The sequence below is a fragment of the Sorex fumeus genome, unplaced genomic scaffold (genome assembly GCF_029834395.1).
Source record: "Sorex fumeus unplaced genomic scaffold, SorFum_2.1 ptg000036l, whole genome shotgun sequence".
Classification (NCBI taxonomy): domain Eukaryota; kingdom Metazoa; phylum Chordata; class Mammalia; order Eulipotyphla; family Soricidae; genus Sorex; species Sorex fumeus.
Genome location: NW_026606093.1, coordinates 3,953,494 through 4,024,335, shown reverse-complemented (window position 1 = coordinate 4,024,335; position 70,842 = coordinate 3,953,494). Strand labels below are relative to the sequence as shown.

Sequence of the window (70,842 nt, the reverse complement as noted above, 5' to 3'; positions counted from 1 at the left end):
TGTGGCCTACGGCCTTCGCTGTCTTTTGTCTAGAACCTATTTTGTCATCATGAACTTTGGATCGGGGAGACGGCTCGAGCAGTACATGCCAGCGGCCCAACACGACCCGGGAACACCTAGAGGTAGCTCTGGGGGGGAGCGACGGGGGACCAGCTCGAGCAGCACCAGGTGTCGCTTTCGGGACCCCTGGGCACCTCTGGCCAGAACATTGCAGAGAGTATAAATAAACAAAACTTGTTTCCTAGGGTTTTGCCTTCCGAAAGAAGTCAGGGAGCTGAGAGGCAACTCCCAGCCAACTTGGCCGGAAGGTCAGTGGGAGGGCCTGGCGGTACCCATCTACCGGGCAGGGCTCCAGGAACTCCACAACTGCACCCCAAAGGGCTGGGGTGGAGAGTGGGAAGGACCCTGTGGTGCTGAGGTGAGCCGCATGCAATGTTCGCCATAATCCCTGTACTATCTCGCTAGCCTTAGTGGCATTTCTTTTTTTTTTTTTTTTTTTTTTTTTGCTTTTTGGGTCACATCCAGCCATGCATGGGGGGGTTACTCCTGGCTCATGCACTCAGGAATTACTCCTGGTGGTGCTCGGGGGACCCTATGGGATGCTGGGAATCGAACCTGGGTTGGCCACGTGCAAGTCAAACGCCCTACCTGCTGTGCTATCGCTCCAGCCCCTTAGTGGCATCTTTTTAACTTACTTTAATCAGGATGACTTAGGAGAGGGAGCGATTCCTTTTTCTTTCACCCCTTCCTAGTTGCTGGGAGTGTAGGGATGACTCCAGGCTAGTGCTCACAGGATCATGCAGCGTTGGGAAACTCAAACCGAGGCCTTCCACCCGTCTAACATGTGCTCCAGCTATTTGAGCACATTTCCCTCTGGCCCTTCACTTGTTCTTGGATCTTTGGCATCGCTGTGGAGCTGCCTGACCATTATAGGCTGCAATTGGCGTGGTGTTATCCATGTGATTGTCCCTTATAATTAATCTGCGCCCTCTGCTGATGTCGGTGGGCCCCAGGGATGGCTCATGTGAAGCGGGGAGGAGAAAGACAGTCACTTTCTCCAGATCCGCCTCTGCCATCCGGGACCCAGGGTTACTGGGTTCTTGTCTCGCCTTGCAGAAAACAGTTTCAGGAGTAGACAAGCAGTGAAAATTACACAGTTTTTTTTTTCTTTTTGGGTCACACCTGGTGATGCACATGGGTTACTCCTGGCTCTGCACTCAGGAGTTACTCCTGATGGTGCTCAGGGGACCATATGGGATGCTGGGAATCGAACCCGGGTCGGCCGCGTGCAAGGCAAACGCCCTACCCGCTGTGCTATCTCTCCAGCCCCCACAGTTTTCATTTGGAGGTTTTGAAGGGAAGGAGGGAGAGGAAGTGGGAGAGAGTGGAGAGTAACGTGCTCAAGAGAGAACCCGGGCTTCTCCAGGGCAGAGAGAAACCCTACACACATCCTGGCATTAGACACGTAAGCATGAAAATACACATCTCAAGAGGGGAGATGCGGGCCCCACATGTGCTCAGGCACCACGTGTGCTCAGCCTTGTGGGCACAAGCAGCACACGGGCCCAGGCAGCATCTGTGCCCAATTCCTCTTTCTTATCATCTCACAGAATAAGAGTTTGCATGGGCTTTTGCTTGGGGTCTGGAAAGAAAATGGTACTTCCCCAAGAAAGATGGGGAGTTGGTATGACCTGATACTCTGGGGTCTTGGTCACAACGGCTCACCCCGCACGTTTTGCAGAACCCCTTTAGTTCAGCAGAAAGATTGAAGGTTTAGTTCAGCTTTAGTTCAGCATAAGCCCCCATGACCGTTAGCTTCCCTGGGAACTCGGAGGTGGAGGAGACCAGAGAGCACTTTCCTGAGGTCTGTCAAGAGCTAGATGTTACTGTGGGAGTCTCAGGGTCTCCTCTGTCTCTCCACTCCGTGTGTCACTGGGTCCTTTTTGCTGGCAACCTCCAAAACAATTCTATCATCATTGAGAAGGACCTGCACGCTTAGGGCAGGGCACTTTTTCCATCTTCCTCTTCAAGGTCAGGATAAAAATATTCTTTTTCTTACTCGCCATCTTTATCTCCTTCTTCCATCCCAAGATGTTATTTTTCTTCCTGCAATCTAGAGAAGCTGGGAGACAGAATGTTTAGAAAAGAAAGCTCTCCAAAAGGCTGATGGTATAAGACAGCTCACCCCCTCCAAAATTTTTCAAAAATTGGGGGCTGGAGTGATATTACAGTGGGTAGGGCATTTGCCAGGAGTAATTCCTCAGTGAAAAGTCAGGCGTAACCCCTGATCATCACTGGGTATGGTCCAAAAGCAAAAACGAAGCAAAACAAAAATGCCACAAATTTTTTTTTAAAAGATAGTTTATCCCGGGGCTGGAGCAGTAGCACAGCGGGGAGGGCATTTGCCTTGCACATTGCCGACCCGGGTTTGATTTCCAGCATCCTACATGGTCTCCTGAGCACCGCCAAGGGTAATTCCTGAGTGCAGAGTCAGGAGTAACCCCTGTTCATCGCCGGGTGTGACCCAAAAAGCAAAAAAAAAAAAAAAAAAAAAGAGTTTATCCCCAACTGTCAAGAAAGTTGATCACACCAAGAAATGCCATGGCTTGCGGCTAAGAGGATTCACTGAGTCAAGCTTAGAAGGAAGCTGGGAAGAGATTCCTGGGGTCAGAGAGAGCCTTGGGAAGAAATGATGAACAGAGAAGAAAAAGGATCATTTGGGGAATTCTTTGAAGAGGTTTAGAATTTTCTGATAAAATCTTTCCTGCACCACTGTAGTAATTTTTGGTTACTGTGTGTGTGTAAATATATATATACATATATATGTATAATTTTTAAGGAAGAAAAATTTGAAAAATATTATGCAACAGCAAGCAGGCCATCAGACTAAATAGTGATACTTGATCAAGAAAAAGTAAGCCAGAGGATGCTTTTGGCCAGACCCTCTCTTGCTGGAGTAAGAAGAGACAAAATGCTAAGCTGACTCCCATCTGGTAGTCAAGGGAGCTGATGACTCACGCAGAGAGGATCCAAGCCTGGTACCCCAAGACCAGCGTGGTCTGTGCTGACCCCCGCCTTTCCCATCAGCGCCGCCTTCTCTCACTGTGGCATCACCCCTATGCCTGTGTCTGGACCTTAGCTTTCTTTTGGAGTAAAAGGATGTTCTTTTTTTAAAAAATTAATTTTTTTGGGTGGATGGGGTCTGGGCCACACCTCACAATGCTCAGGGTTTACTCCTGGCTCTGTGCTCAGGGGTCACTCCTGGTGGGCTTGGGGGACCCTAGGAGATGCTGCGGAATTGAAGCCAGTTCAACCATGTCCAAGGCAAGTGTCCCGTCCTTGTGTGCTATTGCTCTAGCTGAAGGACCTTTTCATAAGGAGGAAGAATTAAAATTATGAGCCTCATGAGACTATAGGTTCATTTGTTTGTTTTCTTTGGGGGCCACACCTGGTGGTGCACAGGGATCACTCCCTGTGAAGCTTAAAGGACCACCTGAAATGCCAGAGATAGGACCCAGGTCGGCTGCATGCAGTCAAATGCCCTCCCCACTGTGCCGTTGCTCCAGCCCTATGGTGAGTTTTTTACTGAGCACTGTCCTCCCAATTGTTCATCGATTTGATTGAGCAGGCCCAGTAGCACCTCCATTGTGAAACTTGTTGTTACTGTGTCTGGCATATCGAATACTCCACCAGGAGTGATTCCTGGGTGCAGGGAATTTGAATTTTTTTGCATCACACCTGTGCATCGCCGGGTGTGATGCAAAAAAAGGAAAAAAAAAAAGCTTTTGGGGCTGGAGCAATAGCACAGCAGGTAGGGCGTTTGCCTTGCACGCAGCCAGCCTGGGTTGGGTTCCCAGCATCCCATATGGTCCACTGTGTGCCGCCAGGAGTGATTCCTGAGTGCATGAGACAGAAGCAACCCCTGTGCATCGCCAGGTGTGACCCAAAAGGCTAAAAAAAAAAATTATGTTTTTTTCATTGCGGGCAGTGTGTGTGGGACCACATGCTATCTGGCACCAGTGAGCTTCGTGCAGGCATCTAAGCCTTTGTACTATCTCTCTGACTCCATTAAAAATAATTGCTTTTTTTCTGAAAGTAGACTATAGACTGAACATGATTGCCACTCAATGCCTCTTGAGTTTTTTACTGAAAAAAAAAATATATATATATATTAGGGTCAGAAAGATAGTACAGGGAGTCAAGTGCATTTCTTCTGTGCCAACCCTGATTGGCACACGTGTGGTCTTTTGGGCACTGCCAGGAGGTGCTCTTGAGCACAGGACTAGGAGTAGCACAAAACAACCCCCTGGGAGGGGAAAAAAAACAGTAAAGAAAATATAAAAAATCCTCTCAATCACTGTATGTTAGTAGAAATTTTCCCATTTTAAATTATTTTTGTCAGGGCCGGAGCCATAGTACCGCGGGTAGGGCATTTGCCTTACATGTGGCTGACCCAGGTTCAATCATGTTTGGTCCCCCAGCACTGCCTGGAGTGATTCCTGAGTGCAGAGCCAGAAGTAACCTCTGAACATCACTGAATCACAGATCAGATCACAGGTCACAGATCATCCTGTTATTCGTCGATTGCCTCGAGCAGGCCCCAGTAACGTCTCCTTCATCCTTCATCCTTCATTCCGGGGCCGAGATCTCCAAGCCTACTCGGATTGGAGTCGAGCATCCTCCACCCAGATCCTCCAAATTCCAGTAGGCGGGGGTCACACCCACTAACTGGCCCCCTGGCGCCGTGTAATCCCATCAGCGGCCAAGACTCAGAGACTATAAAATCCAGCTCCCGGAACCGCTTATCAGGACATCTTTTTATAATATCTTATTATCTCATTCCTACTTTGACAAACTGGCAGGCTACCGAATGTAGCCTGCCCACACAGCAGAGTCTGGCAAACTCCCCGTGGCGTACCCAATATGCCAAATACCAGTAACAATGATGGGTCTCATTCTCCTAAAGAGCCTTGAATATAATCTCAGGGCTAGGATGAAGGAGACGTTACTGGGGCCTGCTCGAGGCAATCACTGAATATGACCCCAAAAAACAAAGGCCTATTTTTGGTGTGTGCAGGGTGTGTGTGTGTGTGTGTGTGTGTGTGTGTGTGTGTGTGTGAGTGTGTGTGTGTTATAGTGTACACAGGAAAGGTGTGTGAACTATAGAAGACCAATGATAGCATTGGTCTTTGTATGCCCAGTGCCTGGTTGGAAAGTAGAATAGTGGAGACTCCCAGAAACTCCACATGCCCCTTCCTCTTCACGATCCTCCTTTTCTGCCCTTGAGGAAGCCACTCCTTTGACCTTTACAGTTATCATGCCCTTGCTTTCCTTTGTGTCTTAATTACCTCTGTATGGATTCCTAGATAATAGACTTCTGCTGTAAGTGATTTCTTTCTTCTCAACATCATGCTTGCATGGTTCATACCTTTAATTGCGATTCACTCCTTTTCATCGCTAATAGTGTGTTGTATTAATACATTATATAGAATCAGTCCATTCTTTGTCAATAGATATTTGTGTTATTTCCATTCGGAAACTGTTAACAGCACTCTATGCTTGTCACCTATCCTAGTATTGAGGTAAGCATATTTGTCTGGGTGAGAGGAATTGCTCTAACACCAAGAACATTTTTGAAAAATACAACATCGGGGCCAGGGGATAGTTCAGTGGGTAAGGCACTTGCATTACACGTTGCTGATCTGGATTCGATCCCCAGCACCCCATAAGGTCCCCTGAACAACACCGGCACAGAGCCAGAAACATGCATTTAGACCACAAGGAGTGTCCCTGCACCCCCCCCCCCCACATACAGACCAAAACTCAAGCCCCAGCAGCTTTATTGAGCTATCATTCAAATGCCGTAAAATGAGAGGCCAGAGCAGGGAGGGCACTTGCCTTGCACATGACTGACCATCCCATATGGTCCCCCACGCACTGCCAGGAGTAATCTCTGAGTGCAGAGCCAGGAGTAACCTCTGAGTATTACCAGATATGACCCCCCAAAAGCAAAACAAATAAGCAAACAAAAAAAACCCAAAACAAAACCAACTAACCCTTGGAGTTTGGTGCTCAGAGATCTGGGGATGACGTCGTGGTAGATGTTTCCATCCTGCAAGCAAAAAGTTGTGGGTTTGATCCCAGCTGCCACCCACGTGCAATGATCATGCAGCCCGTGGCTCCAGTGCTGGGGACTCGTGGCACAGCACTGAAAGTGCTCCGTGTCTGGCACAACGCAGCCAGCCCCACAGCGGAGATGTGCGAGCACCATGCAGCACTGGAGCCCTGTCCTCCCGTTGTTTATCGATTTGCCCGAGCGGGCACCAGTAACGTCTCCATTGTGAGGTTTATTGTTTCTGTGTTTGGCATATCGAATATGTCACAGGTAGCTTTCCAGGCATTGCCGTGCGGCTGAGATACTCTCCGTAGCTTCCCGGGCTCTCCGAGAGGGATGGAGGAATCAAACCCGGGTTGGCTGCGTGCAAGGCAAACGCCCTACCAGCTGTGCTATCGCTCCCACTCCAGACAGCACCATACCCATAACCAAATAGGCAACCCCAGCTTCCTCCCCCCAAAAAAAGAATGTGTAAACCTGGGGGAGCTCCTTAATCAAGTTTGCAGAGCCCTGGAGAGCCCCACAGCTAACTTTGTGCACAGCCTAGTCATTATGCCAGCTACTCCAAGAGCAAACAAGAAAACTAGGGGCTGGAGAGACGGTAGAGGAGGTAATTAAGGCCCTTGCCTTGCATGCAGCCGACCACTGTTCAATTCCTGGCACCACACTGGGTTCACAGAGCATCACCAGGGGTGATCCCCGAGCACAGAGCCGGAAGTAAGTTGTGAGCACTGGTGGGGCCCAAACACAAACCAAAGCCAACAACAACAACAAACTGACTTGAACTATGGTTCAGGTCACACCCAGTGGTGTCGGAGGGTGAAATGTGCGGTGCTGGGGTAGGGCTCAGGCCTCCCCTGCACAGGGCACGTTCTTCACCAGCTGAGACTTGTCTGCAGCCCCTTCCGTAGGTTTGATTGTATTCTTCATGTTGTGCGCCCATCTCCAGGATCATTGGTGACACTTCCAAATAAATTGAGTAGAAGAGGGTGGATATATTCATTAATTTCAGAGGCAGTGCGGAGAGGGGGGGTTCACAGATGTTCTGCGGGCCCTAGAGGCTGTTAGCCCCCAGGTGATGAAGACTAAAGGCCTTCTTAATATTCATATGCTACTTGGAAGACCTCATACTTTAATCCATTATGTTTCACTGTGGGTGAGCCAGAGTCCCCTGGAGAGGGTGTTAAAGCAGGTCACCAGGCACATCCATGAGTCCCACAGTTAGCGCCCTGGGTGGTGCTGGAGGTTGCGTCTGCTTACTGTGTCCAAGGGACACTGATACTGTTGGTCTGGGGATCTTGAGTTTTTTCTTTTCATTTCCCCCCTTCTTTTCTCTTTGTATTACATATCTACAAAAACTCTGGATGCGTGTGTATGGTTTCTGTTTTGGGAGACCTTGCTTTTGAGAAACCTGGTTATTCCATTCCATCTTAAGAATGAGACAAAAGACACCATTGTTTAGCAGGAAAAGAGAGCAATTAGCGGGTTCTTGCAGCAACTTAGAATATAGTAGCAGGAATGGAAATTAGAGAATACATTTTTTTAAAAATATTGTAGGGACAGACTCAAGAGGCCTGGAACATTCATTTGACACATGGGTCAAAGAAGCAGAGGAGTTAAAAGAGGCCCCAAGATTTCCAGGTTGAACCCATCCAGAAAGAGGAAAAAATGCAATCGGGCAGAATCTTTTTATTTATTTATTTATTTATTTTGCTTTTTGGGTCACACCCAGCAATGCACAAGAGTCACTCCTGGCTCTGTGCTCAGGAATTACCCCTGGCAGTGCCCAGGGGACCATATGGGATGCTGGGAATTGAACCCGGGTCGGCCATGTGCAAGGCAAACACCCTACCCGCTGTGCTATCGCTCCAGCCCCGGGCAGAATCTTTTTAATTGTTCATTTATTTATTTTACAACATTGTTCAATCAGGCAGTATCTTAACGTCTGAATTCTTCTTTATTCTCTAGCAAGATGAATTAAACTGTCCATTCATGGTTAAAAAAAAAAAAAAACGCGGCCCCAGGGCCAGAGCGATAGTAAAGCAGGTAGGGCATTTACCTTGCACGTGGCCGACCCAGGTTCAATTCCCAGCATCCCAAATGGTCCCCCGAGCACCACCAGGAATAATTTCTGAGTGCAGAGCCAGGAACAACCCTTGTGAGCATCACCGGGTGTGACCCAAAAAGCAAAAAAAAAAAAAAGCACCTGGTTGGGAGTGGTAGGCTAGGGGCTAAGGTGCTTGCTTTCCATGTAGCTGACTCTGGCTCGAATCTCCAGCAAGGACTATGGTCCCCTGAGCACCACCAGGGATCACTCCTGAGCACAGAGTCAGGAATAGCTCTTGAACAACTTTAGGTGTTCCCAACCCCCAATAAAAACAGAAACCAAGGGGATCTATCTACTAGGCCTTTAATTTGGTGGTGGTGGGGAGATTTGGGGGAAAAGGAAGATTATTGTTGTCTGGGGAGCACACCCAGTGGACTCTCCTGGCTCTGCACTCAGAAATCATTCCTGGCAGGCTCAGGTGTCAGGAATCAAACCCAGGTAGGCCAGCTGCTCGCAAGGCAAATGCTCTGCCCTTGGTACTGTCGCTCCAGCCCCTCCCTAAGCCTTTGAGGCAGCTTTGAGCTGGGCTCCTGCAGAGAGGGCCCCAGAAACTAAAAGGGGCGTAATCACAAGAGTGTTCTCCTGGGCAACGAATGCCGAGTGCTCAGTGGGAGTTTAATAAGATATTTCAGATGGACTATAATAAATTTAATGAAGCTGAATGATTCTGAGTGCAACAACAGATGAATGGGTAAAGAGGCTGCGGTGTGGATCCACAAGGGAATATCATGCAGCAGTAAGAAAGGATGGAATCACACAGTTCACAGCTGCATGGATGGAACTAACGGCACCGTGTTCACTGAAATAAGTCGAGGAAGAAGGATAAATACCAGACAGTAGGGAAACAGAATAAGGCAATAGATCCAACAAAGAGTGACAAACACGTTGCCTTGCATTATAAAACTGACGACCAAGCAGTGGGGGGCGGAGAGGCGGGCAGTGAAGATCAGAACGGGGGTGTCTTAAAGACAGCGGTGGAGGGTCAGGGGGACTTTGGTGATGGTGGGATGCAGTCACTTTGTAAATCAATACCATCAACTTGGACATCCTTGTAACCCGGTTACCAAAACCATAATAAAAATTCTTTTCTTCTATTTTTGGACCACACCCAGCAGTGCTCAGGGCTTACTTGGGGCTCTGTGTTCAGGCATCAGTCCTGGGAGAGCTCAGGGGACCAGATGTGGTGCTGGGGATCAAACCTGGGTTAGCCCTGTGCAAGGCAAGCGCTCTGCCCTTTAAACTATCTCTCTTCCCAATGGAAAAAAAAATGTCTAAGTAACAACACTAAGCAATCGTTGAAGTGGAAGTGACTGAAGTCCTACTTAATTGCAGTATCTCTTTTGCCTTCCCCAAAACACCATGAAATAGAATCTTTAGCTAAAGCTCGTCTTTATGTGAATTCCTTCTGGTTCTGTTCTGGTGCACATTCTTCCAGCCCCACTCTGAGCCGCAGTCTAACTGTGGGACCCTTCAAGCATTTCTTCTTTTTTTAAATTTAATTTAAGTTTTATAAAGTTCTTCACAACAATTCGTTACATTTAATATTCGAACACCAATCGCGCCACCCTCACACCTTCCCACCATCATATTTCAAATGTTTTCACCCCAAATCCCAAACCGTACCCCCCAAAGCAGAACCAAAACAAGTAATTTTGTATTGATTGTTGTGAATAATCTTCTAAAAATGGTCCAATAAAGTTTCCTTAGAGGAAAGTGTGTGAAGATTGTTTTGAAGTCATTAAAGGTAAAGGTAAAGGTAAAGGCCCTCCCGTTGATCATCGATTTGCTCGAGCGGGCCCAGTAACGTCTCCATTGGAGACTTTGCTGTTACTGTGTCTGGCATATCAAATACTCTCGGTAGCTTGCCGGGCTCTCCGGGAGGGGCGGAGGAATCGAACTCGGGTCGGCCATGTTGGCCGCTTGTAAGGTGAACGCCCTACCCACTGTGCTATCGCTCCAGCCCCTTGAAGTCATTAAGCCCTTGTAAAAGAGATTACTAACATGTAGGATAGCACTGTTTTGTCCTTCCTGCATAGCCTCAGAGAGTTTGGGTTTATTGGGTTGCTCCCATCACAGTGCTCCCATTCCTCTGTGTTTATTTGTAACTTCTTTGTACAAGTATTGTTTTTCTCTTCTCCTGAAATCCTTTGTATAGAGCAATGTCCTTTTTGTATGGACACAAGAAGACATGCTTTTGTAATGTGACTCTCAGTGGTATTTCCCTCCTGGGCATCTGTTCTCTCACCTAAGCCTCAGCTGCCTTTTCCTAGCGCCCCCAAAAGCAGGGTCCCGACGAGGGACTGGATGGAACCAGGGCAAGCGGTAAGCTATGTACTTCCCTGGCATCGAGATAGGCCTGGCCAAAGCGCCATAATGCTTAACTATAAGTTAAGAGCTTGGTCATGGACACTAACGTGTTTGTTAAACCCCATCAAATGTTGTCTGCTACTCTTGGTACATCAGTGGTGTAGAGTATGAGAGGTTGCTTAGGAATTCTGAAATTTAGAATATGATTATACGGCAGATTTGCTCATGAGTGAGGCCATTGATGAGATTATATGGCGCCAGGCACAATTTGTGGGTGTGACTGCCCAAGCTACTGGTGAACTAGGGAAATGGGAGGGGGAGACCCATTTCTGTTTGAGTGAGCTTGGAGATTTCAGTCACACGTCCTGTCCCACATACCTGGGTTTTTCTGCAGATTTGCTCATGGATGGGGCTCGTCTGCGCCTGTGAAGAGGGGTGATGAGCACAGCAACGATTGAGCTCTGGAGGTTTTTGGCTGCCGGGACTCTGTTGGGGTGGGGATGGGAACTCACCCACAACTCACCCGCCCCCTCTGAGTTGCCCTGGTTAAGACAGTCTGGCACTGGGCTGGAGCAATAGCACAGCGGATAGGGCGTTTGCCTTCCACACGGCCGACCCGGGTTCAATTCCCAGCATCCCATATGGTCCCCTGAGCACTGCCAGGGGTAATTCCTGAGTAACCCCTGCGCATCGCTGGGTGTCACCCAAAAAAGCAAAAAAAAAAAAGACAGTCTGGCACAAGGTCTGGAAGCATCTCTGTGACATGTCATCTCAAGCACCTCTTATTTCCTGCCTCTCAGAGGAGGACTTCAAGGTTCCCTCAGTGAAACACATTGTCTTCTAATCAGCTTGTCATACTGAACTCTCACCCCACCATATTCAGCTCTGCTCAGTTACTCCTAGCTCTGTGCTCAGGGATCACTCCTGCTGGGGCTTGGGGGACCATATGGGGTTCTGGGGATCAAACCCAGGTTGGGCATATGCAAGGCAAGCTCCCTACCCACTGCACTCTAGCTCCAAAGTCATACTTAACTTTTAGGATCTGAATGGCGCTCAGGAACAAAATTGTAGGAATTCTCAAGTAAAGGGTTGCAAGTAGAAGCAGCTTTTTCATGGGTCAAAGGTCAACCATATGACCGTGCCAACTTAGCTGCCAACAGTGGCCTTCCTCCTGTTCCCGGGAGGATTTTTTTTCTTTTCCCCAACAAACATAGATAGAGTTTCTGGCTACCTTTGGGCACTATCCTAGCCATTGGGGAAAGGAGGGGGAACAAGACCATTTGCATGACTTAAGACAAGAGAAGCCAGACCACAAACAGACCAGCACATCCAATTAAACTACGTGATGGCAAATGCCATGAATGGAAGAGGCTGGGGAGAGAATCACGGGAGTGCAGCCTTCCGTGGACAGGACAGTCAGGGACGTCTTGGTTCTTTTGTTTCTTTGGGATTTGTCTTTGGGCCAAACCCAGCAGTGGTCTACGCTCAGGCATCAGTCCTGGTGGGCTCAGGGAAATGTGTGGGGTGTCAGGGATTGAACCAGGGCCAACTATGTGCAAGGCAAACACCCACCCCACTGTTCTATTGCTCCAGCCTCGTGGTTTTTCTTATTGACTGGGTTGGGGACGATGTCCAGCTGTGCTCAGGGACCACTCCCGGCAATGCTTGGGGGGCCGGGATGATCAGCTGAGTGCAAGGCAAGTGTCTTATCCCCTGTACTTTGGCTCCGGGCCCAGGAAGCTTCTTTGTAACCATGACCTCAAAGCCAAACTGCATGCAGAGGGCCGCTGGTCCCAGAAATCAGGGAAGACCCAAGGGAGAAATGGCGTAAAGGGAGATTAAGAGAGGTAAGTGTACATCTGTGGAATATAAAATAACAGAACAGGAGACTAACACCCAAGAATAGTAGAGACAAGGACCAGGAAGTTTACTCAATGGCGTGGAAGCTGGCCTCACATGCTGGGGGAAAAGGCAGCTCGGGTAGAGAAGGGAACACCAAGCAAAGGGTGTTGGGAGGACCTCGTCGGGTTGGGGGACGTGTGCCGACAGTAGACTATAAACCAAATACAACAGCCACTCAATGCCTCTGTTGCAAACCACAACACCCAAAAGGAGAGAGAGAACAAAAGGGAATGCAGAGGCGGGGGCAGAGGGGGATGGGGCGTACACTGGGATCATTGGTGGTGGAGAATGTGCACTGGTGGAGGGATGGGTACTCGATCATTGTGTGACTGAAACGCAAACACAAAAGTTTGCCAGTATGAAACTGTACCTCACAGTGATTTACTATTTAAAATAATAATAATAATAATAAAAAATAAAAAAGAGAGGTGAGTGTGTACATACACACTGATAGACATTCACGTATGTGTACCCTCATGGATTTTCATTTGCATGTGTGGGTATTTTGAGGTTTCTAAAAGGCAAAGTGAAAACTCAAGAAAGGTAAGGTTGGCAAGGGTCAGGTTTTGAAGTGCCTTGTATGGTAGGGGAGGAAATTTTACGTGACCCTGTAGGGACCTTTATGGGTTATAAGCAGAGGAATCAGTTTTGTCTGAATGGTTTTAAAAGGAGCTCCTTGGTTCAGCAATAAGGAAGAAACAAATCTTGGGGCAGGAGTGATAGTATTGCGGGTAGGGCAACTTACCTTGCATGTGGCGGACCCAGATTCAATCCCCAGTATCCCATATGGTCCCCTGATTCTGCCAGGAGTGATCCCGGAGTGCAGAGCCACGAGTAAGGCCTGAGCACTTTGGGGTGTGGCCCAAAAGAAAAACAAATCCTGCCATTTGCCACAACCTGGGTGGACCCAGAGGGACTACAAAACCACCTGCTTTCCCTCAGAGGGGGTGGTAGATTGAGAAAATGAACAGATGAAGGAAATAAAATAATAGGGCCAGTGGGTGTAGCTCATAAAGGCTGAAGTGCAGGTTGTGAACGTCAGAGCCCCAGATTTGATCCCCAGCACTTCATGGTCCCTTAGTGCCACTAGTGGCAATTACCCAAGCACTTTTCCTGGCGTAGCCCCCCTTCACTACCAGGTGTAAACCCCAAACCAAGAAAAGGCTTTTAATTAAAATTTTTCAATATAATTTTATTTTATTTTTAAAATTTTTTGCTTTTTGGATCACACCTGGGAATGCTCAAGGGTTACTCCTTGGCTCTGCACTCAGGAATTACTCCTGGTGGTGCTTGGATGGTGGAGATCGAACCCAGGTCAGCCACGTGCAAGGCAAACACTCTATCTGCTATACTATTGCTCCGACTCTCGATAAAATTTAAATTATGTTGGGCTGGAGCCATAGCACAGCGGGTTGGGCATTTGTCTTGCATGCAGCTGACCCGGGTTCGATTCCCAGCATCCCAGATGGTCCCACAAGCACCGCTAGGAGTAATTCCTGAGTGCAGAGCCAGGAGTAACCCCTGAGCATGGCCGGGTATGACCCAAAAGCAAAAATTAAAAAAAAATAATTATGTTGAATTAAAAATGCTTCCCTTAGAATGCCCTGCCACAGAGGCAGGGTGGGATGGGGGAATGGGGGGGGGGGGAGGGATGCTGGGACCCGTCGTGGTGGAGGATGGGCGCTGGTGGAAGGATGGGTACTTGATCATTGTATAACTGAAACCCAAGCACAAAATTTTGTAAGTCTATAACTGTACCTCATGGTGTTTCACTAATAAAAAAAAATGCTTCCCTTAAAATTTTCTTAATTCTTCTCATCACTCTTACTACATTGTGTGTTTGTAAGATTTGTCTATTTTAATCTTTAAATGTATTAGGACAGAAATATTTACATTATTAATTTTCATTTTTACTTTTTTACTTCTTTTTTTGTTTTGCTCAGCAAACCCAGCAGTGCTCAGGGTTATTCCTGGTTCTGCACTCAGGAATTACTCCTGGCAACGCTGGGAGGATTCTGTGAGATGATGGGGACCCCTGGTCAGCCGCCTGCAAGGCAAGTGCCCTGCCTGCTGTCCGCTCTCTCCAGCCCCTACGCTATTAATTCTTTTAGTTCATATGCCTACAAAAAGGGAAAAATACAGTTCTTGAAAATTCTTTTTTAAACTTATCATTAATGCAACATATGAAATTTCAAGACTTTAACTTCAATCATCCATAAGTGAAGGTGTCACCATCTACACAATAAAATTTGAAAACTTTTTGTTTTTGAAGGCAAATATGGGGTGACAAGCCATTTATTTATTTATTTACTTATTTATTCATTTTTATTAGTGAAACGCCATAAGGTACAGTTGTAGACTTACAGATTTTTTTTAATAATTTATTTATTGGATCACTGTGGGAAAAGTTACAAAGCTTTCAGGTTTAGGTCTCAGTCACGCAAATATCAAGCACATTTCCCTTTACCAATACTTCTTTTTCACCACGAAGAACCCCAATAAACCCCCACCACCTACCCCTCCTGACTTACAGATTTTTGTGCTTGGGTTTCAGTTATACAATGATCGAGTACCAAATCCTTCACCAGTGCCCATTTTCCACTACCACGGGTCCCAGTATCCCTCCCACCCCCCATCCCCACCCTGCCTTTGTGTCAGGGCATTCCCTTTTGTTCTCTCTCTCCTTTTGGGTGCTGTGGTTTGCAGAATAGGTATTGGGTGGCAATCATGTTTGGTCTATAGTCTACTTTCAGCATGCTTCTCCCATCCTGGGAGGATCCTCCCAACACCCTTTATTTGGTGCTCCCTTCTCTATCTGAGCTGCCTTCTCCCCCAGCATGTGTGGCTGGCCTCCAAGCCATGGAGTGAACCTCCTGGTACTTATCTTGGCTATTCTTGGGTGTTAGTCTCCCAATTTGTTACTTTATATTCCCCAGATGAATGCAGTCTTTCTATGTCTGCCCTCTTGTTCTGACTCATTTCACTTAGCATGATACTTTCCATGTAGTACCACTTGTATGTAAACTTCATGACTTCATCGTTTCTAACAACTGCATAGTACCCCATTGTGTAGATGTACCAAAGTTTCTTTAACCGTTCACCTGTTCTCGGGCACTCGGGTTTTTCCCAGATTTTGGCTATTGTGAATAGTGCAGCAATGAACACAGAAGTGCAGATGTCATTTCGACTGTACTTTTTTGCCTCTCCGGGATATAGTCCCAGGAGTGGTATTGCTGGGTCAAATGGGAGCTCAATTTCTAATTTTTTGAGAATCATCCGTACTGTCTAACATTTGAAAACTTTTAGTAGGCTGGCATTGCATGTGACCCAGTGGAATATCCAGCCCCACTGTATAGTTCCCTGAGCCCCACCAAGAGTGATCCCTGAGTGAAGAGCCAGGAGTAAGCCCTGAGCACTGTCTGGTACAGTCCAAAAAAAAAAAAAAAAACACCAAGGGACTGGAGCAGTAGTTCAGTGGGAGGGCATTTGCCTTGCATGCAACTGACCTGGGTTCTATCTCTGGCATCCCATATGGTCCCCCGAGCCCTGCCAGGAATAATTCCTGAGTGCAGAACCAGGAGCAATCCCTGAGCATTCCTGGATGTGACTTAAAAAGAAAAAAAAGATTAATCCCCCAAATTAGGACATTAAGATCAAATAGTATGGAGTATGGTGCCACCAGCAGGTCAACCTGTACCTGCAGGGCAAGTGCATCAGCAGCCTGATGGTGCCTTAAGACTTCCAGATACCCCAAAATTGCTGCTGTGCCTCTGGCCGGACCCCAACAACTTGAGGCCAAGTTTACCAAGAAATTAAATGGCCAAAAGTCAGGTGTGTGGGAGCCATGCCCACTAACTACCTCTGGCTCAGCTGTACAAGCTCATTCATCAGCCTTGCTTCAGAGACCCATAGAACAGATCAAAGACCACAGTTAATCTTGGACCTACGCATGGCTGAACAGACCAGGGGAAATCCAAGGGAGGGGGATTAGCCTAATGCCCACCCAAACAGAGCCCCCAGCGGCTGCTTACTCCCACAATCCAAAATTACTACATGCCTGTGGCCTGACTCCACTGTCTCAAGACAGACCTCACAGAGATAGTAACCTGCTGACAATTTGGGTATGTGGGTTTTGTGACTGAAATCTCCAGGCCTCCTTGGAGTTGGGATGGGCTATCTTCCCCCACTTCCCAATACTTCTAGAAGCACCAGCAGTCACCCCCTGTGAACTAACTCCAGAGCCACCGTGGAAGCTCTACTACCGGTCTTGCTTCAGAGACCCATAAGTAATTCTTGAAAGAGATTAAAAGTCGCAGTTAATCTTGGACCCATGCAAGGCTGAACAGACAAAGGTAAATAGTGGTGTGTTGGGGGGGGGGCAGGTTAGCCTGGTGCCCGCCCAAGCAGAGTCCCTGGTAGCTGCTTGCTCCCACAATCCAAAATTGCTGCCAGGCCCCTGGCCTGACTCCACCATCTCAGGGCAGGCCTCACTGAGACCTAATCTGCTGAAAATTCTGGTATGCGGGTTTTGTGACTGAAATCTCCAGGCTTTCTTGGGGTTGGGATGGCTACCTCCCCCCACCTCCCTGTACTTCCAGAAACCCCACAGTCACTTCCACACCCCAAAGCTGCCACCCAGTTGAAAAGCTACTCCAGCCTTATCATCCCGATAAAAATACTGAATGCCCTGAACAAACACCATGGCTTCTTAGTACCTGTGTTGAAAACCATAATGCACAAAAGGAAAAGGAGAGAGAGCAAGAAGGAGAGTGCTTCCCATAGGGGGAGGCTGGGGGTGGGGGGTGGGGTGTTGAGGGATGGTGGGAGGGAAACAGGGGACATTAATGGGGGAAATGTACACTGGGGGAGGCATGGGTGCTGGATTATTGGATGACTCAAACCCAAACAGCTTTGTAATGGTCTATCTCACGGATACTCAATTAAAAAAAAATTAAAAGAAAAAAGAAAAAAATGTAAAGTTTATACCTGCTTTGGTCAGCTTAATTAGTGGCTGAATAAATAGCAGTACTCCTACATTAATAGAAACAAACCTGGGCTGGAGCGATAGCCCAGTGGGTAGGGCGTTTGCCTTGCATGCGGCCAACCCGGCCCGACCTGAGTTTGATTCCTCCACCCCCTTGAAGAGCCCGGCAAGCTACCGAGAGTATCTCGCCCGCACGGCAAAGCCTGGCAAGCTACCCATGACATACATATTCAATATGCCAAAAACAGCAACAAGTCTCACAATTTGTTGTGAGACGTTACTGGTGCCCGCTCGAGTAAATCCATGAACAATGGGAGGACAGTGACAGTGACCCCTACATTAAAAAAAAAAATCAAATAGTGGTAAGAGGAGGGAGGGCCAAATGTTTGGTGGGTGAGGGGCTAGATGAGACAAAGGGGCCGAGTCCGTCGATTCTCAGCAATCTCATCTGGGATGTAAGTAATGTTCTGTTTTGTTTTGCTTTGCTCTTTCTAGGGGGGGATCACACCAGGCAATGCTCATGGGCTACTCCTCGATTTGTACTCAGGAGTTGCTCCTGTCAGTGCTCAGGGAACATATGGGATGCCGGAGACTGGACCCGTGTTGATCACGTGCAAGGCAAATGCCCCACCCGCTGACCTAGCGCTCCGGCCCTAAGTCGTGCTATAAGGCAACGATCTTTCAGCAGTTGTTTTAAAAAGCTCTCCTCGGTAGCAGTGTGCTTTGGTTTGGGACCACACCCGGCGGTACCCAAGGGTTACTCCTGGCTCTGCACTCAGGAATCACTCCTGGGGTGTTGGAAGGACCAGATAGGATGCTGGGGATTGAACCCGGGTTGACTGTGTGCAAGGCAAGCGCCCCACCAGAAGCAGTGTTCTTTGAAAGGTAATAAAGCTTCCTGCTCTCAAGGCAGGTTCTTCTCTGGCTCCAGTCACAGTGCTCTGGACAGTTTTTCCAGTGTGATCATCGGAAGCTTCTTTCCAGGCTCGCCCAGACTGCACATGGCTTTCTTCGTGTGACTTCCGCCCCCCACTCTGCCGCAGTCTCGAGTTCTGTACACCTTGCCTAGTGCACACAAACACCAGCTATTATTCTTCTGTTCGAATTCTCAATTCCCACTTCACTTTGGTGATGGTGTGATTTTGGTTCAGCCCCCACATATATTGAGCTAGCTAATATGTCTATCCTAGAACTGTAATCCTAGAACTGTAAGTATCCTAGAACTGTCATCAGAATTTTATTTTTATTTATTTAGGGGGGATCACACTAGGTATTGAACTATACTTGGAACTATACTTGGCTGTGCTCAGGGCTTGCTACTTTTTTTTTTTTTTTTTAGATTTTAAGCACTGTGGTTTACAAACCTGCTAATGCAAGGTTTTATGCAGAAAACATTCCAATGTTGGAGCTGGAGCAATAGTACAGCAGGGAGGGCTTGCACGCGGCCGACCCGGGTTCGATTCCCAGCATCCCATATGGTCCCCTGAGCACCGCCAGGAGTAATTCCTGAGTGCAGAGCCAGGAGTAACCCCTGTGCATTGCCGGGTGTGGTCCAAAAACAAAAAAAAAAAAGAAGAAGAAAGAAGAAGGAGGAGGAGGAAGAGGAGAAGGAAGAAGAAGGAGAAGGAGGAGGAGGAGGAGAAGGAGGAGAAGGAGGAGGAGGAGGAGGAGGAGGAGGAGGAGGAGAAGAAGAAGAAGAAGAAGAAGAAGAAGAAGAAGAAGAAGAAGAAGAAGAAGAAGAAGAAGAAATTATTCCAATGTCACACCTTCTGCCAAAGTGTCCTCTTCTCTGTATCATTGTCCTGATCTTCCCCCACTACCATCACCCGCCAGAACACACAACACCTCACACAACCAGAACACACCTCACCAGCCAGAACACACAACACCTTCCTTCCTTTCCTTCCTTCCTTCCTCATTTTAGGGTCACACTCAGAAATACTCAGGTGTGGCTCTGTGCTCAGAGATCACTCCTGGCAGGCCTTGGGAAACCATATGGGGTGCTGGGGATCAAACCTGAGTGGGCTGCGTGTGTCAAACCCTCCCCCTGCTGTCCTCTCCAGCCACACCCCGATGTGCTTCCTCACACCCTTCCTAAGCGAGATGGTTCTGTGTTCAGAGCTTACTCTTGGCTCTATGCCGGGAACCACCCCTCACAGTGCTCTGAGCCCATCTGCAATGCTGGGATGTACCTGGAGCCCCCCGCAAGCAAGGCAAACACTTAGCCCCCACCACCTCGTGAAGGGTTATCTCTCCCATCCATGTAATAGCACTTGAAAAAGATAAACATTGCTTTTTGTGTTGGGTCTCTTTCTTTCTTTCTTCCTTTTTTTTTGGGGGGGGGGGGTCACAACCGGCAATGCTCAGGGGTTACTCCTGGCTCTGCACTCGGGAATTACCCCTGGTGGTGCTCGGGGGACCCTGTGGGATGCTGGGAATCGAACCCGGGTCGGCCGCGTGCAAGGCAAATGCCCTCCCCGCTGTGCTATCGCTCCAGCCCCTTGTGCTACTCTCTATACATAAACATGTTGCTCTCTGACTGTCAGCCAACTGCTGTTGGAGCAAATGACTGAACCTCTTGATACCTTAGATTCACGACATTCAAAATGAGGACAATGATGGCTTGTAGCACATAGAAATTTAGTGAAGATTAAATGAGGGGCGAAATGGCTATAAAGCGCTTAATTCAGTGTATGTTGTAGGTGCTTAATAAATGTTCATTCTCTTGTCCCTGGTAATCTACCAAGCACCATCTCTGCCATCTGGTGATGCTGCTAGGTTAACCGCCTGACCACACCATGGGGCATATTCAGAGAAAGCAGCAGAGGTAGGTGGAAGCCTTTTGTTTACAATAGGTTCAAAGAGAACTTTGAGCCTATTTTAAATTTAAAGATGACAACAACAACAAAATATCAGCCTTATTTCTCACTTCTCCAGTAGGACAGGGGGTCCGGCACTTGCCTTGAATGCAGTTGACCTTGGTTTGATCTCTGGCATCTCACTTGATCTCCCAGTCACTGATAGGAGAAGCTCCTGAGCACAGTCAGATGCGGCTGCAAGTCTAACCCTCCCCCAAAAGGAAGATACGTGACCCCAAGGCAGCCTGTGGGACGAGGAAATACATGCTAGACCTCTGCATTCTTTTTGTTGTTGTTGTTGTGTGTGTGTGTGTGTGTGTGGTGGGGGTGGGGAGTGCAAGCCAGTATGTGTTCAGGGCTTACTCGGCTTTATGCTCAGGAATTACTCCTGGCAGGGCTCAGGGGACCATAAGGGATGCAGCTGATCCAACCCAGGTCAGCTGCATGCAAGGCAAGTGCCCTCCCCTCTGTACTATGCCTCAAGGCTGTCTGTCTTCTTTGAGGCCACACCTGGCAGTAATCAAGGCTTACTCCTGGCTCTGAGTTCAGGGATCATGCCTGGCAGGGCTCAAGGGGCCACATGGGGTCACAATCCCGATCACAATCATCCTGTTGTTCATCGATTGCCTCGGGCAGGCACCAGTAACGTCTCCTTCTTCCTAGCCCTGAGATAATTTTTTTTTTTGCTTTTTGGGTCACACCTGGCGATGCACAGGGGTTCCTCCTGGCTCTGCACTCAGGAGTTACTCCTGGCGGTGCTCGGGGGACCATATGGGATGCTGGGAATCGAACCCGGGTCGGCCGCGTGCAAGGCAAACGCCCTCCACGCCGTGCTATCTCTCCAGCCCCGAGCCCTGAGATTTTAAAAGAGCCATATTCAATGCTCTTTCAGGATTAGGAGAATGAGACCCATCATTGTTACTGGTATTTGGCACATTGAGTAGACACGGGAAGTTTGCCAGACTCTACCCTGTGGGCAGGATACTTTCAGTAGCCTGCTGGGTTCTCCAAAGGAAAACTGAGATAGTAAGATGTCTGCTGCACACTTCCGGGAGCTGGGTTTTATAGTCTCTGCGTCTTGGCCATTGATGGGACCAACCTGGCACTGGCAGCAGCTGGTGGGTGTGACGCCTACCTACTGGAAGATGGGGGATCTGGGTGGAGAAGGCCCAGTCCCGATCCGAGCAGGCTTGGAGATCTCAGCCCCGGGACCTGCATGCCTGGGTTCCTCTGTCAGTTCCTTCATGCTTGAGGCTTCTCTGGACGTGTGGAGAGTGGTCTCAGCATGGCTGTGGCTGGCTCTGGAGGTCTTCGCTGCCGGGGCTCTGCTGGGGTGGGGGGAGGTGGGAGGGAAACTCAACCCGGCTCCCTCCAAGCGGCCCCAGTGAGGACAACCAGGTGTGGGGGCAGGAGACTCATGGGGTGCCAGGGATAAAACCTGGCTTGGCCATATGCAAAGCAAGCACCCTACCTGCTGTACTAACACTCTGGCTCTGTATTTTTTTGTGTGTGTGTGTTTTTTTTTTCTTTTTGGATCACACCCGGCGATGCACAGGGATGACTCCTGCCTCATACACTCAGGAATCACTCCTGGCGGAACCATATGGGATGCGGGGAATCAAACCCGGGTCAGCCACGTGCAAGGCAAACGCCCTCCCCGCTGTGCTATCGCTCCAGCCCCTGGGTCTGTATTCTGAAGTACTGAGGAAATCTCTAGTGAATGAGGAAAAGTAGCTGGTGTTGAATTCATCAAATGACGTTTTGGGATAGAAGCAGGGCTTACATATGGATCTAGAACCTGGAAGAGGTTCCGAATGAGGTGTTGGGAAACAGGGCGAGGAACCACGCTTGCTTTAGAAGTCAAAGAGATTGGAAGAGACCCCCAACAATGGAAAACTCAGGAAAAGTAAGAAGGAGGGTCTGGAGGAACAGGACAGAGAGAGGGTAGTGCATCTGCCTTGCACACGCTGACCAGGGTCTGTCCCTGACATCCCATATGCTTCCCCAAGCACCACCAGGAGTGATCGCCAAACGCAACAGTCAGGTGCAGCCCTGAAACAGAACAAAACAGTGAGGGGAACATGGACCGAGGTGGGCAAAGTTCAAGTCGGCAAAGAGCTCTTTGAAAAGGAAAGGGGGGCTCTAGAGCCATAGCACAGCGGGGAGGACGTTGCCTTGCACACAGCTGACCCGGGTTCGATTCCCAGCATCCCATACGGTCCCCCGAGCACCACCAGGAGGGCAGGAATTCCTGAGTGCAGAGGCAGGAGGAACCCCTGAGCATCGCTGGGTGTGACCAAAAAAAAGAAAAAAAAAGAGGGTTGGAGCAATAGTGGAATGCGGAGGTGATCGTCTTGCATGTGGCCAACCCTGGTTCAACCCCCAGCACCGCACATGGACCCCGGGCCCTGCCAGGACTGATACCCGGGCATAGAGCCAGGAGTAAGTCATAAAACAAACCAAACAAAGGAATGAAAAAAAAAGTTGCTGCTATCAAATGAGTCTGGTGGGAAAACTGGTGTCAGAGCTCCGAGGCTGCCGGCCCCGCTGAGCTCCTGCTCCCGTGTCTGAGTGGCAGATGCGTGCCTACTTGAACGCGGGGAAGGGAATGAATGAGCCCATGTTTATTTGGCATTTTGTTTGTTCTGTTTCGGGGCACACCCAGCAATGCTCAGGAGTCACTCCTGGTGGTGCTCCGAGTACCATATGTGATGCAGGGAACCTGGATGGACCTTGTGGGGGGCGGCGCCCTCCTGGCTGCATTGTCCCCAGCCCTGCCCCAGTGTATTTTAGCAGGTGTCTGTGAAGTGCTCTGGAATGCATGGAAAGTCATTCTCTGTAGTGATGTAAATCAGGTGGGCTGGGGGGAGGGGCGGAGGCTACAGCGGAGACTACCGCCTCGACTAGAGTCTCCACCTCCAGGGTTCCCTGCTTGAGGTGAGGTGGTTCTCCTTTGTAAAGGCGGCTGAGGTGTCCATCCATCAGTACCTGGGTCTGCATGCAAGGAAAGGCCTTGAGCCCTGGGCTCTCTCTCCGCCCCTAAAGTGGATTGTTCTAATCTCACAGCTCAAGGGTCACTGAGAAAGAATTAACTGAGTGACTGCAGGAAGGGGCTTCTCCAGGTATTTAGTTCTGGGTGTCTCGGGCACAGTTGTCTCTGTGGGGCAGGGACAGGTGGGAGGCCAGCACCTGGCCACTGCTTGGCAACCGGAAGGAAAAGTGGAACTCAGACCTGAATGCAAGAAGCGGGTTTCCCTGAACAGCTGATGTCCGACAAGCCTTGTCAACACTCCAGTCGGGGTTGTCATCAGGCTCTACTCAAGACCCCCTTTCGGGATTAGAAGTGTGGTGGGCGTCAACTCACTTATTTGGGTTTCTCCAGGGGATTGCTGTACTTGGTGATGCTCAGGGCTGACTCCTGGCTCTTCACTCAGGGACAACTCCTGGCAGGGCACAAGGGGTCATATGGGGCGCTGGAATTGAAGGCACCCCCGAGGTCCACTGCGTTGAGGGCAAGCACCCTACTTGGCTCTGCTTACACTCGGACCCTGTACTCGCCTCCACCTCCCTTACCTCAGGACTTCTCCTCCATCTTGGGAGGACATGTGTGGTGGTTTGAACCAGGACCCCTGGGATAATGAAAAGTGGGGACTAAATCCAAATGAGGAGGAAGAGAACCTGGAATTCCTGTTTTCAACTACGCACCCTCAGGTCTCTGTAGAGCAGAAGAAGGACAGGAGGGGTCAAGGAGGCCTCCAGAGCCAGGGTGGGGGTCCCGCCCTCCTCCTGCCCCTGTCTGGTCTCTGAACAGCACCCGGCTGGGAGATGGTTGGAGGCTGACTGACCCTCACCTTGTCCCCCATTCTTGCTGCCACTTTCTTTCCTCCTAGTCTTGTTCCCTTCATTCTCTTTCTCTGTGCGTGAACAGATAGTCCAGAGAGTGGCTGATGCCTAAATATCTGGTGTAGGTGGGTAGCTGGCTTTTGTTTTGTTGTGGGGCCACACCCGCCAGTGCTCAGCGCTTACTCCTGGCTCTGGGCTCTCCGTGCTCAGGAATCGGAATTACAGATTGGTACTGAGATTGGTACAGATTGGTACCCGCGCCTGACTGTCCTCGCTCGCCGGGGCCCCTTGGAGGGGAGCGGGTTGAGCTTTCCTCCCTGCCCCGACCAGGGCTCCAGCAGCCAAAGACCTCCAGGACCAGCCACCACCATGCTGAGACCACTCTCCGCACACATGAAGGTACTGGCAGAGGGACAAAGCCACGCGGGTTCCGGGGCCGAGATCTCCACGCCTACTCGGATTTGGGCCGAGCATCCTCCACCCAGATCCTCCAAATTCCAGTAGGCGGGGGTCACACCCACCAACTGGCCCCCTGGCGCCGTGTAATCCCATCAGCGGCCAAGACTCAGAGACTTTAAAAACCAGCTCCCGGAACCGCGCGGCTGCATTTGCGGCCACGCAACATCTTATTATCTCATTCCTACTTTGGACAAACTGGCAGGTTACCGAATGTAGCCTGCCCACACGGCAGAGTCTGGCAAACTCCCCGTGGCGTACCCAATATGCCAAATACCAGTAACAATGATGGGTCTCATTCTCCTAAAGAGCCTTGAATATAATCTCAGGGCTAGGATGAAGGAGACGTTACTGGGGCCTGCTCGAGGCAATCGACGAATTGTGATTTGTGATTTGTGACTGAGGAATTAGCTCCGGGGACCATATGGGATGCTGGGGGTTGAACCCTGGTTGGCTGCATGCAAGGCGGTGGAAAGGGAGGGCACCCTAGTTGTCTCGGACCCTCTGGAGAGGTCTAGACTTGAGAATTTGTGCCCCTCTCCCCACCTTCCTTCCTAGTGACTCCGGAGTGCTCATAGCGTCACTGGGGACCTGGAGTTCTCTAAGGAAAGTCTCAGGAGATCTGTAGAGATGACCAAGGTAGCCAAAGGACTTGGAGGATGGAACACATTTCCTGGATCTTGTCTTGGGCCACGCCAGGCTGCACTGTGCTCAGATGCTGGCTCTGCACTCAGAAATCACCCCTGGCGATGCTCTGGGGACCATATGGGAGGCCGGGGATCGAACCCCGGTCTGCTGCTATCAAGGCAAGCGCTTCTCTGCTGTGCTATGCCTCTAGCCCATTTCCTGGATCTTTTTTTACTCCATCCCGCAGTTCCTTCTCTGGTGCTGGCCCCGTCAATGCGCTGCCGGCCAGCCTCAGACTGGGCTTCCCAGAAGGATGCCTGCTCGGTGGGTCCAAAGTTCCCCTCCTGCTCATGCCAGTGAGATCAGGGCCAGCCGGTGCTCTGCTCCCCTGCTCCCCGCACTGCGGGGGCGGCCGCCAGCCTCAGGCTGGCCCAGTGCTGGGATGGCTTAGGGGGTGGCCACAGCTGCCAGCCAGAGGGGTTGTGTGTATGTGTGTGTTGGGCGGAGGGGGACCCCCAGCCCCACACATCTGGAAGGCAGAGAGAAACAACCCACGCGCGTTCTGCAGTCTTTTCCTTTTCTTCCACAAGTTGTTCCAATATATATAGTTTTTTTTTTGGGGGGGGGGGGGCTGAGACTTTGCCGGAAGCTCAGGGTGGTTGGTGGGTGCAGAAACAAGCCCTCCCGCCGAGGTCCCCCACCCACCCGGCCCCGACCGAACCCAGGACTCACAGAGCCTGGAGAAGAGGGGTGAGCGGAGAGCCCCGCTCTGGGGGTGCGTGGGAATCAGGAGTGCGTGCAGGGAGCAGGGGGGAGGGGAAGAGGGGAGGAAGGAGGAGCCGGGAGGGGCCGCCGAGTCTCGCCCCAGAGGGACTGAAGGTGGAGTGGAGGATGTTTGGACAAGGAGACCGCCGCTTTGAAGCCTTTCTCCGGCCCTCCCGGCCCTGGGCCTGGTCCCCTCCCCTCCATAAAGCCATTAGCTCCTGGTGCCAGCCTATCTGCGGCATCTCTCGCGGTTCCAGCGGGGCACTCACCGCCCTCCCGCCGCAGGGATGGGAGGATTTATGGGGGTCGCGGGGCGGGGGAGGAGGCTCCCTGCGAGCCCGCGAGGTCTGCGGGGTGCGGGGCTGCTGTCGGGGGCGGAGGTCCCAGCCGGCTCTGCATGACAAAGGGCCTGGGGCGCGCTTCGCCTTTGATCCGCCCCCCGGCCCCACACCTGCCTGTTGGCGCCCCCGCCCCGGCTGAGACCCCGGGCCGCCCCGCCAAAAGGGGGTGGGTGGGGAGCGGGCCGCGCCGAGCCCCCCGGGCGCCCCGGGACCGACGCCCCCGGGCTCTGCCACGCCCTCCCGGGAGCCCCGAGGTGAGCCCTGGGGGCGGGCGCCGGCGGGGACTCCCGGGGGCGGGCGCCGGGGACCCGCGCGAGGTGGGGGAGCTGGAGGGGCGTGTCGGGGGTCCGGGGGCGGGCACCGGCGTCTGCAGATGTTCCCGGCAGAAGCCGCCGGGCTGGCCCTAGAGTGCCCGGCTGCAGAGGGGCAGGTGGGGACCTCGGGAAGCCCACCCGGCCCGCCCCCTGCCTGGCCGCGCTGTGTGTCAGGAGGGACCCCAAGAGAGGGACCTCCGGCCCCCTCCCCGCTATTCCCGGAGAGCCCCAGGACCGGGCTGGCTCCTGGGGCCGTCGGGGGAGGGGGCGGAGGTGGGAGAGTCACCTGGGTCGGAGGGGGCCAGCGGAGGGGACGCCCAGGCTGCCAGCGCTGCGTGCAGCACCTCTGTTCCCCGCGGGACTTGGTCCCAGACGGTCCCGCAGCCTTTTCCGAGGGATGCGCTCTGGAGTGGGGTGGGCACCCGCCGCCCAGGGGGTAGCAGATCAGGGGAGCGGGAGGGGAAGGGTGGCGTGGGGCTAGGTGCACCTCCCCCCCCCCCTCCCCGGGGCCCTCCCCTCTCTGGTGTCCTTCCACGCTGACCTGCCCTTTCCCTTCTGTCTCCTCCAGGAAGGCCGGCTTTGGATGCGGTGGGCCCCGGGGCTCTTCCCGGGGCGCTGGGCAGGGCTGAGGCCCAGGATGCCCAGACTGCTGCTGGCCGCCGCTGCCCTGCTCCTCTCCGGCTGGGCCCCGCTGCCGGCCGAGGCCAGCTCCTGGTGGTGAGTGCGTGCACCCCAGCCTCCTGGAAACCCGGACGGGAGCCCTGCACCATCACCCCGCCTCAAACTCCCCCCTTCCTCTCCCTTCCTATGTGCACACCTCCAGGTTGGACGAAATAGCTCTTTTGTTGCAACTGGATCGATAAGGATATTGATTTTTTAAAAATGTTTCCCTTTTTTTCTTTGGCTGGCGGGAGCAGGGAGAGTGGGACTCGCGGGCTTAGTTTGCAGACGGAGCGTGTGTGACTTGCTTTTCCTCTCTGGCCACTGCTGTCACTGGTTGTGTGGCCACAGCTCCCAGTAACCCCAGGCGGAGGTCTGCGCCCGCCCCGGAGTTTTCCCCGCAGAAGGGAAATCAAACCTTCTGATTCCCGGGGTTAGAGAGCCTCCGAGCCCATCCCGATGGCTGAGACAAGCATCCAGAATAGATCGCCCAGTCCAGAGGCTGGATTCTAGGTGAAGGCAAAGGAGCCAGAGTACAGTGGGGAGGGCGTTTGCCTCGCATGCCGCTGACCCAGAGTCCAGCCTCAGCATCCCATACAGTCCCCTGAGCACTGCCAGGAGCGATCTCTGAGTGCTGAGTCTAGAGTAATCCCATCCCTGAACACAGCCAGGTGTGGCCCCAAACTTAAACCAAACCAGACCAGCCCAGACTAATAGAAGCATGAGGGTGGTTTGGCTTTTTTAAAAGGGACTTGAGAGCCCGAGAGATAGTACAGTGGGTTGGGTGCTTAACTTGCGTGTAGCTGATCCGGGTTCGATCCCTGGCATCTCCGATGATCCCCCTGAGCACACCCAAGAGTGATTCCTGCGTGGAGAGGCAGGAGTGACCCTGAGCACCACTGGCTGTGGCCCCCAAACAAACAACAACAACAAAATATTAAAAGGGAACTTACTGCGTTCCTTCCCATGCCCTGCCCTTGGTCTAAGGAGAACGAATCGGTCCTGGCCTCTAAATACGTCTGACTCCTCTGCTGAGGCACTTTTGGAATAGAGTCTGTCTGAGCCACCTAGTCTGGGCGCCTTCCTTGGTTCGCCAGCTGGTTTCCAGACAAAAGCTCCCCCGTGGCATGCAGTGCTCTGTCCATCACCCTGAAACTGTGTCTTCGGCACTGGGCATCAAACTGTTGGATCTTGCCTCTGCGTCCCCACATGCCCTCTTGTCTTCACTCACTTTCCAACCCACCTGGCACCCACCCAGGGTGTGCTCGAGCGCCATGGGGGTGGGTGAGATGCTGTGCCCCCCCAACCCCCCCCACGCCGTGCCCTCGCTCACTTGCCCATCTTCCTTCCGTTGTCTGACTCCCTGCTGCTCTAGGTCGTTAGCTCTGAACCCAGTGCAGAGACCCGAGATGTTTATCATCGGTGCCCAGCCTGTGTGCAGTCAGCTTCCGGGGCTCTCTCCCGGCCAGAGGAAACTGTGCCAACTGTACCAGGAGCACATGGCCTACATAGGGGAGGGCGCCAAGACGGGCATCAAGGAGTGCCAGTACCAATTCCGGCAGAGGCGGTGGAACTGCAGCACGGTAGACGACACATCTGTCTTCGGGAGAGTCATGCAGATAGGTAAGAGGCCCGGGCACTGAGCCGACCCGCCTGGGTGCCAGGGTGCCCTCCGGGACTGCTCCCGGGACAGCCTGGTGGCTTCTGCTTTCTTAGAGGTCCCGTGCATCTCAGAGGGCAGGGTGGGCAGAGACCCTAAGTCATTGCCTATCTGAGTACTCAGCTGACTCTCTGCTTAGTGGCATCCGGTGAATTTGGGGTGAAGTATCTGGGTGAAGCTGGGGGATTTGCCCCACATCAGGCCTCCTTGGAGAGCCTCAAGCAGTTGTCATTAGCTGGAATGTGTGTGTGTTGGGGAGGGGGGACTTTTGCTTCTTCCACTGGGACCTGAGAAAAAGAGAAAACTTCCCCTCTAGCCTCTAGATCCAGCACTGATATTTTATTTTTTTTTAATTTTTTTGCTTTTTGGGTCACACCCAGCAATACACACAGGGTTTACTCCTGGCTCTCTGCACTCAGGAACTACCCCTGGCGGTGCTCAGGGGACCCTATGGGATGCTGGGAATGGAACCCGGGTGGGCCGCGTGCAAGGCAAACGCCCTACCCTCCATGCTATCACTCCAGGCCCAGCACTGATATTTTCACTGGAAGGAGAATGTGTGTGAAACTGCGGGGAAGGAGCAGAGGAAGGAAGAAAGGGACGAGCTCCTCGCCCCCCCCCCCCCCCATCCTAGTCCCTTCCCCTCAATCACTCCTGCCCTTGAGAAGGATTCTGCTGGTGACCCTGTTACTTCTCTGGAGGTGTGATGGGGGATTGGGGGTGGCTAATTGTTTTACGTCCTTTTGAAATGCAATCCTCCCCTCCCTGGCAAGAAATAGAGAAATCTGGCCCTATTCTTCTGACTCATCCCAGGGGCCATAAAAGGAAGGTGTTAGCTGAGTTCTCCTGTCTCACATTCTTCTAGAAAACCCCTTCCCCCCCCCAAAAAAAAGCAATATCCTGAAGTTAAGCAGTCGGAGCCTTCTCCCACAGGGACCTTAGCATACAGGGTCAGACCTGCACTGGGCCTCCTTCTAGGCTAAGCTCCTGCTGCCTTCAGGACACACCCGCAGCCCTACTAGGTCTTGCCAGAGTGGTCTCCTGACTGTCTTCCTGAGCAGCCCCAGGACTGGGGGCAGGAGACGGACCCATTCTCCTCAAACTTCCTTCGTCAGGCCCACCTATAGTGCAGCAGGCAGGACACTTGCCTTGCGCACAGCCAACCTGAGAGTTTGATCCCTGACACCCTCAGGGGTCCCTCTGTCAGAGCCAGGTGTAAGCCCCGAGCACTGCCAGGTGTGGCCCCCAAACAGCCACAAAAGTCCAATCCTTTAAGTCTTTGTTTCTTCCCCGTGAAAGTTCAGTTAGCAGGACTCTGCCCTGGGTTGGGGGTGAAAATAGGGTGGGCAGAGACCAAGGCATCCACGACTGCTTTAAGGGAACGGGTCTTTTCCAGGCGCCGGTGCACGCCTGGAATGGGCTCGGTCCCTTGCGTGTGTTCTGTGGTCTGTGTGAAGGTCCCCAGACGGGGCCTGACTGTAGAAGAAAGAGGGTTGGCATCCTAGGGGCCCGGCTGGGTGCAGACGGCCCTTGCTGACGCCCCGTGAGGCTCCCTCTGGACTCCCTCTGCGCCCTGAGCTCTTATGAATGGAACACTTCTGTTTGCCTTGTTTCCACCATTCCGTTTTGTAGCTTTACCCGGGAAGCTGGTTCCTTCCTGGGTCCTGAGTAGCTCTTGCTATCAATTGCCTATTAATCGCCGGCTTCCAAGACCCTTCTGGGAGCTGTTGCAGAAGTTGACCACCAGAGGGCAGCAGGCAGCACAGTGGGAGCAGCTGGCTCAGGTCCCTGCAGGGGAGAGTGGAACCGTGGGGACCCCTCCCCACCAAAGACACTGACTTACTTCTTTCACGGCCTTGCTCTTAAGGGAGGGCCAAAAAGCAAAGTCTCTTGGGTCGCTCCGTGGCTGGCTTCTTCTTGAGCCTTGAAATAGTTTGTTTCCCCTTGACGTTGTTTCACGTACAGGGCCTGGAGCAATAGCATAGGGCTAAGGTGTTTGCCTCCAAGGCAGCTGACCTGGTCCGGTCCGGGGCACCCCGTAAAGTGCTCTGAGTCCAGCCTGGAGTAAGCCCTAAACATAGCTGGGTTTGGCCCCCCAAAGAAACAGCAACAAAAGTGTTTCACAGATAGAGAAACCCTCTACGTTGCAGATCCAGAAGCCCGGGTTCAGTCTCATTGCTGAGGGGTTGGAGTCCTTGCCTTGCTTCCAGCTGACTGGGGGTCGATCCCGGCGTCCCATGGGCTCCCCCAAGCACTGCCAGGAATGATTCCTGACTCCAGAGCCAGGAGTAACCCCTGAGCACCACTGGGTGTCGCCCAATCCTACCCAGCCCCCCCCCAAGAAAAAAATTTTGCTTGCTGACAGCCCTGGCAGAACACCCCAGATGCTCCACCCCAGGTGCTCCACAGCCCTGCAGAGCCTGCCACGCTCACTGTGATGCCCGCAGTCCAGAGATCAGAGTGGGCGCTCCAGCCGGTTCACCGAGAGCAGACCGAGCCGTGCAGCCACCGAGAGGGGCTGGGGTGCTGAGTCGGACTCAGCTGCAGCTCGCTACCCAAAAAGCCCAGTCCAGGAGCAGCCGTTGAGCTCTGCAAGGCACATTTGCTGAGGAGAGGAAGGAGAAATCAGGCATATGTCACTTGGAAAAGAGAAGACATAAAAGGCTTACTAGTTGTTTTCACATACCGGAGGCTGTCGAGTGGGAAGAGGATGAGATGGGGGAACTCCAGCAGGCAGAAGTTATAAGGGGGGATAGCTCCGCTTAATATAGGAAGAACCTTCTGGTGACTAGACCTATTTAAAAAGACAGGATGAAAAGCCGGGAAAAAAATCATAATAATGGCCAGACTGCAGAGATATTGCAAGGGTTAGGTAAGGTTCTCGCCTTGCACACAGCCAATCCGTGTTTGATCCCTGGCCCCACATAGGTCCCTCAACCCCCACCAGGAGTGATCCCTGAGTACCACTGAGTATGACCCCCAAACAGCAGCAACAGCTAGCACAAAATTAAAATCCAGCCTGATTTTCTAAGGGAAATGCTTGAAGGAACTCGGATGTGGTTAAATCCAGGTGGCAGCTTTGGTGCCTTCTTCCTGGCCGGGAGGGTGGAAACTGCACTGAAGGAGAATTCGGGGCATCTTCCATGCTCTGGGTCCAGGTGTCCTCCTTAAGGGCCTCTTTCATGGCACATCCTAGCTGTTCACTTGGACACCTGACACCGCAGGCCAGAGACACCTTGCTCCCTGCACCCCGTGGCCAGCACCTCAGTTCTGGTCCTAGCTTTTTCTTTCTCCAATCCACATCTGACCAGACACTGAGTCCTGAGAAAAACGGACGTTCTGATGGCTGGAGAGATGGTGCAGTGGTTAAGGCGCTTGTCTTGCACGTGGCCAAACCAGGTTCAATCCCCGAGCCCACCAGGAGTCCTTCAACACTGCCCGGTGTAGCCCCAAAACAAGCAAATCAGACAAGCCTAGTTGGCCTACCAGAAAAAAAATTACTCCATGCCCTCCCGGAAATCTTCCTTTTTCAGTGGAACAAACAGAAAGCTCCCAGCTGCCCCTGGGATGGGTCCAGCGCGCTCCCACCTCCGGCCCAGCCTCTGCTGCGTTACTGCTTTGGGGAACACTGACCAAGAGTTTTGTTTGTTGTTGTTTTTTCTTCTTTTTTTGCTTTTTGGGTCACACCCAGCGATGCTCAGGGGCTACCCCTGACTCTGCACTCAGGAATTACTCCTGGCAGTTTCTTAGGGGACCATATGTGATGCCGGGAATTGAAGTTGGGTCGGCCGCGTGCAAGGTAAACGCCCTATCCACTGTGCTATCACTGTGGCCCATGACCTAGACTTCTTAGTGGTGGCAGTCTGCTGTCCTTTATGGCTGGCCAAACAGGAAAACTCTAGCTTTCTAGAGTCGGGGCCTGCGGTGTGAAAGGGTTCGCTCTGGTTATAGGTTTTAGGTTTTAGGATCGCCATCAGCGTCTGTTAGGACCCACCCCCTTTTCTTTCGTTCCATATGCATAGTATTTCTTTCTTTTTTAATTGATTAATTTATGTTTTGGTGGCGGAGTGGGTCGCACACTTGGCGATGCTCAGGGGTTACTCCTGGCTCTGAACTCAGGAATCACTCTTGGCAGTGCTTGGGGGACCATATGGGATGCCCGGGATTGAACCTGAGTAGCTTGTGTGCAAGGCAAACGCCCTACCCACTGTGCTATCATTCTGGCCCCCGGTACTTCTTTTTAATTTTTCTGTAGTTTAGGTAACATGGTTTTTGAGCCGTGAATATTTTCATGGTTTTAATAAACAGTAACTATACCTTCACCACCACTGTAGGACCCAGGACCCTCCCCCATCGTCCTGGTCATTTCTAGTCTGCCTCCTCTTCCCTCAGTGCTCTCTGCCTGCCATGCTTACCACGGTCGTGCAGTCAAAGGCCCAGGGTTTGACCTCTTTTAATATTGTCCATCCCCTTATTTTGCTTCTCTATAAACCAGAACCTGGTTTTTGTTCTCCCTCTGACTAACTTCACAGGCTGCCCTTCATTTCTAGTCAATTGGCAGCAAACAAAGACTTCCTCTTTTTTTTTTTTTGGAGTTGTGTTTTCTATACTACCATTTCTTTTTTTTTTTTTTTTTTTTTTTTTTTTAGCACAGCGGTAGGGTGTTCGCCTTACAAGCGGCCAACATGGCCGACCCGAGTTCGATTCCTCCGCCCCTCTCGGAGAGCCCGGCAAGCTGCCGAGAGTATTCGATATGCCAGACACAGTAACAACAAAGTCTCCAATGGAGACGTTACTGGGCCCGCTCGAGCAAATCGACGATCAATGGGAGGGACTTTACCTTTACCTTTACCTTTTTTTTTTTAAGTTTTTTAAACCCTTTTTTTCTTTTTGGGTCATGCCTGGCGAAGCACAGGGGTTGCTCCTGGCTCATGCACTCAGGAATTACTCTATGAGATGCTGGGAATCGAACTCAGGTTGGCCGCATGCAAGGCAAATGCCCTACCCACTGTGCTATTGCTCCAGCCCCTTTTAAACCATTTTTATTTAGGTTCTGGGATTTACAGTATTGTCATTCCAGTACCACACCCACCACCGGAGAGACTCTTCTTGTTTATCGCTGTCCCAAGTACCCCTCACACCTACCCCCTTGTAAGCTCAGTTCTATAGATCTATAGATCAGATCTATATCTAGATTCTATATCTATATATAGATTCTATGTCTATATGTAGATTCTATAGATCAGATCTATATATAAATCTTTTTTGTGGGGTAGCCACATCCAGTGGTGCTCTGGCTTTTTGCTCAGGCATCACTCCTGACGGAACTATATGGGGTGCCGGGGATCAAGCCAGGGTCTGCCATGCACTAGGCAAGCGACCTTCTCATGGTACTTTCACTCCTTTTGCCCCTAGACAAAATCTTCAGTTCTGATGACATTGGCTGTTTGCTGTTCCCTTACTATGTCTCTTTGTTCACGGATATTTGGGATAGATCACATTTTTTTAAATTGTGGAGTTGGTGACATCAACAGATATATGGGCTAAACTGGAATTCCACAAATCATAAAGCAGGTTGAACTTTTTTTTTTCAAAAACTTGTTCTTTTTTATAGGTATATAAAAATTTAAATTTAATATCATGAATAATTCTTTGCTAAAACATTTATGATTTAGATGAAATAGCTAAACCCTACAAATGTAAATGAGTAAGAGTGAAGAGAGTGAAGAAACATTTAAGGGGAGAATCTGAATAGGCCCATGGTGTGTTTTATCCTTAGAAAGGGAATATTGGCAGTTAGGTTAGAAACTATTTCTTATCTTCTTTAAACAATGTTATTGCAGGGTGCTTCACCGGCCAGATGGTTCACTGTTCTGTTTGTGTTTTGGTTTTTGGACCACACCACACTCAGGGCTTATTCTTGGCCCTCCATTCAGGGATCATTCGTGGTAGTTCTGAGGGAACCATATGGGGTGCCCAGTATTGAATATGTATTAGCCATCACTGTATCACTGTCATCCCATTGTTCATCAATTTACTCGAGCAGGCACCAGTAACGTCTCCATTTGCCCCAGCCCTGAGATTTTAGCAGCCTCTCCTTACTCGTCCTTCCCAACGCTGCCATATTGGAGGCTCTTTCAGGGTCAGGGGAATGAGACCCGTTATTGTTACTGTTTTTGGCATATCGAATATGCCTCTATGATTTGTTGCCTAGTATTAGCCATGTGCAAGGAAAATGCCCTACCTGCTGTCCTGTCTTGCTGCCCCCAGCTTGACTGTTTTTTATTTGTCTGTTTTGTTTTGTTTTGTTTTTGGGCCATGCCTGGCAATGCTCAGGGATTACTCCTGGTGGTGCTCCTGGGACCATATGGGATGCCAGGGATCGAACTCGGGTCAGCCTCATGCAAAGCAGGTGCCCACTGCCCTTTTTCCAGCCCCCAGGTTCACTGTTTCAAAGTGTATAGTTCACTGGAGAGTTGCCAGATTGTGCTACCATCTGTCTTCACTGCCTAATTGCAGACCGTGTTCATGACTCTAAAGAAACTGCATACTCATTAGAACTCACTCTCCAACCCTTTTCTCCTCCTCAAGCTCCAGATAATCATTAATCTCTGAATCTCTCTGTCCCTGTGAATTTTCATATTATGAACATTTTATGTAAATGGAACCATATAATACATGGCATTTAAAATTGTTTGTTTTGGGGCCACACCCAGAGGTGCTCACGGCTTCCTCTGAGCTCTGTGCTCAGGGACCACTCCTAGGTGGGACCATGAATAATGCTGGAGATGGACATGGACCTGGGTCAGCCTCTTTTTTTTTTCGTTTTGGAAGCCATAGTTATGTTTATTTTAAATCAAATTACGAAAAGTATATTTAGTGTTTTTATAACCTCTCGATGAACACAACTCCAGAGATAAATGGCACTATAAAGGCCTCCTAACAGAATAGACATATCAAAAGCAGCTCCGTCTAAAATAGAAACCACTGTCTTGGTAAAAATTATTTTCATTTTTTCAACAAAATAACAAGCAACACAGTAAAATATTAAATATACATATATGATTGAAAAGGTGATTCTATTGGCCAAAGAAGAAACTTTGTGACTTATTTCATTGGTTGTGGGCCAGCCTCTTGCAAGGCATATGCCCTACCTGCTGTGCTATCTGTCCTGGCCAACATGTAACCTGTTGTATTCCATTCAGTATGGAATCAAAAGCTAAGTGGCTCTCTTAGGGCCACCATTCCAAAGGTTTTCCATGTTGTGCTTTATTATGTTTTTGCTTGGTCCCCCCCCCCCCTTTTTTTTTTTGCGGAGGGCGGGGTAGTACTCACCAGGAGTGCTCAAGTGCTTAAAACTCCTGATTCTTCTGGTTCAGAGTTGGGGCATCCCTACAGTAGTGCCCAAGAGATTCTGCAGCGCCAGGGACAAAGTCAGGACCACAGCCCACACCTGCGTAGCACCTTCTCCAGCCCTTGGAGCCATCTCGCTGGCCCCATTCTTGGTTACTTTTTATGGCTGAATAGTATTCCACCACCTGGGTCATACCACATTTTATTTACCCACGCACATGCTGATAGACACGTGCTGATGTTGATTCTACTCATTTTGGCTATTGCAAACCATGCAATGAATGATGGTTCACGTGCAAGTTTTTGGGTGGACATATGTTTTCATTTATCCCTTGGAGTGGATTTTTGGGTCATATGTTAATGCTATGCTTAACCTTTTGAGAAGCTGCCAGACTCTTTTTCAAAACAGCTGTGCTGTCGAACATTCCCACGAGCAGTACATGAGGCTTCCAGTTTTTCCATACCCTCACCAACTGGTTATTCAATAATGCCTTTTCCATTCCGGCCATCCTGTGGGTGCGAAGTGGTATCTCATCTTGCTTCTGACTTAGATTTCCCTGGTGACTGAGTGTTATTTTTCAAAAACATTTCCATTGGAAGTAGAAGTCTGTCCGCTTATGTGTTTTTAAGTGGTTCAACACTTTGGACTTTTGACTGGAAGTGACCTTCATTTTACATCTTATTTATTTTCCCCTTTGAGACACACCCAGCGGTGCTTATTTATAGCTTACTCCTGGCTCTGTGCTCAGGGAGTCCTCCTAGTGGGACTTGGGGGGACCCTGTGGGATGTTGGGGATCAAACTGGGTTGGCTGTGTACAAGAGAAGTGCCCAAGCGGCTGTACTGTCTCTCCAGCCCCCGGATGTGGCTCTTTAGAGAGAGAGAGGACCGGCTTCCCCAAACACGTGGCTCCCTGGGTCTGTCAGGTTAGGAGGTGGGCTGGGCCCTGTGACAGGCAGAGAGAAGCAGCTAGGAAAATTCTAGATGCTAGAATTCTAATTCCCATTCTATTCCTCACCTCGGCCACTGACTGGCAAGAAAGTGGCACCTGTAAAGAAGATGGACGGGTGCGCTCTGGCAGGGAGGGCTGGTTCTGTGGGGAGCAGTTGGTGTCCGGTTCGAGTCCTGCTTTGGGCATGATTTCTCGCTCTAGGGGATGGGTGTGAGTGCAGGCCAGGACTTCGTTCTGAACGTGTGTTCTAGGGCCAAGGAACGGAGTTTCAGCTCCTGATCAAAAGAAGATTCTGGGAGGCTGAAGGATAGTCCAGCAAGTTGGGCGTTTGCCTTGCACGCTGCTGGCCCGAGTTCGATCCCCAGCATCCCATGGGGTCCCCTGAGCACGCCAGGAGTCATTGCTGAGTCCTGAGCATCGCGGGGTGTGACCCCAAGAGCAAGGGGCGGGCAAAGAGAGAAGCTTCCAGGCCGCAGCCCCTGGGCCCGGCGACGTGGGCGCGGAGCTGACCGCGCCTTGCCTTGCAGGCAGCCGGGAGACGGCCTTCGCCTACGCCGTGAGCGCGGCCGGGGTGGTCCACGCCGTCAGCCGCGCGTGCCGCGAGGGCGAGCTGTCCACGTGCGGCTGCAGCCGGGCCGCGCGGCCCCGGGACCTGCCCCGGGACTGGCTGTGGGGCGGCTGCGGCGACAACGTCGAGTACGGCTACCGCTTCGCCAAGGAGTTCGTGGACGCCCGCGAGCGGGAGAAGAACTTCGCCAGAGGGTCCGAGGAGCAGGGCCGCGTGCTCATGAACCTGCAGAACAACGAGGCGGGCCGCAGGGTAAGCGGGCGTCCTCGAGCGGGGGCCTCCCTCCGGACCCCTGTCCGGGAGGCGCGGCCGCCCGCCAGGCGCGGCCTCTTTGGCTTGGGGGTCGCCTGTGGCTGCTGGGGGTCGCTCCGGGCGAGGGCTCGGACCGGAGGGCAGTCGCGAGCAACGGTGACTTCCTCCGTGAGTGCTGCCCACTCGGGTCTGTGTCAGCCAGCGGACCCAGGGACCAGGCAAGCTGCTGTACTGAGATCTTAGATGAGCCTTCAGAACTGGAGAGTGGCTGCTCGCTCCTCCCTCCCTCCCTCCCTCCCTCCCTCCCTCCCTCCTTCTTTCCTTCCTTCCTTCCTTCCTTCCTTCCTTCCTTCCTTCCTTCCTTCCTTCCTTCCTTCCTTCCCCTTCCTTCCTTCCCTTTCCTTCCCCTTTCTTCCTCCCTTCCCTTCTTTCCTCCCTCCCTCCCTCCCTCCCTCCCTCCTTCCTTCCTTCCTTCCTTCCTTCCTCCCTCCCTCCCTCCCTCCCTCCCTCCTTCCTTCCTTTCTCCCTCCCTCCCTCCCTCCCTCCTTCCTTCCTTCCTTCCTTCCCCTTCCTTCCTTCCCTTTCCTTCCCCTTTCTTCCTCCCTTCCCTTCTTTCCTTCCTCCCTCCCTCCTTCCTTCCTTCCTTCCTTCCTTCCTTCCCCTTCCTTCCTTCCTTCCCTCCTTCCTTTCCTCCTTCCCTCCTTCCTTCCCTCCTTCCTTCCTTCCTTCCTTCCTTCTTCCTTCCTTCCCCTTCCTTCCTTCCCTTTCCTTCCCCTTTCTTCCTCCCTTCTTTCCTTCCTCCTTCTCTCCCTCCCTCCCTCCCTTCTTCCTTCCTTCCTTCCTTCCTTCCTTCCTTCCTTCCCCTTCCTTCCTTCCCTTTCCTTTCCCTTTCTTCCTCCCTTCCTCCCTTCTTTCCTTCCTCCTTCCCTCCCTCCCTCCCTCCCTCCTTCCTTCCTTCCTTCCTTCCTTCCTTCCTTCCTTCCCTCCCTCCTTCTTCCCTCCTTTTCCTTCCTCCCTCCTTCCTTCTCCCTTCCTCCCTCCCTCCCTCCCTCCCTCCCTCCTTCCTTCCTTCCTTCCTTCCTCCCTCCCTCCCTCCCTCCCTCCTTCCTTCCTTCCTCCCTCCCTCCCTCCCTCCCTCCCTCCTTCCTTCCTTCCTTCCTTCCTTCCTTCCCCTTCCTTCCTTCCCTTTCCTTCCCCTTTCTTCCTCCCTTCCCTTCTTTCCTTCCTCCCTCCCTCCTTCCTTCCTTCTTCCTTCCTTCCCCTTCCTTCCTTCCTTCCCTCCTTCCTTTCCTCCTTCCCTCCTTCCTTCCCTCCTTCCTTCCTTCCTTCCTTCCTTCTTCCTTCCTTCCCCTTCCTTCCTTCCCTTTCCTTCCCCTTTCTTCCTCCCTTCTTTCCTTCCTCCTTCTCTCCCTCCCTCCCTCCCTTCTTCCTTCCTTCCTTCCTTCCTTCCTTCCTTCCTTCCTTCCCCTTCCTTCCTTCCCTTTCCTTTCCCTTTCTTCCTCCCTTCCTCCCTTCTTTCCTTCCTCCTTCCCTCCCTCCCTCCCTCCCTCCTTCCTTCCTTCCTTCCTCCCTCCCTCCCTTCCTTCCTCCTTCCTTCGTTTCTCCTTCCCTCCACCCCTTCCTTCCTCTCCAGCCCAAGATATACATGCACATACAACTCAAGTGATTTAGCTCAGCCATATCTCTGGTCCACAAATGACAATGTCTTAAAAATTAAATTGGGGTCGGAGAGATACTACAGGGGATAAAGTCTTGAATGTGGCTGACCCTTGTTCAGTCCCCAGCACCACAGATGGTCCCCCAAGCACTACGAGAAGTGATCCCTGAGCACAGAACTAGGAGTAAGCCCTGAGCACCGACCGCCAAGTGTAGCTTCAGCCTCTGCTCCCCATCAAAAGAGAAATTGCTAGGACTGGAGCGATAGTACAGCGGATCTATCGGGTACCTGCCTCGCAAGTGGCTAACCTGGCTTAGTCTCCGGCACCCTCCATGGTCCCTCGAGCTCTGCTAGGAGTGATCCTGAGCTCACAGTCGGGTTAAGCCCTGAGAACAGCTGGTGTAGCCCCCAAACACACAAACACACAAGCAAAAAACAGGTTTGTTAGTGTTTGGGTAACGGAAGACAGATATATTTCTAGAAACATGCTTATTTGTCAGCAAAAAGGAACTGATGGAGGGGCAGTAGCTGATGAAGGGAACTGCAGGTGTCTTGCATGGGCCAGGGTCTCGGGGTGCTGAGCCTCCTGGAGCTCTGGCATATGTTCCGCATCATCCGTAGCAAGGAAGCCAGAGCAACGAAGTCAAAACGAGAAGGTGCAGGCTGGAGTGGAAGTACAGCGGGCAGGGAGTTTGCCTCACATGCATCTGACCTGGCTTTGATCCTCAGCACCCCAAATGGTCCCCCAGTCCTAGCCAGGAGTGTTCCCTGAGCTCCAGGACTGAAGTAAGCCCTGAGCACTTCCAGGTGTGGTCCCCAAGCATATAGCAATAACAACCAACTGGATTTGTCTTTCTCTTTTGTCTTAAGACACTCTCAGTAGCTTTTTTACGTAGCCCCTGTTCAGAGGCTGTTTTTGCCGGGTCTGAGGAGGTGTGTGTAGGTGCATGTGTGAGTGTGTCTGGGCGTGGGGGCTTGATCTGTGACTAAGCCTCTGGTCTTGCTTTGATCTGTGATTATTACGGTAGAAGCCTGGGAAGAGGGGCCAGAGTGATAGTACAGTGGGGTGGGCTTTTACCTTGCACGCGGCCAACCCAGGTTTGATCCCCGGCACCCCAGGTCCCCCAAGCACTGCCCATAATTCCTGAGTGCAGAGCCAGGAGTAACTCCTGAGCACTGCCAGATGTGGCCCCAAATCCCCCCCCCCCAAAAAAAACCCACAAAACAACAAAAAATCCCTGGGCAGAGGTCAAAAGTATCTTAAGGAAACTTTCACTCTGCGGGCATCCATGATGCTGCCTCAGTCTCCCCCACAATCCCCAGCCCCCAGAGTCTTCTGTCTTCCTCTCTGCTTGGGAGACCAAATGCCAGTTTGGGGATATCTAACCATTAGCAAGGTTAGTTTCAAAAAGGAAAAAAAAAAGGATCTCAACTTTATCCTCCCACTGTGCAAATTAATTTGCAACAACCCAGTTCATCTTAAATTTACCTGGTCCTTAAATTCTGTCCTGCCTACCAACAGCCTCTGAGCTGCATTGAGGAGCAATTAACACTTTTTTTTTAATTACTTTTCTTTTCTTTTTGGGTCATGCCCGGTGATGCACAGGAATGCTCTCAGGAATCACTTCTGGCAGTGCTCAGGGGACCATATGGGATGCTGGGAATCGAACTCAGGTCGGCTGCATGCAAGGCAAATGCCCTCCCCGCCGTGCTATTGCTCCAGCCCCTGGACACTTTTTTTGAGGGAGCGTTACTGGCCTCTGAGGACAGGACCCCCCATCTCCCCTTTTCCAACACCCCAAAGTTACCCTTTGCTTGGGTGAGCACTGTAGCATGCAGACAAAGGCTCCGTATTCCCTCCAGGAGTTCAGCTTCCTGGAAGGAGGGAACTGGGGCTCTCTGGCAACTAACTAGGCACCCGTCCTACTCACCCCTCTTTCAGTCAGTCTTGACCCCTCTTCTGCTGGCTCCTCATTTTATGGCCCTTAATTGTTTGCTTGTTGCTGTGGCCTTATCTCCCTCCCCTCCCCCCTCCCCTCCCCTCCCCCCTCCCCTCCCCTCCCCCCTCCCCTCCCCAGCCCTTGATCTCCCCTGCACCCCCCTTTCCCACTGAGAATTCCCTGCCTGCTTTTGACCAGCTCGCTAAGGAGCAGACCTAAGCCGTCCATCACCATCTGAAGCCAGAGATACCTACCCCTCCATCCCCGCCCCACGTTCCCGAAGATTCCCCGGAGGCCCCGAGAAAAAACGTTCCCCCCACCCCCAGCCCCAGGACCCAGATTCGTCTGTGACACTATAGCCAGTGAGTGGCAGGTCGCACACGGAGGGCCACTTGGGCTGACTTGGCAGGACATTTCTCTTGGCCCCTGTGAGTTTCCGGCAGCCTGTGTTGATGACTGGCAGCCAGAGGGGCCAGTTGGGGGCAGGTCATTGCCCTGTATCCCTCGTCCAGATGAAAGCCGCCTATTCTAGTGACACTGCTGTCACCGGCTCCTCAGCCCCTCAGACAGCCAAGGGAGGAGAGTGGACCAGCTGGGAGGCAAAATGTAGCCCCCGCCCCTCACCACCACCGAAAAAGACAGCACCGTAGCACTGTCCTCCCGTTGTTCATCGATTTGCTCGAGCGGGCTCAGTAACGTCTCCATTTTTTTGAGACTTGTTCTTACTGTATTTGGCGTATGTCACGGGTAGCTTGCCAGGCTCTTCCCAGTAGCTTGCGGGGCTCTCCGAGAGGGGCGGAGGAATCGAGCCCAGCTCAGCCTCAGGCAAATGTATGGGGTGAGTCTTTGGACACGGGAGGTGGGGAGAGAGAGAGAGAGAGAGAGAGAGAGAGAGAGAGAGAGAGAGAGAGAGAGAAACACTTTATGTCCTATCAATAACAAAATATTTAGCCAACAGGGGGACTGGGGGTCTAGCCCAAGTGCTGGAGCAAAAGCCTAGCATGGGCATTTGAGGCCCTGAGTTCAACATTGCCCCCTGCAGTGCTGAGTGCAGTCCTGGTGACCTGTCTGCAAATACCCCAAAACAAGCAAAAAAAAAAAAAAGACAATACCTACAAGAGTGTCTCTCCCATATCTTCCCAGGGGGAACGGAGGAAAGGAGGTGGTCCTGAGTGAGACTCATGGCACGTTTCCTTTTGCAGTTGTGTTTTTGTTTTTTGTCTTTTTACTGAAATGCTTGCCTGTGTTCTGAGTGGTCTTGCCTTGGCTTCCCTTCCCCAGATCACCTAAGTGTTTGCTCCTGGGAGATGCTTATCCAGCCCTCACTTGGCACACAGCATTAGGGCCTTAATGCTTCCTGCGCCCGGCAGATGCCGGCCACCCCTCTCCAAGCCGAGCTCCATTTCTAGAGGAATGTGGGCTCCAGCTTGGAGCAGGGGCGTTTGTTTAGGAGGCTAATTGCAAAGCTGTCTTTGAAGTGCCTGCTGGAATGGAGTGTGGGGTCCTTTATGTCTGGGCCTGGAGCTGCCAGCCGCATGCTGGCGCTGTTAGCCCCGGGAGGGGCCTTGCCCGCCTTCTCCACCTAAGCTGCTGTTAAGCCCCAAGCCCTAAGGTAGGAACTCGGCCGCGGATGAGTCAGTGGGGCGGCCTTCAGGGTGGCCTTGAGGAAGTGACTGGGCCCTTCCAGAAGCTTCATTTCCCCACCATCAAACTAGTGGGATGATTCCATGCCAGGATAAAAACAAAACAAAACCAAAAAAAAGCCCTGTAACAAGCAGGAAGAATTTTGACAATAGCAGTAATCTGAGCTGATGTCGTGCTTAAGCTCTCATCTTTGCACCTGCAGTTCCTCTGCAGAGCGCTGCATAAAGACAGGATCTGGGGACTCTTGAAAAGAAAGCAGAGAACCCCTTGAAAAATGAGTCCTGACTCAGTTGGGGACAATAGCGACGGGCGACGGGCGGGCGTAAGGAAATGTGCCGCCGCCCGCCTGCATTTTGATCTGCCATCTGCACTTCTGGGCCGGTTGCCAGGGCTCTTGGCCACGGGCATCAGGCCGCTTTCATCGGGAAACTCTGTCAGCAGCTTTCTGGGCCTCTCTTGTGTTTCACTTTTAATTTGGGAGAGCCCAAGTGCAGGTCATTCCCCATGGTGGTGCTTGCGACTTCCGAAGTGAACTTGCTTTCAGATCAACCAGTCCCGTGAGATGGGCCCAGTGGTTGCCACCCAAGTCTCACCTCTCCCCACTCCAATGGGTGAGTGTTTGGGGTGTTTGGGGTAGCAGAAAGCACTCTTGCTTGCAGATGGATTTTGTGTGTGTGTGTGTGTGTGTGTGTGTGTGTGTGTGTGTGTGTGCTAGAGTCTCACGTGTGACATTTGTTTCTGATCTGGGTTTTGGTGTAGTTTGGGTACAGTGCTGGGGCTTCATACAAATGTGGGGGGTTGTTTGTTTCTTTTGTTTTTTTTGGGGGGCAGGTTATACCTGGCGATGCGCAGGGGTTACTCCTGGCTCACACACTCAGGAATTACTCCTGGTGACGCCCGGGGGACCCTATGGGATGCTGGGAATCAAACCCGGGTCAGCCGCGTGCAAGGAAAATGCCCTACCCGATGTACTATTGCTCCAGCCCCTCTGTGTGTGTGTGTGTGTGTTTGTGTTTGTTTGGGGCCACACCCAGCAGTGCTCAGGGCTTACTCCAGGTTCTGGACTCAGAGCTCACACTCCTGACACTGCTCAGAGACCATATGGGAACCTGGGGACCAAGTCAGTTGCGTGCCAGGCAAACTCCGTGCCCACCATTCTATCCATCCAGCCCCAGATGTGGTGGCGTTTGCTTGTTTGATGGAGAGGGTCCTGATGGCCCTCTGGACGTTAATGACCAAAGGTTAAGCCAGAAAGAGGAACTGCGAAGACCTCTGGGAGCCAGCAGTGTCGGGAGCCAGACGCTCGCAGGACCAGGCCCGGGGTCTCTGTTACAACCCAACCTGGTTAGCTTCTTTCTTTCCTTTTTCAATTTTTTGTTTGTTTGTTTTGGGGCCATACCTGGCACTGCTCAGGGCTTGCTCCTGGCTTTGTGGCTTTGTGATCAAGGATCACTCCCTGCAGTGCTTGGGAGAGCGAATGGGGTGCTCCCAGTCTGCCTTTTGCAAGGCAAGTGTCCTACCTCTCTGGTGTATTGTCCCCAAGTAGAATCTCTCTGGCCCCACAACTGGCTTCTTTTTTTTTTTCTTTTTCTTTTTTGGGTCACACGCGGCAATGCACAGGGATTACTCCTGGCTCATGCACTCAGGAATTGCTCCTGGCGGTGCTCGGGGGACCCTATGGGATGCTGGGAATTGAACCCGGGTCGGCCACGTGCAAGGCAAATGCCCTACCCACTGTGCTATCACTCCAGCCCCCACAACTGGCTTCTTTCTTCTGACTTCTAGCATATAAAATCTGGACACATTTTGTTGGTTTTTCATTACCCTGAGACTTTTGGCTTAGCTATAAACATCGGGATCAGAGAGATAGTCGAATGGCTTAGGTGCTCGCCTTGCCTGCTGCCAATCTGGATTCAATGCCTGGCGCCCTGCAGGGTCCCCTGAGCCTGCCCGGAGTGACCCTTGAGCACAGAGCCAGAAGTAAGATCTGAACACAGCCAGTGTGGCCCAAAAGGTATGCCACACACACACACACACACACACACACACACACACGCACGCACACACACACAGATAGGAATAGCCCTTTTCCCTGGTTGTAAAATTGACATTGATGGCAACAAGTTTTAAGGAATGAGAGATGGGTCGTGCAGAGTGGAAGGCCCCAAATAATGCCCTACAGCTGATCTGCCTGGCATTCCTCTTGTCTCTGGTCTCTTTATTTCTTTTTTTACTTTTTAATTTTTATGCCACACCCAACAGAGCTCAGGGTTTACTCCGGGTTCTGTGCTGGGGCGGGGGGGGGGGGGGGGGGAGTCACTCCTGGCAGAGTTCGGGGGACCATATGACATGCCAGGGATAGAAACCTGGGTCAGCCACACGCAGAGCTAGTGTCCTGCCCGCAGAACTATTGCTCCAGTCCTCCTTCCCTGGTGGTTTTCTACGTAATAGATAATCCATGTATCTGCTTTCAATCCATGCATCTGAGGAGCCTGGAATGTGAGTCACAGGTAAACATGCACGGGGAGGGGGTGCAGGGAGTGAAGGGATGGCAGAGAATTAGCACGGGGGGTGAGGCAGTTGCTTTGTATGCAGCCAAGCCAAGCTTGATGGTCCTCTGAGCACACTAGGACTGGTCCCGTAGCACTGCTAGTGTGACCCAACTTCTCTCATTCCCAATTAGTGAAGATACACGTCATTTGGAATTCGGGGGCCTGGGGGGGAGGTCCATACCTAGTGGTGCTGAGGGCTTCCTCCTGGCTCTGTGCTCAGGTAGGGCAGGGGACCGTGTGGGATGCCGGGGATGGACGGCAAGTGCCCCCATGCTGCGTTCTGGCTCCAGCCCAGCCTTCGGGACGCACACACAGGAGCCCCTTGGTCAGTGGCCCTTGCCTGGGATGACCGGGGCCCTCGCACTCCTTCTCTCTTCCCTCCAGGCTGTGTACAAGATGGCAGACGTGGCCTGCAAGTGCCACGGTGTCTCGGGGTCCTGCAGCCTCAAGACCTGCTGGCTGCAGCTGGCCGAGTTCCGCAAGGTGGGCGACCAGCTGAAGGAGAAGTACGACAGCGCGGCGGCCATGCGCGTCACCCGCAAGGGCAAGCTGGAGCTGGTCAACAGCCGCTTCAACCCGCCCACCCCGGAGGACCTGGTCTACGTGGACCCCAGCCCCGACTACTGCCTGCGCAATGAGACCACCGGCTCCCTGGGCACCCAGGGCCGCCTGTGCAACAAGACCTCGGAGGGCATGGACGGCTGCGAGCTCATGTGCTGCGGCCGCGGCTACGACCAGTTCAAGAGCACGCAGGTGGAGCGCTGCCACTGCAAGTTCCACTGGTGCTGCTACGTCAAGTGCAGGAAGTGCACCGAGGTCGTCGACCAGTACGTCTGCAAGTAGCCACCGGCCCCCCGCAGCGCCGCAGAGTTTATATGAGAGAAAGCTCTATAGATCTATTTTATATTTGTACGAACGAGGGGGTGCAGGACAACTGAATAAAAGGAGAAAACGGGAAGGGAAACGCGTCTTTAAGAGGCCCGGGAGGGGGCTGGAGCGAGAGCACAGCGGGGAGGGCGTCTGCCTTGCACGCGGCCGGCCCGGGTTCGAGTCCCAGCATCCCATAGGGTCCCCCGAGCACCGCCAGGAGTCATTCCTGAGTGCAGAGCCAGGAGGAACCCCTGTGCATCGCCGGGTGAGACCCAAAAACCAAAAATAAAAGAATAAAAAGAGAGAGGTCCGAGAGCGTTGGCGGTTTGGACTGAGCCGGGGCCGCCACTCTCCGAGGAAGGGGCTGGAGAAATGGGCCTCTCGGGATGGGGTCTCCGCTGTCCCCCACCTGGCCTGGAGGGTGGGGCGGTGCACAGGGTGGGTGGGCGGCTCTCTTGGGCCCTAGAGGTTCCGTGGAAAGTAGCTGGAACTCAACCCGTATGCCAGGGCACAGAGATAATACAGTGGGAAGGGTTCAATCCCCGGCACCCGGTAGGGCCCCCCAAGCCCTGCTAGGACTTACTCCCGATGCAGAGCTAGGAGTCAGCCCTGAGCACTGCTGGTCGTGGCCTCTCCAAAACCAGATAAACCAAAACCCACCCCAAGCCTTGGTGCCCCGTGCAGGGTTGTGCTGAAACATCACTGGGCTTGCTGAGAGGCCTGGGGTTTCCTCCGCCTTCCTCCAGGGGCCGCCCCGGGGCATGATTTGTCACTTCGGTCCTGGAGGTGGAGGGAAGCCCCAAAGGAAGTGCAATCGTGTCAGGCCCCATCAGCCAGCTCTTTTTTTTTAGGGGGGTGGGGATCACACCCAGTGATGCTCAGGGGTTACTCCTGGCTCATGCACTCAGGAATTACTCCTGGTGGTGCTCGGGGGACCATATGGGAGGCTGGGAATCGAACCCAGATGCATGCAAGGCAAACACCCTCCCCGCTGTGCTATCGCTCCAGCCCCCGTACTGTCTCCTCATCCCTGCCCCAATGAACAGTCTCTCTCTGACATTAAATACCCATCACTCTTCGTCTCTCCCTGCCTTCTTTGGACATGTGAGTGGCTTAGATGAGTCTGAGCCTTCCAGCCCCAGGGTGGGCTCGTGGAAGAGAGTCGGGGAGTTGAGATTTTGCTTAGCTCTGGTCTGGCTCTTAGAGATTGGAACAGGAGATGCTGGGGCAATGAGAGTCCAGTGGGGAGGGTGTTTGCTTGCACGAGAGCCGGTCTGGGTTGGATCCTCAGCATCCTGTATGGTTCCAGGAGCGGAAGGAGGAGTGGTCCCTGAGCGTTGAGCCAGGATAAGCTCTGTGCACAGAGCTTATCCTGTGCACAGAGGATAAAACCAAAGGGAAAACAGGAGCAGGAGGGCTGGGAGGGAGATGCCCAAAGATGCCCAACAACCCAGGCCTTGCATGCGACACCCCTCTGGGTTCTATCCCTAGCACCGCCTGGTCACTCCCCTGCCAAGAGCACCCCCACCCCCCAAGAAAAGCAGGATTGAAGACTACAATGAGAATGAAATTAAGTCACACTTTGGCACATTCACCCAGACTGTGCAAAGTGGAGCATTCAATCAATGCTAGTGATCAGTACGGCTGCTCTGAACAGAAGCGTTTAGATGGGGAAAGCCAGAGAGAGCACCAGGAGGATGGACTTGTGCTCCCAAGTTCAGTGACTGGCTCTGCATGCTCCATCCCCCGCACAACACCCCAGCATCACCAGGAGAGACCCCGGAGTGCAGACCCCTGAGCACTGCTGGGCATGACCCAAAACAAACAAATAATAAACCCAAACAAAACCGAAGACCAAGAATTGAGAGATTTAAACTTCGGCCTCACATTTATCTGCCTTCTTCCCTCTAGAGTTTTCTCTGGAAAAGTTTCTAGGGAAATAATGGAACTGAGGAATGAATATATATATATATATGTATATATATATATATATATATAATCTTCAGTTTACCAAAGAATACTCAGAACAGATTCTTTTTTTCTTAAATTTTTATTAGTGATGTACAGTTGTAGACTTACAAATTTTTGTGCTTGGGTTTCACTTGTACGATGATCAAATACCCATTCCTCCACCAGTGCCCATTCACCACCACCAGTCCCAGTATCCCTCTCACCTCCCATCCCCCCATCCCACCCTACCTCTGTGGCAGGGCATTCCCTTTTGTTATCTCTCTCCTTTTGAGTGCTGTGGTTTGCAAAAGAGACATTGAGTGGCAATCTTGTTTGGTCTATAGTCTACTCTCATCACACGTTTCCCATCCTGAGAGGAACCTCCCAACACCCTTTATTTGGTGCTCCCTTCTCTATCTGAGCTGCCTTTTCCCCTAGCGTGTGCGGCTGTCCTCAAAGCCATGGAGTAATCCTCCTGGTACTTATCTCGGCTATTCTTGGGTGTTAGTCTCCTATTTTGTTGCTTTATGTTCCCCAGATGAATGCAATCTTTCTATGTCTGTCCCTCTCTTTCTGACTCATTTCGCTTAGCATGATACTTTCCATATTGTACCACTTGTACATGAATTTCATGACTTCATCTTTTCTAACAGCTGCATAGTACTCCATTGTGTAGATGTACGAAAGTTTCTTTAACCAGTCACAAGATTCCGTTTTAGATTTTTGCTTGAGCATATCCATTTATGCAGCCATTTATGCAACTTGTATCTTTATTTTTTTATTTGTTATTTTTTGGGGCCATACCCGGTGGTGCTCAGGGTTGTACTCCAGACTCTGCACTCAGGAATTACGCCTGGCGGGGCTTGGGGGACCATATGGGATGTGGGGGATTGAGTCTGGCTCTGCCATGCTCAAGGCAAATGCCCTACCCTACCCCAGCCCCAAGGACTTGTGTCTTTAGAAACAAAAGAATCATCTGGTGGAGCATCAGAGAACATCAGGCCTGGGGATATTTTACCAGTGGTGATCCCTCATTCTGTTGCTAAGATTCATTTGGTCAACATTTTCAAGGTGGTTGGTCCCGGGAAAAATGAGATTCGAGTCTACTGGCCTACCACAGCTATAAACCACCCCTCTTGGGGCTGGAGCAGTAGCACAGCAAGTATTGCGTTTGCCTTGCACGTGGCCAACCTGGGTTCGATTCCCAGCATCCCATATGGTCCCCCGAGCACCGCCAAGAGTAATTCCTGAGTGCAGAGCCAGGAGTGACCCCTGAGCATTGCTGGGTGTGATCCCCCCCAAAAAAAAACCACCTCTCTTGCTCTCTTGTCTCTTGTCTTCATTTATTTGGCAAATTAAACGGACAGGCCCACAGATCTAATTCTGAAAGAGTTTGGAAACACCGCTTGGGATTATTGTCTATTCAGATATAGCAGTTCCAGTAAGCATTAGCTTACACCGGGTAAGATGAAACAAACTAAAATCTAAGTTAATCTTAGAAATTTAAGAACATTATGTGCCGGAGAGATAGTCTTGCCTTACACGTGGCCTACCTGGGTTTAAACCGCAGCACCCACAATGCTCCCCTGAGACCACCAGGAATAATGCCTGAGCATAGGGCCAGGAATAAGCCCTTCGCATCGCTGGGAGTGACCCCTAAAGTAAAGCAAACAGAAAAACCTCAAAAGGGTCATCATTCCTGAGAACTTCCCCTGCTTTCTCTCGCAAGTCATGCCTTTAACGTTTCCCCTGCTGTCCTAGAAGGCCACTAGATATTTGCAGTGGAAACGCTCCACCAACTACAGATCTTACAGCTGCAGTCATTTATCAAGAAGCTTGTTCTAGGGGCAGAGAGAAAGAGTGCATAGAGAGTTTGCCTTGCATGTGACTGACCCTGATTCAAACACCGGCACCACATTTGGCCCCTTGAGCCCCGCCAGGAGTGATTCCTGAGTGCAGAGTCAGGAGTAAGCCCTGAGCACCACCAGGTGTGACTCCCAAGCTATAACAAAAAAAGAGAAACAGGCTGAAAGGACAGTACAGTGGGTAAGGTGTTTGCCTTGCACACAACTGACCTGGGTTTGATCCCCAGCATCCCATATGGCCCCAGAACACAAACAGAAGTAATCCTGAGCACAGAGCCAGGAGTAAGCTCTGAGCATTGATGGGTGTGACCAAGAAAACCAAACCAAAACAAGATTTCTCAAGAAGTTTATTTTGGGGTCAAAGAATCACACCATCCTTGAGCAGGCGGAAAACAAAAAAGGTTATTTCTTGCATCTGGAGAGATCACTTGCTTTACATGTGTCCAACTTGGGCTTCATCCCTGACAGCACCAGATCCTGCCAGGAGTTTTCCATGAGCACTGAACCAGGAGCAATCCTGAGAACCACCAGCCATGGAGCCAAAACAAACTAACAAGAAGTTATTCCCATCTTCAAGCAGGCTCTGACACAGTGGCAGATGCCCCTACATGGGTCGTGAGAGAGTCCCAGAGTGCCATGTCTGTACACCGGTACCAGCTCAGGAGTACCAGTGCACACACTGGAATGAATGATTTTCAGTTTTGTCAGTGCAAATTTTTGCTCACGTTGGAGGGGAGATGAAGAGGCAAACGTAAAAGGCTTAGCATACGTAAAATGATAAAAACAAAAATAGCTGGGGCTGGAGCAATAGCACAGCGGGTAGGGCGTTTGCCTTGCACGTGGCCGACCCGGGTTCGATTCCCAGCATCCCATATGGTCCGCCAAACACCGCCAGGAGTAATTCCTGAGTGAAGAGCCAGGAGTAACCACTGTGCATCACCAGGTGTGACCCAAAAAGCCAAAAAAAAAAAAAAATAGCTGTCACAGTCGGAGAGACAGTGACGGTCGGAGAGACAGCAGGTAAGGGCTTGCCCCGTGTGCAGCTGACTCAGTTTTGACTCCTGGCATCCCGTAGGGTCCCCCTGGGCTGCCAGGAGTGATTCCTGAGTGCAGAACCGGAATAATCCCTGAGCACTGCTAGATGTGACCCTAAAATTGCGGGTGGGTGTGGGAGGAAGCTGTTGTTGCGGCGGCAGAGGCTCTGAAGAACACGCTTGCCTGTCTCGTTGGTGATCCCAGCCGTCTGCTTGGCTCACAATGGGATGCTTCATCTCTCTGGAAGGAGCTTTGGAACTCGGGGAAACCAGAGCTGCTCATCTGTCCTTGTACGAGAATCTGCATTGTATTTGCACTAACACAATAAGAAAGGGAGTTTTCTTTTTTTTTCTTTTTGGGACACACCTGGTGATGCACAGGGGTTACTCCTGGCTTTGCACTCAGGAATTACTCCTAACGGTGCTCAGGGAACCATACAATATGCTGGGAATCGAACCCGGGTCGGTCGACCGTGTGCAAGGCAAACACCCTACGGGCTGTGCTATCATTCCAGCCCCAGGAGTTTTCTTTTTCTTTTTGCATAAGAGCAATGTGTAATTCGCCCCCTGGTGAGAGCACTTTAGCCCAGATATGAAGGTTAGACTCTGGATTTCCTTTTCACAGTAGAATTTTCAGGGTTGCCATGGCTGCTGTTGTCACTGATTTTGGCCCACACCAGCTACGCTCAGGGTTTACTCCTGGCTCTGTGCTCAGGAATCATTCTGGGGGGCCATATGGGGCACCGGAGTTGGAATCCTGATCGCCTGCGTGCAGGGCAAGCGCCCTACCTCCTGTGCTGTCTCTCGGGCCCAGACTTTCCAGATTATTTGAGAGTGCGGGTGTTCAGCCTCAGGGGAGCCTGGTTCTTTGCTCCCTTCCTTCTGCCATTTGCAAGTCGATCAGAGGCAACATCAGAAGACAGAACCAAGTCAGTTCGCTTGGATTTCAGCCGCTGTTACAAATAAATGAATGGGAGAAAAGACCAGAATTGGATGTTTTTTTTTAATGATCTGTGAATTTAATTTGTCACGTATGAGTATTATCTGTCAGTTTCAAGGATAACTGAAAATTGTGCGAGAGTGGCCCGTCCCCTGCGGGCTGGCAGCTGCAGGTCCTGAGAGGTTGCTGAGGAGGGGACGCACCATCCACGTCCCTCATCAAGGGCCAGGAAGACGGGCAAGCCTTGCACGTGGCTGAGCCCGATTCGAATCCCCAGAACCATATCTGGTACCGTGCGCACTGCCAGAGGTCACTCCTGAGCACAGAGCCTCGAAGAGCCCTGCACACCACGGGGTGGGTGGAGCCCCAAAACAAAACAAAACAAATTCCTCACCGAGTATCAGAGGAGTCTCCAGTTAAAAGCACCAAGGGGGCACAGAGAGATAGTACAGTGGTTAGGGTGCTTGCCTTTTGCGTGCCTTGCGTGTGACCCACTCGGGTTTAAGCCGTGACACCACGTTAGGTCTTGGACACCACCAGAATATTCCTGAGCCAGGAGTAAGCCCTGAACACTGCTAGGCATGACACAGAAAACCGAAGTAAAACAAAACAATAGAATGGGCCAAGCCTTTAATCCAACTTTAGCTTATTTATTTTTTTGCCACTTTGGGCGATGCTCAGGGCTTATTCCTGTCTCTGCGTTCAGACGACCTAAGTGGCACTGGGGATAAAACTGGGATCACTTTAACCCTGGTACTACCTCTCTGGCTCTCCCAATTTTATCTTAATAAGCAAAAGGAATGTAAACTGCTCTAAGTAGCCCTAGCCCACTTTGGCAGATTGCGAAGATTTGGGGCCTCTTAAGGTCAACTGGGCTTTTGGTGCGTACCTGAATAGAACTTGATACCTGCTGGCTCTCATGTTTACTCTATTTTCAGAGCGCTTTTTAGTTAACAAGGAAATTGTGAAAGGACCACAGTTGTTGTGTTTTGCAGCCACACCTGGTGGTGCTCCACAGCTGTCTCTGAATCTCTGCTTGGGGGTCACCTCTGCAGTCCATGCTGTGGAGCTTGGGTCTCCCTCCTGCATGCACTCTGCGAGCTCAGCCCAGTAAGCTATCTCTCCATCACCAGAAGGACACATTTTTTTTTAAATTGGCCATTGTTTTTATTTATTTATTTATTTTTGCTTTTTGGGTCACACCCGGTGATGCGCAGGGGTTCCTCCTGGCTCTGCACTTAGGAATTACTCCTGGTGGTGCTCAGGGGACCCTATGGGATGCTGGGAGTTGAACCTGGGTCGGCCGCGTGCAAGGCAAACGCCCTACCCGCTGTACTATCACTCCAGCTCCAGAAGGACACATTTTTTTTAATGTATCTTTTATTCAGGTTGGAGAGATAGTACAGGAGTAATGCACTTGCTTATATGTATATGACCCTGGTACCTCCCCTGAGTACCACCAGAAGTGATCCCTGAGCACAGAGCCAGGAGTAAACTCTGAGCACTGCTGGATGTGGCTCCCAAGCCAATCTGTTGTTTGTTTGTTTGCTTACTTTTTTCTTGAATCACTGTGAGACAGACCCTTACAAAGCTGTTCATGATTAGATTTCAGTCATACCGTATTCCAACACCCACCCCTCCACCACTATACATTTCCCAGCACCAGTGTCCCCAGTTTCCTTCCCATCATCCCCACTCCCACCTCTGTGGCAGGCACTTTTCTTCTCTCTCTGTCTCTCTGTCTCTGTCTGTCTCTCTGTCTCTGTCAGTCTCTGTCTCTCCTTTCCTCTTTTGGGCATTGTGATAATTCTGTGTCACAGATACAGTTCAGAAGTGAATCACTTGCATAGCTTTTGCGAGGCCCTGGGTTTGATCCCTAGCCCCCTAGCATGACAAGAAAGCAAAAAAAAAAAAAAAAAAACCTACAGTGGGTAGGACACTTGCCTTGCATGTGCCTAACCCAGGCTCAATCCCAATATTACATACAGTCCCCTGAGCTTTCCAGGAGTGATTCCTGAGGACAGAGCCAGGAGCAATCCTTAGCATCATAGGGTGTGGTCCCAAAACAAACAAACAAAAAAACAAGTAAACAAAAACCCATACCAAGGAACCCCAAACTTTTGTTCCCAGTGACGTCTCCCAAGTTCTCACAGACCTATAAGGAAACGACAGCGAAGGAGCTTCACTGCCAAGGCCACTGGTTCTCCTCTCAGACCTGCAAGGAGCGTGGCCAGGGTTGCAGCTCAGTGGAAGCACATCTGCCTTCCATGCTGGAGGCCCTGAGTTCAATCCCCACTATACCACACCACAACCAAGTGGACACGGTAAGCAGGGATATGGCCCCCTGAACATCACTACAATGACAGCCGCCCAGGGGAACGTGGCAAGTAGCAGAGACGGCATTGAGCTGACTTACAAGAGGCGGGTAGCCGAGGGCTCGACGGAGTCTCAGAGGCAGCAGGGGGCCCAGGAGACACAGTGACACCCCTGGCCAGCCACCGTTCCTACTCTGCTCAGCTTCCTTCTGTCTCTGAACAGAAGATTTCTCTGCTCCCTCATCTGACAAACACCAGAAGTTCCCCCACTCAACAGTCCACTTGCACAGGAAGGACCTCAAGTCTGTCCCCATTTCCTTGTTTAAAGAGGGACTGGAGCAGGTAGGGCGTTTGCCTTGCACGTGGCCGACCCAGGTCCAATTCCCAGCATCCCATAGGGTCCCCCGAGCACTGCCAGGAGCAACCCCTGTGCATGGCCGGGTGTGACCCAAAAAGCAATAAATAAATAAATAAGATCCCCAAAGAAGGGGTTGGTGTGATAGTTCAGCGGGTGGAGCACTTGCCTTGCTTAGCCCACATGGGTTCAATCCTTGACCCCCCTCTGGTCTCCTGAGCACTGCCAGGTCTCCTGAGCACAGAGCCAAGAGTCAGCCCTGAGCACCACTGGGTATGAGCCAAAACAAATAATCACGACACGATCACGACCATCCTGTTATTCGTCAATTGCCTCGAGCAGGCCCCAGTAACGTCTCCTTTGTCCTAGCCCTGAGATTTTTAAAAAGGTGCCATATTCAAGGCTCTTTCAGGGTTAGGAGAATGAGACCCATCATTGTTACTGGTTTGGCATATTGGGTACACCACGGGGAGTTGACCTATAGCCTGCCAGTTTGTCCAAAGTAGGAATGAGATAATAAGATGTCGCGCGGCCGCGCGCACTTCCGAGAGCTGGTTTTTATAGTCTCTGATTCTTGGCCGCTGATGGGATTACACGGCGCCAGGGGGCCAGTTGGTGGGTGTAACCCCTGCCCACTGGAATTTGGAGGATCTGGGTGGAGGATGCTCAGCCCCGATCAGAGCAGGCTTGGAGATCTCAGCCCCGGGACCCGCATGCCTTTGTTCCTCTAAAACAAATAATAAAACTCCCAAATTCCCAAGAAGGGTTTCCAGCACTGGAGTTCTCTCCCCCGCCCAAGATCCGATGCTGGGAGGGTCTTTCCTGTCGGGTGAGCAGAGGGTGGAACTGGAGAGCCTCATGCTGAGTGAAATTAGCCAGAGGGAGAAAGACAAGCACTGGGTTGTCCCAGGTGGTCCCACTCCTCTGTGGTGTCTAATGCTACAACGGAACAGAATAGGTAACACCCACTAGATCTCACAATTTGGGGGGTGGGTGCAGAATGATACATGGTGGGTATTGTCCGAAGCCCTGGGATAGTGAGTTGAGGCAACAGAATGGCCGTGAACATCAGCATCTCTGTAAACATGGTGCCTTCACTCTGATCCACTTTTTTAAGATAATAAATAATTTTTAAAAATTCCTCCAGAGAGGAGGAATGGTTTCTTCCTCAGCCACATCTGTGTTCAGCTCAGGAAGCAGACAGTCCAGTTTATTGTTGTGTATCCACACAACAATCCATTCCAATCCCGGATTGGAATCTGGGGATCCAATTGAGGCTGCAACACCCCCCCCCCCAAGTTATCCGTTCTCTGTGGTCATGCATTTGGAAGTACTGAGACTTTTCTCAGAGATGTGAAAATCTGAGCGGCTAGCCTCCCGTTCCTAACCAGCTCCATGGAACGTGGTTCATCAGTGCTGGGTACTGCACGCTGGGTGAAGGTCCACTGCCCTCTGTTGGACATTCCCCCGCTTCTCCCTTGGAGGCGGCTGCAGTGAACACGGGCCTCCCACACATGGGGCTGGGATACTCTGCCTCCGCTCTCTACTGGCCAGGGCGTCAAACTCTTCCATGGCCCAAGAGCGCACATGAGATCCCCCAAAAGCCGAGGTCCTGGGACTCCACGTGGTGCTTGTGGAAAGGCAGTGGGGACCTTCAAAGCTGCAGCCTCCAGGGTCAAGTCAGGGACTTTTTGCCACTGTGCTGCCTCCCAAGTCCCCACCCCCTTATTAGTGATGCCGAGTTCTTTACCTTTGACCTAAGAGCGCTATAATATCAATTGTCTCCTTCATACTTTTCTTAATTCTTCAAAACTTGAATACATGCCAGATGGAAATATGTGAGAGTAGGAACTGCTAAGATTGTTCTGAAAATCTGTCCTAGTGGGTCTGGATGATAGTACAGCAGGGAGGTCATCTGTTTTGCACGCGGCCCACCCAGATTTGATCTCTGGCATCCCATAAGATCCCTGGAGCACCACCAGGAGTGATTCCTGAGTGCAGAGCCAGGACTACTTAAGTCCTAAACATTGCTGGGTGTGGCCCCCAAACCAAAGTGAATAAATAAAATTAAGATGACATAAAAAGAAATCTTCTATAGATTCTGGAGCAAACGCAGCAAATGTTTGCAGCAAATATATGTATATGTATATATATGTACATATACATATATCGACAGAGCCTGGCAAGGTCCCCGTGGCGTATTTGATATGCCAAAAACAAACAACAACAACAAACACTGTCCTCCCATTGTTCACTGATTTGCTCGAGTGGTCCCAGTAACGTCTCCATTGTAAGACATGCTGTTACTGTGTCTGGCATATCAAATACGTCGCGGGGAGCTTGCCAGGCTCTGCCAGGCAGGCGAGATACTCTCAGTAGCTTGCTGGGCTCTCCGAGAGGGCCGGAGGAATCAAACTCAGGTCTGCTGTGTCGGCCGCGTGCAAGGCAAACGCCCTACTCGCTGTGCTATCGCTCCAGCATGTATATATATATATATATATATATATATATATATATATATATATCCCGAGGCTTGCCTTATGCACTTTTTCTGATTTGATTTTTGTTGTTGGTCTTTCTTTCTCTCTTCCTTTCTTCCTTTCTTTCTTTCTTTCTTTCGGCGGGGGGCGGGGGGGGAGGTGGAACACCCAGCAATGTTCAGGGCTTACTCCTGCCTCTGCACTCAGGAATTACTCCCAGCCATGCCGGGAATCGAACCCAGGTCCTCCGCAGGCGAGGAAAGTGCCTCGCCCGCTGTACGAACCCGGCCCTCTCTTTGTTTTCAGTCCGAGAGTAAAAGCCAGCGGCCCTCACTGCTCAGGCTGTGCCGTCCTTGTCCTTGTGCCCTCGGTGGGCATCGCGCGCATCCGGGGCGGCTCTCCAGGGTCCTAGGGGGACCCGAGTGGCGGGCACCGCGCTGCGCTCTACCTGGCCGCTTGGGGTCGCTGTTCGCCAGCGCCAGCCTGGCTGCGCATCCTTGGTGGCGGGGAACAGAATCTGGACGCAGCCAAGCTGAGTGTCAGGCTGGTTCTGCTTGTTTGTTTTCTCGGTCAGAATTTGAGAAGTAGGTCGGTGCTGTCTTTTTTTTTTTCACTATAGAGGCGGGGAATAATTATCAGGAGCACTTAGTGAGTGCTTCCTGTATACCTACTCTGTGTGTGTGTGTGTGTGTGTGTGTGTATGTGTGTGTGTGTTTCAGTATTTATGCAAAGTAGGTATTCATGTGCTGCAGATGGGAAAACTTAAGCCTCAGCGAGGTCAAGTCACATCGATTCAACTCACACAACGGAGATTTTATACTGATGTAGGAGCTTTTCCTCCTGATCCTCAAGGATTTGGGGGTCATTAGAGAATCTAGTCACTTGAAACCAGACAAGCCGTTTTCTAAATCTCGAGGTGCATATGATAATCTCCATCTTGCCAACATGGATTATGTTTTGGGGTCACTCCTGGCTGCCTTCTGGCTCTTTGCTCAGGGATCATTCCTAGAGGGGTTCAGAGAATCACATGAGGTACCCGGGATCAGATCAGACCTGGGTTGGCTGTGTACAAGGCACGCGCCCTATCCACTGTACAATCTCTCCAGCCAACACCACCATGAATTGTGAACGAGAAGAGTGAGTGGGGTGATTTCTTTGCCGTGGCAGAGGGAACTTGTTGACCAAGCATACAGGCTAACGGCTCAGAAAATCAGGCACGGAATGAAGAAGGTGTATTGACCTCCATGTTGAGCCAGAGGCAAGTGACGAATTGCTGTATTCAGGAGTTAGGTGGACCGTGTGAGTCTTCCAGTGGTCATGCTCTCCTGCACTGCTTCCCTGGATTTACACGCAGGAGAGCTCTTCTTCCACTGCCTCTCTGAAGTCCCCTGAGGCTGAGGTTTTGAATAATGGTGCTTGACTTTATCCCTCATTGCATCTGAGAATGCAAGAAGCGTCGCCTCTCACGGGGGGCCACCTGAGACCATTCTGGCTGCATCTGCTCAAGCCTGACACCCTCTGTGTGGAAACATGAGTCAAGAGGCATAGCTGGAGTGAGCGGACATGCCAGGGATACAGGACTGAGTGCGTTTCGTTGGCTGGTCATGTAAGATGCCCACTTTGTGGCAGAAATGACTCTGTACATTAAAGTAAAAACAAAAAAAATTAAAGAAAATATGGAGGCTCAAAGGAATAGTTCAGTGGCTTTAAATGCCTTTTTTTTTTGGGTCACACCCAGCAATGCTCAGTGGTTACTCCTGGCTCTGCACTCAGGAATTACTCCTGGCGGTGCTTGGGGGACCATATGGGATGGTGGGACCTGAACCCGGGTCGGCCGTGTGCAAGGCAAACGCCCTCCCAGCTGTGCTATCGCTCCAGCCCCCTAAACGCCTTTCTTAAAAGTATGTGCTTCGATCCCCAGTGCCGCCACATGTGCTCTGCACATTCTTGAAGCTCTGTGGCTATGTCTGGCAGTGCAGCTGTCTGTGATCCTGGGTGCCTCAAGTGATTTCCAGTCACACTGCAGCCAGGTGTGTGGGAGCACCACAGTAAAGGGGTGCAGGCACTGGTGAGCACTGCACCAAAAAGAGATGTGGGACCACCAAAGGAAGTCTAATCCCTCTAAGCAGCACACGTGTGATCACGCAATGAACCCCAGGGAGTATGACAACTAGAATGTTGTCACATTCTAATTAAGATGCCACAACTAATTAAGATCAACCCTGGTACGTGCATGTATGAGCACTTAAGGAGTGCTGTCCTGGTGAGCATCACAGCTCCCATCACTGCATCAACAGCGATGGAGGGAATTGGGGCTGAGCAATTAATGGTACAGCAGGGAGGGTGCTTGCCTTGCACACAACCGGCCGGGATTCGATCTACAGAACCCCATATGTCCCCCCACATCCTACCAGGAGTGATTCCTAAGCAAAACGCCAGGATTAAGTCCTGAGCATCGCTGGGCATGCCCCCCTCCCCAAATAAAAATTAATAAAAGGGAAGGGAAGAAAATAATTTTAATAGTAAAATATAGAACAGGACCAGGAATGTATTTTAGTCATCCCTGGACATACCTCACTGCAGGAATTACAGGAGATTTGGGGGTTGATTTCACACACACACACACACACACACACACACACACACACACACACACACTTAAAACGTTTAGGCTTGGATGCTGAGCAATAATATAGCAGATAAGTTGCTTTGCCTTGCTTGCGGCCAATTCGGGTTCAATCCCCAGTATCCCATATGGTCCCCTTGCCTGCCAGGCAAGCCTGCCAGGAGTGATTTCTGAGTGTGGAGCCAGGAGTAATCTTTTAGCATCTCCAGGTGTGGCCAAAAAACAAAAACAGCAAAAAAGCTTAGGAAGTTCTTGAAATTCATGCCATGACTCAACTCCCCATCACCAAAATAATTATATCACAGGAAAAGGGAACAGCCTGCACACTTGCCAATCGCCAGGGCTTCTGGGTTTGGTTTGGTTTTGTGCCATATCCTATCATGTTCAGGGTTTACTTTTGGCTTTGTGCTCAGGGTTCACTCGTGGCGGGGCTTGGGGGACCACATGGGGTGTCAGGGATTGAACCCGGTTGGCTGTGTGCAAAGCAGGGGACTTATCTGCTGCTGTACGTTCTCTCTGACTTGCTCTCTCTCCCTGACTTCATTTATTTATTTATTATTATTATTTGCAGAGCGAGGACTAGAACCAGATCTACCACTGAGCCACATTGCTGGCGGCATAACCTGAAAGATGCCTTGTCTATACTCTGGCTCACGCACTGGGGCCAGAGGTGGAGACTGCATGATGTCCTGGACAAAGGGCCCTAGTAGGAAGAGTGGTTGGTGTTAGGACTGCAAATGAGGAAGTTGAATTCTTGCTCCCACCCCAGGGTGTGCCATGGAGCACCAGCGCCTGCAGGGCGGCGGCTTCTGCCCCTGACTCAGGCCTCAGCGAGGCCCTCTGACCACAGTCAAGGGTGGGGTGGGAGAGAGTGCGTGCACCTTACAGAGAGAAGAGGAAGGCACGGTTCTTGGGAAACCCCAACCTCCAGCTACTAGGAAAGGAGCCCGGGTTCGAACAGGACCGTGTTTAAGGAGAGAAGTTGGAGTTGAATACTTGAGTAGAGCTTGGGTTCCCACCAATGTCTCTAGGTCTGAGTCTGCACAGGACGCCCTTGTGTGGAAGAGTTGAGAGTGACTTTGCCCCTTTGGGTGGGGGTGGGGTGGGGAGGAGGAGTTCATTGCTTCCTGATCTTCCTTCCTTTTTCTTTTTTCTTTTTGGGTCACAACCAGCGATGCACAGGGGTTACCTCCTGGCTTTGCACTCAGGAATTACCCCTGACAGTGCTCGGGGAACCATATGGGGTGCTGGGAATCAAACCTGGGTCGGCCGCATGCAAGGCAGATGCCCTACCCGCTGTGCTATTGCTCCAGCTCCATGGGTCTTCCTTCTTAATTGCCTGCTCAGAAACCATGCCGTGCATGCAGGAGTCCTGGGTTTGAGGAGACCAAACACTTTCATGGTTCCCGAAGCACCCCAGGAAGACGATGCCACCCCCTCCCCCAACACACACACACACACACATATACACACACATACATACATAGCAGGGGAGTGCCCTTGAGTATCACTGGGTATGGCCCCAAATTCAAAAAACAAAACCAAAAAAAATCATAATAAAATAGAAATTCAGACCCAGGGCCTGAGCATAACCCAGCAGTTACAGGGATTCTCTTGCTTGTGGCTGAACCCATACGATACACTGAGCCCACCAGGAGTGATCCCTGAACACAGAGCCAGGAGTAGACTGTGAATGTCGCCTGGTAGGCTCCCCCCACAAGAAAAACCAACCAAACAAACAAAATAAGATTAAATAAATAAATAAATAAAATGCAAATGCTGGTCCTGGGATCTAGATGACGCTGCCAAGCTGGGTCACGTGCTCGTGCTCTGCAGACAGAAGTCCTGCTGCTGGGAATGGGTCCTCGGCAGCTTGGTAGAGGGTGACCCTGCAGGCGTGTAAAATAAAGTTAAAATTCAGTACAGCGGGTAGGGCGTTTGCCTTGTATGTGGCTGACCCAAGTTTGGTCCCCAGCATCCCATATGGTGCCCTAAGCACTGTCAGGAGTGATTCCAGGAGTAAGCCCTTAAACATCACTGGCTCTCACCCAAAAAGCCAAAATAAGTAAATAAATACATGCAATAAAATTCAGACCCAAATCCAGAGATGACTGAGTGAAGCTGGGAATCTGGGGTGGGCCTGACACTCAGAGGGGTTAGTTTTGATATTGTTTGTTTGACTCTATGCTTTTAAGGGCTGCATAGTCTCAGCAGCTAGGTTTGGAAATTGGTGAGAGATTATGACGTGGGTCTATGCCACGCCTGTCGGTGGGAGAGTGCAGTTAGCATGGACCCAGCACAGCAGGCAGGACACTTGCCATGTCCCTGGCTCACCCAGTTTGATCCCAGACACCCCACACCCCGTCAGGACTGTACTTTTAAAATTATTATTATTATTGAGTACATGTTTTGCTTGGGTGTCCTTGTTTTGTTTTGTTTTGTTTTGGGGCCACTCCTGGCTCTGAACTCAGGAATTACTTCTGGCAGTGCTCGGGGAACCCTATGGGGTGCCGGGGGTTGAACCAGAGTCAGCTGTGCACAAGGCAAATGACCTCTCTGCTGAACTATCGCCCCACCCTCTTTTTTGTTTGAGGGACCACAGCTGGCAATGTTTAGAGCTTACTCCCAGCTCTATGCTCAGGGATCATTTCTAGCTGTACTTGGGTCCCCAGGACCGTACCCTCCCAGACTGATCTTTGAAAGCTGACTCTGGACTAAGCCCTGAGCACGATCAGGTGTGGGACCCTTTGACCCACTCCTCCAAACAAACAAACAAACTAACAAAAATCCCAGGAAGAGTGTAGAAGTGAGGCCAGACTGTTACAGGCAGGAAACTGGAGCAAATCCCCAACTGCAAACTCAACTGAATACTTGACGCCCCGAAGAAAGGGTTAACTGTCCGGATTTAGAGTCTTCCGGAGACAGAAACCAGCACAAAGCATCGCCAAATCCTCCTCCATAATGTGAAAATCTGGGACCCGTTTCTAATGTGACTTCTGGGACCCGTGTCTAATCTCCACTCTGGGCAGTTGGACCCCATTGCACGAGCAGATGAAGGGGTGGATTTTGGGGTTTTGCCTTTTGGGACTGCGCCCTGCCATGCTTAGGGCTTTCTTTCTGACTCTGCACTCAGGGATCACCCCTGGTGGGCTCCAGTGACCATATGGGGGTGTCGGGGATTGAACTCAGGTCAATCATGCAGGCAAACGCCTGCCCCACTGTCTGTCTCTCCAGCCCAGTCTCTGGTTTTAGAGAAATGCATAAAGACACGGGAGTACCCACAGCAGGCCTGACACAGCCAGACGCAGCCGGGCCTGATGGGTAACAGCTGAAGTCCAGAACATCACTGGGTCCCACCCCAGCCCGCTCAGCACAAAGCCAGCGGCTGGCCGCACAGTCACCCGCCTGCTGCTGGGGCCTCAGGAAGAACCGGCGGAAGCAAAATAGGGCTTGGAGTTCTCTAGCAAGCCGAGCCCCCAGGGACCAGCTCTGATTCTGCCACCTGCTGTCCTGAATTCCATCTCGGCCACTGAATTAAGAGCTCTCTCGAGGTATTTAACCTTGTTTATTCATAAAGCCAGTGTATCTTTTTTGGGTTTGTTTTGGAACACATCGGGCTGTGTTTAGAGTTGATTCTGGCTCCACACTCAGGGACCACCCCCGGGGATGGATCATATATGGTGCAAGGGATCCAACAGGGGTGGGCTGTGTGCAAGCCAAATACCTTAACTCTGTACTGTCACCCTTGCCCCATCAACATGACTTAAAATATGAAAATAGTAAATATCTTATTATAAGACTGTGATCAGAGGTTGGAGTGATAGTACAGCAGGAAGGGAACTTGCTTTGCATGAGGTTGACCTGGGTCCGATCCTCAGAATCTCATATGATTCCCCCAGGTACCACCAGGAGTGATTCCTGAGCCCAGAAACAGGAGTAAGCCCTGTGCATCACTAGGTATGAACCCAAAACAAGAAACAAAAACAAAGTTAACAAGTGGTTTACCAAAGTGCTCATGAAACAGTTGTTTCAGGCATTAAATATTCCAACATCAATCCCACCACCAGCATGCCCTTCCTCCACCAGGGTCCCCAGTTCCCCACCCATCACCCCAGCCTTGCACCCTTCCAGGAACAAACAACTCTACTTCATATTGTTTGTTCCAACACAAAGGCAAGTGGCATTATCAAAACAGAGATCAATCCAAGTCAATTGTGATCATGTTAGAGCTCACAATGATGGTCCTAGCATCATTGATCATTGTGTGACTACATTCAGCAATGTTAGTGCTTCTTTTTTTTTCCTTTTTTTTTTTCACTTTTTGGGTTACACCCGGTGATGCACAGAAGTTACTCCTGGCTTTGCACTCAGAAATTACTCCTGCTTGGGGGACCATATGGGATGCTGGAATCGAACCAGGGTTGGCCGCGTGCAAGGCAACCACCCTACTCCTATCACTACTACTATCACTGCAGCCCAATGCTTCTGTGTGACTGTTGAGACTCATCGAGCTCGGTGGTCTTCTCCGCAACTTTCCTATCAGATTTTCTGCGATGCTACTAGGCTGACGCTACTACAAAATGATGCACCACATGATCCAGGAGTTTTCGATCTGGACCAATCTGGTGGTTTGGCAGTTTGAAGAGGTTCAGTTGTGGAGCAGACCCTTACTTATGTGGGATGATGCCACTGTGGCTGTGGGCTGCTGTGCCTTCAGGAGGAAAGGGAAATCTGCCCTGTCCACTCCCCCCTGCCCCGCCACCATTCTGAGATGGACCCAGAGTCCTCAGCCTGGACCAGTCTACTTGGGAAGATTCAGCACTATCATGTTGTTTTTTCTTTCTTTTTGTTAAAATTTATTTTACTTTTTTCATTTTAGGTCACACCCTGTGATGCACAGGGTTTACTCCTGGCTCTTCACTCAGGAATTACTCCTGGCGGTGCTCAGGGGACCCTATGGGATGCTGGGAATTGAACCCAGGTTGGCTGCGTGCAAGGCAAACGCCCTACCCACTGTGCTATCACTCCAGCCCCTCTTTTTTCTTTTCTTTAGGTATGTTTCAACGTGACATAAATTTTTTTCTGGGGGGAGGGGGGAAGCACCGGAGCTATAGTACAGCAGGTATTTGAATTTACATGCGGGGCTGGAGTGATAGCACAGCGGGTAGAGCGTTTGCCTTGCATCCGGCCGACCCAGGTTTGATTCCCAGCATCCCATATGGTCCCCCGGGCACCGCCAGGGGTAATTTCTGAGTGCATGAACCAAGAGTAATCCCTGTGCATTGCCGGGTGTGACCCAAAAAGCAAAAAAAAAAAAAAATGAATTTACATGCGGCTGACCCAGGTTTGATACCTGGTATGTATCCCATATGGTCCCTCAAGCATCACCAAGAGTAATTCCTGAGTGCAAAGCCAGGAGTAACCCCTGGGTGTGACCCAAAAAGAAAAAAAAATTAAATTTTCTCCTTACACTATATAAACACTGCAGTTTACAAACTTGCTCATGGTGATTTGTTACAGACATTCAGTATACCAGCACCAATCCTTTGCACCCTCCCTCCACCATGGTGTCTGATTTTCCCAACCATCTCCCAAGCTGCCCCCCATAGCAGGCCCTCAATACTTTATTTTATACTGCTTTTTATAGATAATTTGCTAAAAGAATAATCAAAAGTTTTTTTTAGAAGAAAGTTAGCGAAGATTTCAATGTGACCTTTGGAAGAATGTAGAGACCCTGTGTTTGATTCTAAGTTTAGGAGCTCAGTAGTCGCCCAGCTCTGCTGTGATTTTGCATACAAGTTGTGGGTGAAAACAGGTTTCAGTCTTTCATTTTTTTAGGGGGGGGGGGCCAATCCCACACCCAAACAGTTCTCTAGGCTTATTCCTGGCTCTGTGCTCCCAATGGGCTCAGGGGAGCACATAGGTGCTGAAGAGGAAACGGGTCTGTTGTGAAGGGTGAGGTACACACCGACCTATTGTACTCTCTCTCCAGCCTGGTTTTAGGCTTGTTTAGAATTTTTTTTCTTTTTGAATCACACCCAGTGATTCTCAGGGGTTATCCTGACTCTGCACTCAGGAATTACTCCTGGAGGCGCTCAGGGGACCACATGGGATGCCAGGAATCGAACCCAGGGCAGCCACATGCAAGGCAAACACCCTACCTGTACCATTGCTCCAGCCTCTTGTTTTTAATTTTTTGAGCCACACCTGGCAATACTCAGGGTTTACTCCTGGCTTTGCACTCAGGAACTGCTCCTGGCGGTGCTGCTCAGGGGACCATATGCAATTCGAACCTGGTGCCAGGCAATGCCTTGTACGGGGAAACACCCTACCACTATCACTCTGACCCTTGTCTTTCTTTTATCTTTTATTTATTTATTTTTGCTTTTTGGTCACACCCAGCTATGCACAAGGATTCCTCCTGGCTCTGCACTCAGGAATTACCCCTGGAGGTGCTCAGGAGACCCTATGGGATGCTGGGAATTGAACCTGGGTTGGCCACCTGCAAGGCAAACGCCCTACTCGCTATGCTATCGCTCCAGACGCCTTCTTTTATCTTTTAATCCCCATGATTACTATTAGTTTGTTTTGCTTTGTGGACCATACCAAGTGGCACTCAGGGGCTATTGTGCTCAGTGCTTGGGGGTCCTTCCTAGGATCAGGGAACCATATAGTACTGAGGACAGAACCCAGAGCTTGCAAAGCATGCGTAATTATTATTTTGATGGAAAGCTTCCCAAATGTGCATATCTTCTTTGAACAGAACCATACAAACCTTCTCAGTGCCTTTGTGATTTCATACAGATGCAGTGGAGAGCCAGGGCTTCCGGGCTATAATTTGCCTGCCGGCCCCAGGTATCCGGGCCAGCTCTCCCTGCCCTGCAGGGTGTCGACAGGCTTCGTTGCCGTCACAGATGAGAACTGGAAAATGCGTTCATTCCTGTCAGCTGTGGTCTGTTGTGTACCCACCCAATCACTGCTAGCTGGTCTCCAGGTTTTGAAGCCCCTGATGATGTTTCCCCAGCAAAGGAGTGAAAAATACTTTCTCTGCCAGGCTATTTTTTATTTTGGTAATGATACCAAGGAAGGCAGAAATAAAGACTGTCTTTCTAATCAGACATGAGTCATGAAGATAAGTATCAGAGTTCTCGACTTTATTCCCTAGAGAAGTTTCAAAGAAAAGGAGACATTTAGATGTTCAGGATAATTTGCTAAAGTCTGGAGACAGGGATTAAAACAGATTTCTCCCGAGACTCGTTTCAGCTCTGGGCCTCTGTGAGACCTCCTTTCCTTCAGGGAATTAAGCAAGATCTAAAAAACATTTCAAAGGCACAGATTTGAGGCAGAAGACCTGGTTTTCCAGTCCAGGAGTTTAATTTCAGGCTATTTCCTTAACAACAAAACAGGGAAAAGAATATCTTTACCTTGCTTGCTGAGGGGCTGGAGCAATGGTACAGTGGGTAGGGTTTTACCTTGCTTGTAGCTGACCTGGGTTCAATCCCTGGCATCCCATATGGTCCCTTGAGTACTGCCAGGAGTGAATCCTGAGTGCAGAGCCAGGAGTAACTGTGAGCATCGCTGGGTGTGGCCCCCAAACAACACACACACACACACACACACACACACACACACACACACACATCTTTATCTTGAATATATTGATGGATGTGAACGTCTATTGTATAGTTTTTTGTTTGTTTGTCATTTTTGTTTTTGCTTTTTTGCAGCAGACACTCCCAAGTAATGCTCAGAAGATCTGAGGTCTGAGGGCCCCACCAAGATTCTTGGCCAACTAGACCAGGGTTGAATGCAAGGACCTGGGGATATGATGACAGGTGGTTGGGGCCCTCTGGCAATACTCAAAGAAACACATGGTGCTGGGAATGAGCCCAAGTTGGGCACATGCCCTGTTATTCATCTTAGCGACTATGTATCTCCTGCTTCCTTGTACAGATCTTTTTGGGGGGTGAGGAGGGCACATCTGACTGCTCTCAGGGCTTCCTCTTGACTTTGCGTTCAGAGATCACTCCTGGCAGTGCTTGGGGAACCAGATAGGGTGTCAGGGATCAAACCTGGGGTGACCGCTTGCAAGCCAAGCACCTAACCCCCTATACTAGCTCTCTGGCTCCCTTGTATCAATTTTTAAAAGATTGAAATACAGTTAGAGATACATTAGCTGGTATCCAGGGAAGGCTGAAAAAAGAAAAGGGCTGAGAGAAAGTGCAGCAAGGAGGGTGAGAGTCTTGCGCGCAGCCAGCCCTTGAATGTGGCTGATCCAGGTTCAATCCTCAGCCCCCTGTGTGCTCCCCTGAGCACCATCAGAAGGAATCTCTGACAGAGCCAGGAGCAAAGAATCAAAACAGGGGCTAGAGAGATAGGACAGCGGGTAGGGTGTGAGTCTTGCGTGCAGCCAACCGGTATCACTCAGGGTCCCCCAGTCCTGCCAGGAGTGATCCCCAAGCACAGCAAGTATGGCTCAAGATCAATAAATTAAAAAAAGCGTGCTTATTGTACAAGATTGTAACACTTAATATCTCGGAACCCTTCTCTTTAGTAAAGCCACACCTAAGACAATTAATCTGACTGTGTACCCGCAAATCCAGTATTCTTCCTTGCTCTTTTCCTGAGAGAAATCTTCACTGGAAAATGACGAAAGATTGCACTTCTCTTCAAAAAAAAGGGAGCTGTTATAAAAGTTAAAAATACTTCAAAGAGAGAGTACAGGGGGTCAAGCACTTGCCTTGCGTGGAGGGGGCCTTGGTTTCATCCCCAGCCCCCAGACGGCCCCCCAGTACTGCCAAGAGTGATCCTTGAGGGCGGGGCGAGGATTAAGCTCTGAGCACGCTGGGTGTGGCAGAAACAAAACAAAACAAAATGTTCCAACTATTTCCCTTTGCTACTAGGGTATAGAATCCTTGGGAAACTTCAAAAAAGCAAAGAAAGGAAATTGAAGGGAAGCAGCCTCCGTCCCCTGGGCCCCTTTGAAAACGCCCGAGAGAGTGCCAGATTTTAGCAGGAATTCTAGCATTTGTGGCTCTCCACAGGGCCTGGACCAGGGGGCCCGGGCGGGAGGGGGCTTGAGTTAGGCTCCCCCCCCCCCCCCCCCCCCCCGCTTTGCTCCCCCTGGGTCTGGGGACCGGGAAGAAGATTCCTGAGGGGTCCAGTCAGGTTAGATGTTGGGAGCATTTTCTGAGGGACACGCTGACAGGCAGGGTTCTGGTGTCGGGCGCACAAGAAGTCCTTTGGGGCTGTCCTGAGGAGGGCCCATGTCACATGCTCCTGTTTCTCAGAGAAAGAAAGGCCTTCCAGTTTGGAACAATTGACTCGCACATTCTCTCTGTGCAAACAAAGCCCTTTCACTGGTTGGGACACAGTGTCCCAGGGAGTGCTGCTGGCGGGGTCAGTCACAGTCCTCAGGAAGGGGACATGGGAGGGCCTCACCCCCGAAACGTGGGTGGTGCTTAGAAACTCAAGCCCCAGTGTTTGCTAGGACTCAGCGTCCGCACCAGGGAGACTGGTCCCAACACGCCGAGAGCACGTGGCCATCCTGCCCTGCCAGATGCCACCTTAGCTGTGGGCTGAGGAACTCTGGGCAACGGTCCCTGACCGAAGTCACAGTAACTCACCGACACGACACACCTTTAACTACTGGGGAGGCCAGAGATGTTTAAAAAAAGTCACTCCCAGAGCAAACAATTCCTGCTTATTTCATAGCAATAACATCGGTAGGAAAATTAGAAATCAGTTCATTGAGTAATGTTTTTTTCTTCCTTCCTTCCTTCCTTCCTTCCTTTCTTCTTTCCTTTCTCTCTTTTTTCTCTCTCTTCGGTCTTTCCTTTCTTTTCTTCATTGCATGTAGAGAAATATTTATTTTGGCTTTTTAAAGATAGAATTGATGAGCAGCACTATGTAAACTGGAAATGCACAGCATGATGACATGACTAATATATAGCAAAAGGAGTTTTGTTAACAGACATTGCCTTATATAGATACTAAAAAAAAAAGCGTAATTTAAAAAGTATTGGAGGGGGTGTAGATTGATAGTAGAGTGGGCAGAGCATTTGCCTTGCTAGCGGCCAATCCAGCTATGGTCTCCCTAAGTGCAGAGTCAGGAGTAAGCCCTGAGCACCACCGGGTGTGGCCCCGAAACCAAAAATAATTTAAAAATAAATAAATTTTTGCCTATGGGATGAGAACATTTAGGCTCTACGGGTAGGGCGTTCGCCTTACACGCGGCCAACATTGCCGACCCGAGTTCGATTCCTCCGCCCCTCTCGGAGAGCCCGGCAAGCTACCGAGAGTATTCGATATGCCAGACACAGTAACAACAAAGTCTCCAATGGAGACGTTACTGGGCCCGCTCGAGCAAATCGACGATCAACGGGAGGGCCTTTACCTTAAGGGCCTTTACCTTTTAACAACCGTCAAAACAGTGTCAGCCCCACCCATCCTGTGTCTGAACCATCCAGGGCTGAGCCATCACAGAGGCCAGCACCTGCCCAACACACACACACACACACACACACACACATACACACACACACACACACA

The 70,842-nt window shown here is 51.1% G+C and overlaps 1 protein-coding gene across 1 annotated transcript; it reads left to right on the top strand.

Moving 5' to 3' along the window:
- Nucleotides 1–27,232: 27,232 nt before the first annotated feature.
- On the top strand, nucleotides 27,233–46,699 carry WNT5B (Wnt family member 5B). The gene is made up of 4 exons (XM_056117889.1): nucleotides 27,233–27,336; nucleotides 28,655–28,902; nucleotides 37,771–38,063; nucleotides 46,241–46,699. Exons 1-4 carry the CDS (start codon nucleotides 27,257–27,259, stop codon nucleotides 46,697–46,699), a joined length of 1,080 nt encoding a protein of 359 aa, XP_055973864.1. The 5' UTR covers nucleotides 27,233–27,256.
- Nucleotides 46,700–70,842: the final 24,143 nt, after the last annotated feature.

Coding starts and splice junctions, on each gene's coding strand:
- WNT5B (XM_056117889.1), top strand. CDS start 27,257: ATGCCCAGACTGCTGCTGGCCGCCGCTGCCCTGCTCCTCTCCGGCTGG. Junction 27,337..28,654: donor GCCGAGGCCAGCTCCTGGTG/GTGAGTGCGTGC, acceptor CTGCTGCTCTAG/GTCGTTAGCTCTGAACCCAG. Junction 38,064..46,240: donor ACAACGAGGCGGGCCGCAGG/GTAAGCGGGCGT, acceptor TCTTCCCTCCAG/GCTGTGTACAAGATGGCAGA.